This window comes from Aquarana catesbeiana, linkage group LG06 (genome assembly GCF_042186555.1).
Source record: "Aquarana catesbeiana isolate 2022-GZ linkage group LG06, ASM4218655v1, whole genome shotgun sequence".
Classification (NCBI taxonomy): Eukaryota; Metazoa; Chordata; class Amphibia; order Anura; family Ranidae; genus Aquarana; species Aquarana catesbeiana.
In genome coordinates this window covers 312,824,184-312,896,272 of record NC_133329.1, presented here as the reverse complement: position 1 = coordinate 312,896,272, position 72,089 = coordinate 312,824,184, and the positions used below count along the sequence as shown (strand labels likewise).

Here is a 72,089-nt window from a genome sequence, read left to right as displayed (position 1 = left end):
TTCTGTCAGATCAACAGGTATTTTTCCGTACTTGCAGGGATTTTGGATAAAACGTGGAAATGTACAACATACTGTACATGTACTGCAAAGATGTACTGCGTGTGTTTTTGGTTTTGCTTGCTTTGACATGGTTTTAACATAGCCTTCCCTAGTATGGATACAGTTGTGCTCATAAGTTTACATACTCTGGCAGAATTTATGATTTCTTGGCCATTTTTCAGAGAATATGAATGATAACACAAAAACTTTTCTTGCACTCATGGTTAGTGTTTGGCTGAAGCCATTTATTATCAATCAATACTCTTTTTAAATCATAATCACAACGGAAACTACCCTAATGACCCTGATCAAAAGTTTACATACCCCAGTTCTTAATACCTTGTATTGCCCCCTTTAACATTAATGACAGCTTTAAGTCTTTTGTGGTATTTGTGGATGAGGCTCTTTTATCTTCTCAGATGGTAAAGCTGCCCATTCCTCTTGGCAAAAAGCATTGAGTTCCTGTAAATTCTTGGGCTGTCTTGCATGAACTGCACGTTTGAGATCTCCCCAGAGTGGTTTAATGATATTGAGGTCAGGAGACTGAGATGGCCACTCCAGAACCTTCACTTTATTCTGCTGTAGCCAATGACAGGTCGACTTGGCCTTGTGTTTTGGATCATTGTCATGTTGGAATGTCCAAGTACGTCCCATGCGCAGCTTCCTGGCTGATGAATGCAAATGTTCCTCCAGTATTTTTTTTATAACATACTGCATTCATCTTTCCAACAATTTTGACCAAATTTCCTGTGCCTTTGTAGCTCACACATCCCCAAAACATCAGCGATCCACCTCCGTGTTTCATAGTAGGAATGGTGTACCTTTCATCCTAGGCCTTGTTGAGTCCTCTCCAAATGTAGTGTTTATGGTTGTGTCCAAAAAGCTCAATTTTGGTCTCATCACTCCAAATGACTTTATGCCAGAAGGTTTGAGGCTTGTCTCTGTGCTGTTTAACGTATTGTAAGCGGGATACTTTGCGGCACTTGTGTAGTAATGGCTTTCTTCTGGCGACTCGACCATGCAGCCCATCTTTCTTCAAGTGCCTCCTTATTGTGCATCTTGAAACAGCCACACCACATGTTTTCAGAGAGTCCTGTATTTCACCTGAAGTTATTTGTTGTTTTGTTTTTGCATCCCGAACAATTTTCCTGGCAGTTGTGGCTGAAGTTTTAGTTGTTCTACCTCACTGTGAACCCCTTATTTTTCACTTCTTGATTAGAGTTTGAACACTGCTGATTGGCATTCTCGATTCCTTGGATATCTTTTTTTATCCCTTTTCTGTTTCATACAGTTCAACTACGTTTTCCCGCAGATCCTTTGACAATTTTTTTGCTTTCCCCATGACTCAGAATCCAGAAACGTCAATGCAGCACTGGATGAAAGATGCAAGGGTCTGTCGGGAGTTTAGAAACTCACTGACCTTTTATACACACACACTAATTACAAGCAAACAGATCACAGGTGAGCATGGTTACCTTTAATAGCCATTCAAACCTCTTTGTGTCAACTTGTGTCCATGTTATCAGGCCAAAATCACCAGGGTATGTAAACTTTTGATCAGCATCATTTGGGTAGTTTCTGTTGTCATTATGATTTAAAAAGAGTAAACACGGTTGATTAATAATAAATGGCTTCAGCCAAACACTTACTATGAGTGAAAAAAATGTTTTTGTGTTATCATTTATATTCTCTGAAAAATGGCCAAGAAATCATAAATTTTGCCAGGGTATGTAAACCTATGAGCACAACTGTATCTTCTTTTCACACTTCCACTGCTCCATTTAGCCAACCAGGAGCAGTGCAAAGTCCTGTGTAAGCTACTAGAATGATGGACTCCTAGCTTGTGCAGGACTATGGACCCCTGCGTGACAGTACTGATTGGCCCCGGTGGAGGACTTATACCTCTTCATACTCAGAACTACCCCCACCTACTCAATGCATGTTAAAGGTACTCTTTAATTTATTAGAATATAAAGAAAGATTCTTGATAGCCATATGTCCTAATTAATATGAAGAAAAGTCAATAACAAACGCTGTATTACATTCCCATAGGTCTTTACTTTGTCTCTTTTTTTTAATTCAGAATGCAACTGCCCTTCCCCCCACCTAACACAAGAAACAGAAAGAGTCATGGGATAGCATTCAAAATGGTCTTGTGTGACTGACTGAATGAATGCACACAGAACCCCACAGTGATGAAGTTCCCATGCACATTCCATTGGTTTAATAAGCTCCCCTAAGTAAATGTTTATTTCATTGTTTGAAGACAAGTCTTTTCCCACTGCACCATTCACACCGGCTTAAAGGCAATATTGAAGATCTTATTATTATTATAACTGATTGTTGTTCCAGAGACTATAATGTGGTTAGCTGAATGAGTAGAATCTCTGCATTCCTCTTCCTTCCCCTCAAATTCTGCTAGAGCTACTTTTTTAGAACCGGTTTTACTTCTGTCAGATCAGTCTCGGTTACACCCTATGGCTGGAAGCCAGGTCACCTGCAGGTGCTTACAAGGAAACCTTTGTTTACCTGAGGGCCCTTTCTGGGGACTAGATGACATTGGACACTCTGGCACTTCACACTTCGCCTACGCTGTAACTTAAATCTGATCACAAAGACATTTTTACAATAATTAAACTTTTAAGATAGCCATGGATGGGTAGAATTTCAAATACAATTCTTAGGAAAAGAATGTTCTAAGAAAGTTTGTTCATTTTTGTAATTATTAGTGGGTAAACTGACATTCATTTTTGACTGCAGTAACAAGAACATTCGAAGGATCAGGATGGAAAATTTTCTTATATGTACAAATTTCAGTGTATGTGGTTTTCGTTCAGTAAAGTCCATTCATTCCAAAATCAATTGTTAAAAGCAAACAAAATCTTTCAAACAACATTCAAATATTCTGAGAATTTTCATACCAATTTTCCTAAGACATTTTCTAAGAATTTTCATTTGAAATTCTAGCGGTGAGTAAATTGTCGGTGCTATGTAAGTGCCTGTAATAAATAAATCCATCTTTGCTAGCTTGTCAATGAATACAGCCTCATATGAGACTGAATAGTTAGGAACAAGCCAACATTGGGGCCCCTGCCAATTTTGGATCTGGTCATGGGTTGGCCATTGGAGATAGATAGATAGATAGATAGATAGATAGATAGATAGATAGATAGATAGATAGATAGATAGATAGATAGATAGATAGATAGATAGATAGATAGATAGATAGATAGATAGATAGATAGATAGATAAAGCATGGTGTTAGGTCTTAAACAATTGTGCTTGGAAATGTTTCTGACTTTTTTTCCTTTGCTAAGTGTTTAATTAAAGAGGCGCTCTAGTCAAAGCTCCTTTTATGACTGGGTAGGATAAAGCTTGTAAGAGTTGGAATATCTGTCCGATTTTTATTGCTGTTTCTGTTACTGCTGGAAAGATAAAAACTGATGAAAAATATGATTGTTGTCATCATAACAGTAGGGGATTGCTAAATTCATATAAGGACACTGAATCAGTGACCACTGTCAAAATTTGAATTTTCCCTTTCTTTGGGGAAATTTTCTCTTATGCCGCGTACACACGAGTGGACTTTTCGACCGGACTGGTCTGCCGGTCTATCCGACGGACTTTCGGCGGACTTCTGACGGACTTTCCGAACAAACGGACTTGCCTACACACGATCACACCAAAGTCCGATGGATTCGTATGTGATGACGTACGACCGGACTAAAATAAGGAAGTTGATAGCCAGTAGCCTTAGACTTAAAACACAAATAGTATGGTACTGTATAGCAGCATGGAAATGTGCTCTGGTTCTTGAAGGGTGTTAGCACTTTAGTTGTAAGATATCCAGTGTTAAGTGTTCTTAACCACTTCAGCCCCAGAAGGATTTACCCCCTTCCTGACCAAGCCCTTTTTGCGATACGGCACTGCAACGCTTTAACTGTCAATTGCGCAGTCATGTGACGTTGTACCCTAACAAAATTGACGTCCTTTTTTCCCACAAATAGAGCTTTCTTTTGGTGGTATTTGATCACCTCTGCAGTTTTAATTTTTTGCTACAATAACTATCCCCCCCCCCCCAAAAAAAAAAAATATAAAAAAACTAATTTCTTCCTCAGTTTAGGGCTATATGTATTCTTCTACATATTTTTGGTGAAAAAAAAAATTGCAATAAGCGATTGATTGGTTTGCGCAAAAGTTATAGAGGATAGATTTATGGCATTTTTATTATAATTTTTTTTATTAGTAATGGCAGCGATCTGCGATTTTTGTTGTGACTGCGACATTGCAGCGGACAGATCAGACACTTTTGACACTATTTTGGGACCATTCGCATTTATACAGGGATCAGTGCTATAAAATGCACTGATTACTGTGTAAATGTCACTGGCAGGGAAGGGGTTAAACACTAGGGGCCGATCAAGGGGTTAAGTGTGTTCCCTGGGCGTGTTCTAACTGTAGGGGGGATGGGCTCACTAGAACATGACAGAGATCACTGCTCCTGATCACTGGGAAGCAGTAGATCCCTGTCATGTTGTTAGGCAGAACAGGGAAATACCTTGTTTACATAGGCATCTCCCCGTTCTGCCTCTCCGTGTCACGATCATCACGGGCATGCTCCCGCAGGGCGTGGTAGGCGCGCTTTGCGTCGCTGGCACCCCGCGCTGCCCGCTAGCCACCGATGACGCAGCAACGAACGGGTACGTGATTTTGTGCACCCGTGCCACTTTGCCGACGTATATTAGCGTGAGCCAGTCGGCAAGTGGTTAAAATTGGTTTTAACGTGTTCTTGTATCATGGGACCTAGGATTTGGAGAGGAATGAGGGAAGATTAGCAGTAAAAAAAAATATTGCCTATACTGTACTCTCTGCCCTAGGCTAAAAAAGGTGGACAACTTTTAAGAGAATGATACAGCCACTTGTGCCAGCTTACTTCGGCCTAGTATTTGCAGCTCCACTGCAATTCCTTATAGAAAATTACAACCAGTGCTACACTGACTGCCAGCACTACCACAGCTCTGCTTATGAATCCAGCTAACAGAGCAAGCTCATCAGTTGTCACAGATGTTAGCTCTGCTAACAGCTGTTGATATAAAAGTGTGATTCTGAGTTTACAAAATGCATTCCTCAACTTGACAGTTATATTCACCATTCAGTGTATAATGGGCAATCTCATAATTTCTTCCTATAAGGCACTATGGTAAGTAACAAAACACTGCAAATAAATACCAACATTTCCATCTCTTGCACCACCGATGACAGCGATCTTGAGTGTTCTTACATTATAAAATGTATGATGTTGTCAGCAATATTAGTGCAACAATATCTATTGTATGGTTCCAGATATACTTATCTTACATTTATATATTTAAATATATTTGGGGAAAGAAACCACAAACAAAATTGCCCCAATATTGCTAAAATTTGGAATTTACAGTGCCTTGAAAAAGTATTCATACCTCCACATTTTGTCATGTTACAACCAAAAGCGTAAATGTATTTTACTGAAATTTTATGTGATAGACCAGCACAAAGTGGCACATAATTGTGAAGTGGAAGGAAAATGATAAATGTTTTTCAAAATTTTTTACAAATAAATATTTGAAAAGTGTGGCGTGCATTTGTATTCAGCCTCCCTGAGTCAATACTTTGTAGAACCACCTTTCGTTGCAATTACAGCTGCAAGTCTTTGGGGAGGTCTCTACCAGCTTTGCACATCTAGAGAGTGACATTTTTGCCCATTCTTCTTTGCAAAATAGCTCAAGCTCTGTCAGATTGGACGGAGAGCGTCTGTGAACAGCAATTATCAAGTCTTGCCACAGATTCTCAATTGAATTTAGCTCTGGGCTTTGACTGGGCCATTCTAAACACATGAATATGCTTTGAGCTAAACCATTCCATTGTAGCTCTGGCTGTATGTTTAGGGTCGTTATCCGGCTGGAAAGTGAACCTCCCCCCCAGTCTCAAGTCTTTTGCAGACTCTAACAGGTTTTCATCTAATATTGCCCTGTATTTGGCTCCATCCATCTTCCCATCAACTCTGATCAGCTTCCCTGTCCCTGCTGAAGAAAAGCATCCCCACAACATGATGCTGCTTGGTGTATTCATGGTGATGTGCAGTGTTAGTTTTCTGCCACACAGAGCATTTGCTTTTAGGCCAGAAAGTTCAGTTTTGGTCTCATCTGACCAGAGCACATTCTTCCACATGTTTGCTGTGTCCCCCCACATAGCTTCTCGCAAACTGAAAACGGGACTTCTTATGGCCTTCTTTCAACATTGGCTTTCTTCTTGCCATTCTTCTATAAAGGCCAGATTTGTGGAGTTAATGACTAATAGTTGTCCTGTGGACAGATTATCCCACCTGAGCTGTGGATCTCTGCAGCTAGTTACTATGGGTCTCTTGGATTTTCCCTGATTAATGCTCTCCTTACCCAGCCTGTCAGTTTAGGTGGGCGGCCATGTCTTGGTAGGTTTGCAGTTGTGCCATACTCTCCATTTTCGGATGATGGATTGAACAGTGCTCCGTGAGATGTTCAAAGCTTGGAATATTTTTTTTATGACCTAACCCTGCTTTAAACTTATCCACGACTTTATCCCTGACCTGTCTGGTGTGTTCCTTGGCCTTCATGATGCTCTTTGTTCTTTAAGGTTCTTTAACAAACCTCTGAAGGCTTCACAGAACAGCTGTATTTATACTGAGATTAAATTACACACAGGTGGACTCTATTTACTAATTAGGTGACTTCTGAAGGCAATTGGTTCCACTAGATTTTAGTTAGGGGTATCAGAGTAAAGGGGGGCTGAATACAAATGAACGCCACACCTTTCAGATATTTATTTGTAAAACATTTTGAAAACCATTTATCATTTTCCTTCCACTTCACAATTATGTGCCACTTTGTGTTGGTCTAACACATTAAATCCCCAAAAAATACTTTTACGTTTTTGGTTGTAACATGACAAATTGTGGAAATTTCAAGGGGTGTGAATACTTTTTCAAGGCACTGTACATACATAAAGGCATATACCCAAAAGTTGGAAAATATTTGATACTACTACTAATTGCACTATTATTACTCTAGATTCAGAATATAAGGTCCTTAACAGATGGTATTTAGTGCCTGCTAGACTCGCTCATTCCTTTCTCATTTATTTATGGGACTTTGCATTCGAGGTTGCCAGGTGCCTGGAGATGTCCTTCATACTTGCTGGGAATGTCCAATGCTGGAACGTTTTTGGACAAAAATGTTTACGCTTTTACAAAGGTTGTCTGGGACCCACCTTCATAGACATCCCTGGTTCACTTTAAACTGTCGGGCCTTTCTAAACAACAATTTAGGTTAGCACATTATATTATCCTAGCATCCAAATTGACAATAGCCAGAGCCTGGAAGAAGCAATTAGTTTGTTTCTCTGAGGTCAAAACTAGGCTGGATGGATTTCTTATAAATAAAAGCTCACCAGAATACTTTTTAATACTCATACCAAATTTCTGACCTGGGATCCTGGGACCAATGGATAACGTCACCCTGCTCTCGTGGCATAATACATACCGTATTTATTGGCATATAACACGCACAGGCGTATAAGCCTGTATAAGGGAAGTTTCAGGAAAAAAACTTAAATTTTAAATAAAGTTAAGAACTTTGTAGCAAAATAAGGGTCCGTGCCCATCAATGCAGCCTCACCATTGCCCATCTGCAGCCTGATCAATGACATCTGCAGCCTGATCAATGCCATTTGCAGTCTCACAACTGCCCATCAATGCAGCTTGATCAATGCCCATCTACAGTCTCACAACTGCCCATCAATGCAGCCTGATCAATGCCCATATGCAGCCTCACCACTGCCATGAATGCAGCCTGATCAGTGGCTATCTGCAGCCTCACCTCAGATTACTGCAGCCCCAGAGGGGACAGGGAGGAGGCGGGACGAGCGCCATCTGATTACATACAGTGAGAATCTCCTGTTTACTCGGCGGCCTCTTTAATACAAAGTCCTGCCTCCTGGACTGGCGTCTATGATAAACAGAACACTGGTCCAAAGGTGGCCCAGGAGACGGGACTTTCTATTACAGAGGCCGCTGAGTAAACTGGAGATTCTCGCTGTATGTATTCTGACGGCACTCATCCCATACCGCTCCCCATTCCCTCCTAAGCAACCCAAATTGCAGTATTGGCATATAACACGCACACACTTTTTGCACCCGATTTTCAGGGTGAAAAAGTGCGTGTTATACGCCAATAAATACAGTACTTACCTGTAGGGAACCTGGGAGATGGCCAGGGGTCGCTTGCATCCCACAGTCTTTTCCCTGTCCCCTCTACTCACCTTTTTACATAGTCCTGACCCTCTTGATCCTTTCTCTCTTTCTTTCTCCTTGTTTTTTTTTTTCTTGCTCCTTTTCTTTGATATTGACCGTCAGCTGATTCTAAGCTGACACCACTTCATTGACAACTTTAAGTTCTCAATTTATTTCATTATGGAGATTGCGGCTGTACAATGTTGCCTTGCACACTCCTGTGTCCAGGTTTTATGATTTCTCTGCTGCATTTTGTTATATTTGCATAATAGCATTTTTGTGGCAGCTGGGGTCTGCGGCTCCTCACTGTCTTGCTACGCCATGCTATTTGTTATTTTGTCTGAGCTCAAAACCATACAAATATTGAAATGAAAAAGGCATACACGTACCCCTCTCCTCGCATCTCACACAACAGAGATTGGGCCTGGGGACAGATCTCTTAGGCACTGGATGGCACATTGCAGAAGGCAGCGTGAGTGTACAAACATGCACCATTGCTGTAAGTAATGTTTTTTTCAGGGCTCCAGAAGCAGATCAGAAGAGCAGGGGAGCATGGTGAAGGCAGGGACTAGCTACGTATGATGCATGTAGACATACTACAGGTTTAGCTTTAAAGTGGATCTTAACTCAAAAAGTGAAGATTTGCTATGTTATAGAGAACATCTAGAAATGTGAACTGTACCTAAGCAGTGCCCTGGAAAATCTAACCTGGCTAGAGTGTCATACCTCCTAAAACTGTCCATACACCCGTAGATTTATTTTGTTCATCCTGTGGGCTATATATGTTAAGATTTCTCTCATTCAGCCTCGTGGGATAAACAGCATGGATGGACAAATCTGCAGTGCCCGCTATTGTATTCTGACACGGTGGATGTCAGAATACCCAAACAGTGCCTGCATCTGATTGGAAGCAGGCACTGTTTGGCTGAGAGCTTTTCACCCAGATGCTTCAATAAAAGTCAACTGAAAAATCGACTTTCGTTGAGATGGGTGCTGTCTACAGGGTCACCAACAGAACAAATTTGATCAGTTTTTGACCAGCTTAAAGCCAGCCATACATGGATTGAATTTCGTACCAAGTATGGGCACCGTGGTCGATAGATCCACTTCTGAACAACCACCCTGACAGGTCTTTCCCAAATGATCAGTGTCATCGGCTATAGCCAGCAACACTGATCATTATGTTCTCACAGCAGGGAAGTCTCCTCACCGTGAGAACACAATAGCATGATGGGAGTGATTCCTCCATCCACCTCCAATGTGTGCATGGGGAATCGGATCACTTTTTTTCATTCAACTCGCTGGTTAAACAAGAAAAATTATCAATCTACGGGCTGCCTAAGGCTAAATACGCCAAGCTACTAGATGTATATACATGATCTCTCTGATGACAGTTGCAATATTATTTTCAGAATTCTATAATAGTTGTATCTGTTTGTTCCTAACCATCATTATGGAGACACTTTTTGACCCTTTCTGACTTGTACGCTAATAAAAATGGAAGTAATGTGACAGGATTTTTCACTACTCTTATATTAATATAGACTTCACTCAGTAATTTAATTATTTTCTTGCAAGTAGAGCTTTGTAACAACGAACCTTGACACAAGGCTACATATAGGTATTTCATAAATATTGCAGAGGGGGAGGGCAGCTGCGGTTCATCGCACAGATGATCTCAGACCTGAGTATTTCATTCCTTGTCTTCTGACTCACCAGTAACTGGATCCTGCTAACTGGGAGATAATGGGAAGTAATAAGCCAGCATTAACCCTTGAATGCAGTGACCTCATCGCAGGGCATTAGTCACAAGTTTACTCCTGTATCAAATTTCATCTTCTGTATGACAAATTATAACATTACAGCTGGGGAGACTACAAAAAAATGCTGATATTCAACATCTATCAATACACGGAAATGATATCCAGACCTAGAATGGGTCTTTCTTACAAAAGAGCTTTTGCTAAGCAATCATGATCTTCTCTGCTGAAGACGTCCATAACTTTATGCAGCACAGTGAGGAATAATATGGAAACAGTGCTTCCAGGTGCAGGAAATGCACATGCATATTAGGAAGGAAGAAATACATACAAACATGACTGTTGTATTGCAGAATTACCGGCTGCCATGGCCATATTTAACTAATACCTTACCAACCTTATATGAATACAACACGACTCTGTGAATGGGTTTAAATGGCCATAGCAGCCTTTTATTACCACGGCCCCCAGCCACAAATACACTGACTCGGGGACAAGTATTTAACACATTACCACCTGATACAGCCCCAATACTGTTCTCGCCTTACTAACGTCACTTATTCGGAAAGTTACCCATACCAAAGATGAACCCCTCCCATCATTCTCCACAAATTTTTTTTTGACTTTGCCCACCTTCAAACCCCTGAAACCCCCGCCCACTGCTATGACACCATATGACCCCCCCCCCCCTTACAAAATAACATTGCAAATAAAATACAACACCCATTAATTATGGAAGTTAACCAGAAAAACAAAGGAAAAATGCAAACATAACCTTAAGGGAGGGAGGGAGGGAAAAGGTCACTTGCTCTGCCTGGCTCCAACTGACCCTGGTAACCCTCAGTGCCTAGACCACCGTTGGCCCCACCCTGACCCATACCGCTCAACCCTACCACGCCTTGCTCTCATCCAATAGCTAAAGCCTGCTGCTATTTGAAACATTCATTTTAATCTGCCTAATTACAGCCTGCGCTGCAAACCCAGTCACGTAGGCCTTACAGTTAATACTGTGCATATCATTCCAGGCCTGTACTTGACTGTTGTATTGCAGACTCACCGGCTGCCGTGGCCACATTTAACTAATACCTTACCAACCTTATATGAATAAAACACGACTCTGTGAATGGGTTTAAATGGCCGTAGCAGCCTTTTATTAACAAAGAAACCATAAACAATGCATCTTATTAATCAACACTGACTGACTCTACTATAGCAGGTATTTGGAAGCGAGCATGGTCTACCAAATCTGCTGCATCAACCTCCAGTTCCATACGACGGCCCCCAGCCGCAAATACACTGACTCGGGGACAATTATTTAAAACATTACCACCTGATACAGCCTCAATACCGATCTCGCCTTACTCTCACACTTGGGTGTCCCGCCACAAACGAAAAGCCCTCTGAACGCCATCCTGCAGGCCCAGGAACCACATATCAATGCCAACGGCATTCAGGTGCACTCCGTCCCTCCACAAATAGAGCCAGTTGTCACCCTCCAACTCCGCATGGTGTACAGCATGGCCTCCGTTTCTAACAAAGAATCATGCCACCTCCTTGTTTAGTTTAATTCTGGCCCTATTAAGTTTTTCCACAGAGCGAGCCAGACGCCAAGAGGCTGTACCCACAATGTTGGACCACACTAAAATGGCGTCTGGGAAAATGGATCTTAGTCTCAAGAAATCAAATTTTATGTCCCAAATCAACTCCCGAGTAGCCCGGATCCCAAGATCATTGCCCCCAGCGTACACTAACAAGATGTCCGGGGGTCTATCCAACCTGGCATAGCGATGCACTTCAGGCAATACCCGGGACCACAGCATGCTTAGAATCACCTAATGCTGGCCTTGCTCCGTGGTGAACCCAATTGCCTCCCTTCCGGTCTAACTGAAGCCCTTTTTGCACCCCAAAAAACATAGGAGTGGCCGAGAATCCACACCAAACAGTCTCTGTCTGGAAAACATGAAAATACAAGAATAAAGAATAACAGTGCCATGAAAAGCAGAAACAGACAAAGAACTGCTCATGACCACTACATACAGCGACAGAGGGATACAATGACAAGAAACAAGCTACAGGAGATGAGGACGGACATATAAATGAAAACGTTGTGATTCCCCTCGACCGATCCGCTGCAGGATCTGGTCACCCAAACCCCATCTGGCCGCCTCCGTGGCAGCCCCTATTCTGAAAGAATGTAAAGCATATGCTGATGGATTAAAACCAGCAGACAGGAGGCATTTTCTAAAAACCGAAATAAACTGGAAACTGGACAATGCCGGCTCGTCAGCATGCGTCAAAAAAGGCCTGGGCCCAGCCGCCCTGACACTTAACCAAGTGAGCACGGCTGTAACTGGGCAGGAAGATGAATTGGGGACCCTCCCGAGCACTACGCTAGCCCCACAGCCCAGCTGATCAGTCTTCGATTTCCGAATGAACAAAGACACCCTGTCCCCCTGAACCGTGACATCCGAAATACCCAAACCACCCCAACATGGGTAGAAGGACTAAAGCCGCGTACACACGAGCGGAATGTCCGACATAAAAAGTCAGACGGAAGCTTTTCATCGTCTATTCCGATCATGTGTATGCCTCATCGGACTTTTTTTTTTTTGAAAATTCTGACGGACCTAGAAATGGAACATGTTCTAAATATTTCCGATGGAACCAATTCCTATCAGGAAAACCGCTCGTCTGTATGCTGTTCCGATGGACCAAAAACAATGCATGCTGTGAAGCAAGTACGAGACGGAGGCTATTGGCTACTGGCTATTGAACTTCCTTTTTCTAGTCCCGTCTTACGTGTTGTAGTCACCTCGTTCTGGACGGTCGGACTTTGGTGTGACCGTGTGTATGCAAGACCGCTTGAGCGAAATTCCATCAGAGTTCCGTCGGAGAAACCTTTGGAGTTTATTCTGAAGGACAAAACGAAAGCAGTTCTAAAGAGAACCGCTTCAAAAGAATTTAAACAAACATTAGGCAACTGTTGCAAAAGTAAACCAAGCATCTCAAAAGAAACGGGACGGCGGGAATCAGGCACCCTCCTACCCTTCCTGTAACCTCGCAAAGCTTTTTTCACCAAAAAAGACTTTGTGACGTCTGCCACCCCCAAGAGCCGGAAAAGAAATGCCACACCAGACAGCTTTCGATTCAGTGAGGAGATCGATACTCCTTCCTCAAAGTTCCTACCAATGTCATACAGTAGTACATGCAATCGATCTTCTTCCTGAAAACAACCACCCACCGAACTCACCAATCTGTGCCATTCGCCCCAGACTCTTTCATAAGCTGTCCAAGTAGCAGAACATACCGACTGCCGAATCAAGCTACAGTGGAAAGGCAACGTCTCACAAGTGATCGGGGCATGGAATTCCGAGCTGCTCCGCCTCCGGTGCCAAGTGGCTGAATTTTTTCCACTGCAGACGAGAAAGGGCATCAGCCACTGTGCTATTCATCCCAGGCAAATGGACAGCATATACAAAAGCATTTAAACTCAGACAACGCAAAACCAAACACCTTAGAAAACACACAACTGGCGGGGAAGAAGCATTAACAGCGTTAATGGCCTGTACAACCCCCAAATTATCACAGTGGAACCGCATATGTTTGTTCCAGAATTCCTGGCCCCAAATTTTAACCGCCAACACTTTTCAGGAATAATTCCAACAGTACAAGGTTGCGGATGAAATCTGAATTATTCCAGGACTCCGGCCACCGCCCCGTGCTCCACCGACCCCCAAAATAGGCTGTGTACCCAGCCGAGCCCGCCGCATCCGTTTAGAGGTCCAAGTCAAAGTTGGACACCGCTTCCTCCATCCACAAGGACCGCCCATTGTACTGGTCAAGGAACGTTTCCCAGACAAGATTTGAAGATCTTCCCGATGGGCCTTAAGTAGTTGCACATAATGATGTGGGGCTTTTGCCCCCACGGTGGCAGCCGCCAGTTGCCGGCAAAAAACCCTCCTCATAGGCATGCTGTAGCAGGCAAAGTTGAGTTTGCCCAGCAGCGACTGCAGGGAATGCAATTGCAACTCCGAGCATGGGTAACCGTCCCCCGAAGATCCTCCAGCTTATCGACAGGTAGCCTGCATTCCATCCTAATCGTATTAATGATGATACCCAGAAACTTCAGTTCCTCAACTTGACCTTCCCTTTTTTCAGGCGCCAACGGCACCCCAAAAACCTCAAACACATGCTGTAACATGGCCAACAAGATCTGGCAAGTCCGAATCCCCGGAGGATCGACCACCAAAAAGTCATCCAAATGATGGATAACCGACTGCAAACCTGACAAATCTCGCACCACCCATTCCAGAAAGGAACTGAAAGTTTTGAAGAAGGAACAGGAAATAGCGCAACCCATGGGCAAACATTGGTCCACAAAATACTGCCCTTCCCAAATGCAGCTCAACAGCTGAACTCTGTGGGTGGACAGGCAGTAATCGGAAAGCTGACTCAATGTCAGTTTTAGCCAACAGCGCACCTTGCCCGAACTTACGCACCCATGTAATGGCATCGTCGAAAGAGGCATAAGACACCACGCACAACTGGGGGTCAATAGCGTCATTGACTGACCCGCCCCGGGGGTGTGACAGATGATGAATAAGGTGAAATTTGTTGGTTTCCTTCTTGGGGACCACCCCAAGCAGAGAAACCACCAAATCAGCCAGCGGAGAGAAAGAAAACGGCCCGCCATCCTACCCATGGACACCTCCTTGGCCAGGTTTGACAAAACCACCTCCGGGTGCAAGTGTGCTGAGCGTAAGTTGTCCCTCACTGGAGGAACAGTGGACAATGTAAAAGGAATAGTAAAACCCTCTGTGAACCCCTGAAACAAAAACTGCCCAGCGGCCCTATCCGGATACCTACTGAGAAAGGGCACCATTTTTTCCACCCTCACCGGAGTTCTCCCTCTTTCTAGCGTCAGTCGACTTCCCTTTACCCTGCTTAAAGCACTTGGAAAACGGATGTGAAACTCCGCATCTGGAGCATTCATGACGATACCGGCAGGATTCCTCGAATCTGCAAGTTCCATCATTGAACTGCCGGCAGTACCCCTTCCGGTTTGCGGCCCATGGTGTTGAGGCATTAGCACCCCCGACCCCCCCTGAAAGGGTTGTGGAACGGTCCTCGCCTGGGTCATCAGCTTCATCCATAAGCTAATATTTTTTGGTGTCAGTGGGAGGACTTGTGCCCCATCGTTGGTGTCAGTGGAAGGAATATTACCTCCTTGTTGGTGTTAGTTGGAGGACTAGTGTTCCATCGTTGGTATCAATTGAAGAAATTCTGCCCCATTGTTGGTGACAATGGGAGGAATTGTGCCTTTTTTTTGTGTCAGTGGGAGGATTAGTGCCCCATTGTTGGTGTCAGTGGATAGAGTAGTGCCCCATTGTTGGTGTCAGTGGAAGGCATAGTGCCCCATTGTTGGTGTCAGTGGATGGAAGTGTGCCCCACCACTTGTGTCAGTGGGAGGAATTGTGCCCTTTTGATGGTGTCAGTGGGAGGAATAATGCCCCATTGTTGGTGTCAGTAGATGGAATAGTACCCCAAGGGCCAAATAAAAGTAAGCAAAAGGGTCACAGTTTGGAGACCACTGGTCTAAACTAAAAGAGTCACCAATGTAAAATTCTTCGTATGATTCTGTATTCAGTTCAACATTGCCCATTTCTTCGAGCAACTATCTTCTGTCTGCGGTTAGCTAAATGATGATCTTCAGATGATAAAAAAGAGGCTCATAGATATTACAGCACTTTCAGATGAACCACTGGTCAATGAAAATCAAATATATGACAATAAGTAAAAAATAGTGGCGCTGAATAAATGCTCAAGTGGGTGTTTGATCACCCCAAAGTGTAAAGTGACTTCAGGATACTAAGTATAAATATACTGTAACTAAAATAAAAAGTAAAATGTTGAACAAAAATAATAAATTCAAATTACACCCTGTGACAAGTGCAATGAGATGATAAAACAATGAAACTGATCAATCACAAAGACAAATTAATTAATAATAAAAATAGTCCATAAAGTGTTTAAAGGAAATCCAAAATCGATGTGAAGTTCTAATTTTCCATCCACCACACCAGTGTGTCTGTGATTTCACTACCCTAAAGAAACGCAATCACCGAATTCCAATGCCTACATTCTCATGTTAGGCTAAAACGCATTTAAACCACATGGATAGGGTTTTAAAGCAAGCATCCAAATTCCAGCGTGTGTCTCACATATTCTCCACATGTAAATAATAAAAGTGCACCAATAGTGTAATACCATAGAAAAATGTTTTAATAAAATACACTTCAATCTTTGCACTCACATTGTGAAAATTCAAAATGAACAAAAGTGATTACAGCAAGACTTCAAATCCTTCCAAAGCAGCGGATCTTACGGTCATGGCGGACCCAAGGTTTGCAGCCATGTAAATAGGTCTCACCCCTTCCTTGGTCCTGGATCTTAACTCGCTCGTCCACTTCCTATGTGTCAGTGATGTTGATTGCCGTACAGCCACGCCCCTGAAACCCTAAAAGAAGAAAACGTTGACTTAACAGGTCAGCTTTTCCAAGTGTGCATGTTTATATCAATACAGAGAAGAAAGATTTAGGCCCTATTTACATATGTGCATTTTATATGCGCTTTAGGTGCTATGCATTAAAAAAAAAAAAAAACTTTCTGTCTGTGAACCCGGTCTTAGGCATGCTTGACTGCTGAGGTGCAATGGGTTTAGGTCCCACTTAACGTAACACCAAGGGATCAAATCCCCCACCACCCTTGCCCTTTACTCCATTAAATAAGACACTTACAATCATTAGGTTGGAAAGGGCAAGGCCACAGCTTTATTAAATTCCAACACATAACATGTGAACATATTTAACCAGTGCCAGTCACAATCGTACTGTGAGCACTTAACCAAAGAGGGAAGTGGGGCCTGTCCTTACCATAAGTGCTGGACAGACAGCCTACTTCCAATTTTCCATCAAGGGCATAGCCCATAACAGCAACTTTAACTGCTGGCAAGGTCAAGAAAACCGCCACCCGCCCGTCAGTTAATAACTGACGAGCGCTCCACCGCAGTCAGCGCCTGTTCCACACCTCGCTGCAGGCCAAGGTTGAATATGTCCAACCCAATGTCATTAAGGTTTAAAGCCATCCAGTCTCAACAGGTCATCATTATTACCCTCCAGATCCTTGTGACGGATGACGAACCCCCCTATTAGCCGAACAAACTTGGCGACCTGAGCGTTCACTTACTGACAGAAGTGTTCTAGCCGGGGGCCAGGTAATTCCTTGGCCCACAGCAGGCGAGGCACAATTTCCGACCAGATGAGCACCAAATTGGTGTAAACTGCATAACATTGAGCAATGTCCTGCTTGATGGCAGAGATCAAGTCCACAGAATATCTGTAACCCACATCATTACCCCCAGCGTGAAGAATCAAGATGATGGTGCTAGACATGTGGGACCGAAGATGTAAACACTCTGGAAGGACCTGAGTCCAGCGTAAACCGCGAAGCCCAAGCCAGCGGATCCTGGCGAGATCACAGGTAAAACCCCCAATTCTTCCCGCAGCTCCGAACTTCCACCCAATGAGCGGCCCAGTAAATGAAGGAATCTCCCACGATCCATATCAGGCCAGATAACGATCTGAAATTTAAAACAACAGGTGTGGGCAAACGTACAAGGAAAATTGGGATGATTCCCACCTACCCAAACGCTGAAATCAATATCAGAAAAACCCATACCCAAAGCCGCAGTGGCAGCGCCGATTTGAAAGAAGTGGGTTACAAAGTCACATGAAGGGAGACCCAGTTTTTCGAGGCAGCAACGAAAAAACCCGCAGAAATTGGAAGCTGCCAAGAGAGGAGGAATCGTTGTGGACAAAGAAAATAGGGGTCGGGGGCGTATAGACAGGAAGGGTAGGCAGGGCAGAATGGGCCCCTGCAAGGGTGCAAAACAACCCTTCTGCCCTTGCGAAAACTGTCGGTTTTTGATGTGCGCAACAAAACCGACACGCAGCGCTCAGAGAAGGTAACGACCTCTGCCAGGACACCGCCCGTGGAGGGGGTGGATTTCAAAAACCAGTTCGCCGGTGTGAAAGGCCCCGAAAAACGCCCATGAGAAAGCCACTTGGAAGAGAAGGGTCTCGAACGGGAGAAGCAAACGGACGGCAACAGGGAAAGGATACCAGAGAGAATAGTGGGCGAAAACGGGAATCGGGGGAATGGGTCGCACATCTCCAACCCCACAGGACTCGACGGACAGGGAATGCTTTTGTGATGTCCTCCACCCAAGGAGCTGAAACCAAAAAGACAAAGCAGACATAGCCGACGAAACCGTGGATCTGGAAGAACCTTTTTGAAGCAAATGAACAAGGTAAGAAAATAAAGCCACGCATCTTTCCTGTGAAGACGAGATGAGAACTCACCCCCCCGACACCTGGACCCATTCGTCCCACACGCAACGCCCCGAGGAGGTCTAGCAAACATCAGAAACGAGGTTCCACAAGTAGGCCGGACAGGGGAGGCCCTCCAGGGAAGCCGACAGGGCAAGGGCTCGGAAACTATCGAGCAAGCGCATCAGCAATATCATTGGCGGTTCCAGGGACATACCTAGCTCTAAAACATACATTAAACCTGAAGACACTTTAAAACCAAAAAACGCCGCAACGACACGATAGGAGGGGATCTGGCAGACTGCTTATTAACAACCTGCACCACACTCATGTTATCGGACCAGAAAAAACCATCTGGCCATTTCGGAACCGCTCGCCCCACAGCTCAATGGCGACAATAATCAGAAAGAGCTTCAGCAGTGTAAGGTTGCGCAAAAGATCCATGCGGGCCCATGAGGCCGGCCAACACTCAGCAGACCACTCCCCTTAGAAAAAAGGCACCGAAACCACAGGGGCCTGCCGCATCAGTGTATAGCTTGAGCTGTGAATTCGGTACCTCCTCCATCAACCAACATGACTGGCCATTGTAGGACTAGAGAAAGGATATCCACATCCCCAAGTCATCCCGCGTGGGCTTGGTAATACGGAAGTAATGGTGGGGGGCAGCCACCCCTTTTGTGCCCACCAGGCGTCTACAGAAAGGTCAGGCTTGGCCCCCGGCCCAGGAAAGAGGTTATATTCCCTTTAGGAAGCACCGGCTGGCTGGGTGAGCACCCCCACAAAGTGAGCACTCATGCCTAAATGGCACATGGTGTACCACTTGCAGTGGCTCTCGTTACAGCCAGCATAGAAACATAGACTTTTTTTTTTTTTGGGGGGGGGCAGCGCCGGCTGGGGACTGAAAGGACGAAGGCCTGTGGGGGCACATGAACAATAACCACAGGCTACCCGTCCTGACAATCGAATCAAACTTCCTCCTGGACGCCTTTTTTTTTTTTTTTTTTTGCGAAACTGGGTGTCGTTTAGTGGAACCAACACTGACCAACAAACTTTACCATTGGTCCTTACTCCAAGACAGGTAGTGTCCTGGTTGGGTTCCGAACCAGTGAACCTCATCACTGGAAGGCAGAGTGCTATCCACTACACCACTGTGACTATACCCCTTACACTTTCCACGCACCTCAAATGAGATCAAGATAGCAAAAGAGTGATGCAGCTAACTCCGGAAAACGCTCGTAAAGCACTCCGGCGTAAGCACAGAACCCCTGCAGAGAGGTTCCTAAACGTCCGAGGAAGCCGCTGAAAATTTTTTTTTGTTTTTTTGCCCTGCGCCGCAACGTCAACCCGATGGGATTTGTCGATTGTCTCTCGATCAGGAGGGACTTAAGCGAAGAAATCCATAACTTCGCGACGCCGAACTGCATGCCGGACCTGACACACCCATGCGATCCAGACCGTAACAATGCGTTCGTCCGGCGGACCCGATACGGCAGCGTCACTGTTCCTACCCCAAATCAAATCACAATCATACTCACTGAGGTGCAGATGTGCCGCCGAAGAAGAGCGACCAACGGCAGGTCCAGGAGGAACGCCCGGTGCAGGATCATCCGTGGGAGGAGCTGGCAGGCGACGTCCATCCTCTTGAGGAATGTTGATGGCTGGTGAGGCCGAAGGATGGTGGAATGAGAGGTCCAGGGGTGGCGGTCCAGCCATCGAACCCGAGGAGCCTGGGGACCGAGGACGGCAACCAAGCAGCATCTGGAGCAACCGGATGTAGGACTCGTGGCAGGTGCAGCCCACATCCCGGGCGTGCGCATCCCCCCCTCTGCCGGGCACAGGGAGATGGTGCCAAGCTGCAGGCAGGGGCAAGGCCGCCGTGGCAGGCATCAAATGGGCATCTCCCGCACTGCCGGGTGCAGGGAGGCGACCCAGGAAAGGCTGTGTCAGCGGACGTCTGGACGGAAGTGCAGGGAGCTGACAGTGGGCAGAGGTCAGTGATGAGGGGAGCAGGCAACCGCCGGCCATCCCCCACCCAATGGGCGCAGGGGGATGTGATAAGGCAGAGGTCCGAGGCAGGGGGTGAGAGGCCTGAGCAGCGCAGCCATCCCCCACCCAGCCGGGTGCAGGGGGATGCAGGAAGGCAGGGGTCAGTGGCCGGGGTGAGCAACCCGTGCGGCCCTGCCATCCCCCACCCAGCTGGGTGCAGGGGGATGCAGGCAAGCAGGGGTCAGTGGCAGGGGGTGAGCAGTCTGTGCAGCCCTGCCATCCCCCACCCAGCCGGGTGCAGGGGGATGTGGCTGCACAGGAGACATTGCAGAGGCTGTGTGGACTGGAGCCATGTTTGAATCTCCCACCCTACTGGGCGCAGGGAGAGACACTGGCTGAGACATTATCCGTGCAGCGTGGAGGAGGGAGGAGGATGGACGGCCAGTTCAGCAGCTCCGGGATGGCATGCCCAGCGTCTGGCACCACGGGAGGATCTCTGTCTGGTCCCCCCCATCCCCCAGTCCGCCGAGAGCCGGCGGAGGGAGGGCGGGAGGGGGCAGGGACATTGGCTGGCTGTGACAGGGGGATGTGAGGAGAGGCAGGATGAGCTGCGGCTCCCGCCCGCGCTGACGAGCGGGCGCGGCAGGGGGGCAGCCGACAGGGACCCAAGCGGATCGCCTGAGGACTCTGAGGCTCCTGGAGCGGGCCGGACGAGAGGCGTGCCAGCCAGCGGAGCGGGCGGATGGGGGGGTTACCTGCCGGGGGGACCCCGGAGGGGGGAGGGGGGTAGAGCCAGGAACCGTGGCAACCAGGGCTACAGGGGAAGGTGGAGGGGTGGATAGAAGTAAGAATGTCTGAAGGGACTGGGGCTAAGACGGGAGGGCATACAGGTACGTCCCCTGACCCTAGGAGCCTGAGACCTCGGGGGTAGGAGTGTGACAAGAGGGGGGGGGGCATCCCAGAAGTAAGGAGAGAAAATATCCTTTCGGCCTGACCTTGGAGAGCCAGCTTGTGGACCCTAGCCAGCAGAAGATCAGTGTCCATGGCAGAGAATGCAGGGTCCACAGCAGCTCTTCCAACGACTCTTCCGAAAGACCCAGAATTCCCTGGGGCACACGATTTCCTGAGCTCAGGCCCATCCCATCCCACATGTCCCAACCAATCGTTCCCCTTGTCACGCACCTAGCCATGCCCCCATCAGTCAAGGCTCTCTTTCCCTAGGGAGGGGCTCAAGAGGCCTTCATTCTCAAGCAAGCACCATAAACGTTTACATTTTTTCCTCATTAAAGTGGATCTGCAGTCTGCAAACATAATTTGTAATAAAAACATCTTTGCCATTCTGAAGCTTCCCTCCAACCACTTTGCATAATATTTTATATATACTGTGATTCTGTACTTGCCACTCTGGACAGATCCCCCGCTGAGCAAGTGGACTCCTGATAGAGCGTGTGAAAGGGGCCTAAAACCTATTTGGAGAAATTAACAATGGAGTGGTGCAAGCACAAGCTTGCACCACTCTTCTAAACATAACAGTAGAATAGATGCTGCTCCTCTCCTCGTCAAATTTGTTTATTGAAATTTTATAAGTCAGGGAACAGGTTTGATGCTGCTCCTCTCAAACCCCTTTGTTAATTAGGAGCATGTCTTTACAGGCAGCACAGAGATCATAAGAGCAGGAGCTGCATGCTCAGCTCAGCATGGGATGGAGGAGGCGGGTTGTTAATTCTGTAGGCTCCGTTTGTGCAGTGTAATCACTGCACGGGCAGAAAGAAGGATGTGAGCGTAGGGAATGTAAGTGTCTACTGACTGCACACATCCCCTACAACTATATAGAAAACAGTCACATTCTCTCTGTTAATTAGGGGCAGGCCTGCGCTAGTTTCTTTTTTGCTCTGAAATAGAAACTGATACAGGTGGCACCACTTCTGATTATTATGATGAATGGTGAAAGAAGCTTAGTTCATTCTCCAGATTGTATCAATTTTTATTGACCATCAACATATTCGCACACCCTATCAATGCACATTTCTAGGTCTGAAAGTATGATTTTTGATACCTTGCCCCTCATATCTTGTGCATGTCTAACTTTCTTGGTAGATAAATGTGTGATGTTTTGGATAATGTCATTGTATGAGCCAGGACTGACCATAGGATTTAAGCCACCTACCCCTACTGCCTCTGTTCTGGCCTGGACATTACGTTTATGTTTCGGTTTATGTTTTGGTTTACGTTAACATATCACAGCCCAGAGCTAATATGTAAATGGCCCCTAAGGCTTAATGTACATGGGACGTTTTACAACCTCCCCTGAACGATTTAACTTGACAGATAGTTAATCACGTTTAAAAATGTCCGTTTTGCCACGTTTTGCCGCATTTGCGTTTAGGAGCGTTTTTAAGCTGTTACAAGCATTTTGCGTTTCTAATGCCTCTGAACATCCGTTCTGAATGCATTTTTTTGCTTTCCAAAAAAATGCTTCTGCCTAGAAACGACTTGAAACTACTACAAAAGATCCTGTGTACTGATACGATAACAGAGGTTCAGTAGTAGCTGAAATAAATGTCCAACTGCTCCTAAACGTCCGTTTACCAGCAGCACAGTGTACATGAGGCCTTATGCCCTGTACACACGATCGGAAATGCCGCCAGCAAAAGACCGATGTCAGCTTTTGGTCAGAAAATGCGACCGCGTGTATGCTCCATCGGACTTTTGCTGGCGGAATTCCAGCCAGCAAAAGATTGAGAGCATGTTCTCTATTTTTCGGTTGGTAAAAGTTCCTATCCGAAAAAGCGACGCATGCTCGGAAGCATTGAACTTCATTTTCTTGGCTCGTGGTAATGTTGTACATCACTGCATTCTTGACGGTCGAAAGTTCAGAGAACTTTTGTGTGACCGTGTGTATGCAAGACAAGCTTGAGCGTAATCCCGCCATCATATCTTTTTCCGACCAAAATCCCGATCGCGTGTACGTGGCATTAGAGTTTTTTAAACACACAATACCCAGATATGGTCTACTGTTGTCATGAGAAATGCTATGCAGCCATCCCTGTATGGTATGTATGTAGACATGGAATTACTACAAAGAGGCTGCAGGAGATCGGCAGCAATAGGATGCAACAAATAATTTTAAAAAGGTAAAAATGTATTTAATACAAAAAATGGAATTTGTCTATGATATACAGTGCTATCCAAAACTATGTGTCTTTCAGTTAGGAGTTATATATTTTATTTATTAGAGGCATATATATAGCACCATTAATTTGCACCACGGCCAATTAGCCTACCTGCATGTTTTGGAGTGTGAGAGGGAAACACACACAAGCACAGGGAGAATATGCAAACTCTATGGAGATATTGTTCTTGATGGGATTTGAACCAATGACCCTGCCGCCACAAGGCAGAAGTGCTAACCATACTTTAAGTCTGTAGTCAAAATATATAATGATTGTTTTGTAGAACAATTGTGGTATAAACATGCATGATCATAATTGCTGAGTATGTATTTTTATGCCCAATACAGTCACTGGTGACCTTATCTCTTGGAATAGCAATCATCTGGGAAAATCCATCATGGACAATCATATCTTCCAGTTGATAAATTAACAGGTTGTCTACATATTGTAGATTTAGACAGTGCACAGATATGTTATTGTTCCTCAATCCAACCATTACAATAACCATGTGTCTGTTGGTTCCTTTTAACATTCAGGATAAAATTAAAGCTTATTATTAATACATTGTAATGTATAACATGAATCTGGTTCTACCGTTGAATGTAAATCAATGCCATCATTTTTGAGCACGAAAAGAGCTGTTGTTTCTTTGAAATAAATCTGAAATGTTAGAATTCTTCAAAATGATGAAAATGTAAGTGCTCTGACAAACAGCCCTTGATTTTAAGAGATTTGAAATTTGGACTCTCCTACATCTCGTTATTTGCTTAATTGGGCATCCTCCATATCCAATAGGGAGACAAATACAGTTAAAGAGACGCTGTATGAAGGTGTTCCCCAGCTGGGTGATTTTGTTCATGTCCAGTTGGGATCCAGCTGTGAGTCATCAGGAAGTGAGATCTGACTCACAAATCCAAGATGGAGATGCAGGAACCCAACGAGGACTACTAGGAAGACAGCCCTGAACCTCATGAACACTAGGCACTGGAGGCATTCCCTGCCCATAGCTGCACATATACCATAATTGCCAACATTGTAAAAAAAAAAAATGTGGGACACTTTTGTGGCTGTAGGCGGAGTTGTACCATAATTAGGGGGCGGGGCATTCGTTTGTAGGCGTGGCTTAAGAAAAATACACAACTGTGGCGCGCGAAGCGAAAAATGGGCGTGATTTGCGTGACAGTGGGCGTGGCTTAAATGGGCGTAGCTCAAGAGGGTGTGGTTAGAGTCTGAGATGAATGAGGGATGGAGAGGGGGAGAGGGGGAGAGGGGGAAAGGGGGAAAGGGGGAGAGAGGGGGAGAGGGAGAGAGGGGGAGAGGGGTAAAGGGGGAGAGGGGAAAGGGGAAAGGGGGAGAGGGAAATGACGGGACAGCAGCCCCAGATCCTACACAATAAAAATGTATGTATTCTAGAAAGTTTAACAATCAGCAGATAAAGATACTCCAAACACCTGGTGTCAGCACTTCAATAATCCCGGCACCATGGTTGTTATGGTGTCAGGATGATTGAAGTGCATTATTTCTATTATTAATATAAAATGAAATCATTCAACTCACCATAATGCAGAATCAGTGGGATCTCTGAGCGTGTCACTAGCCACGTCGCCTGCCACCAGAAGTCCGTCCTTGCATCAGATGTCCCAGCAGAGTCCGTCCTTGCATCAGGTGCCCCCAGCGGAGCCCCCCTTACATCAGATGTCCCCAGAGGAGCCCCCCTCACACCAGGAGTCCCCAGCAGAGCCCCCCTCACACCAGGAGTCCCCGGCGGAGCCCCCCCTCACATCAGGTGTCCCCGGCAGAGCCCCCCCTCACATCAGGTGTCCCCAGCGGAGCTCCCCCTCACATCAGGTGTCCCCAGCGGAGCTCCCCCTCACATCAGGTGTCCCCGGCAGAGCCCCCCTCACATCAGGTGTCCCCGGCGGAGCCCCCCCTCACATCAGGTGTCCCCGGCGGAGCCCCCCCTCACATCAGGTGTCCCCGGTGGAGCCCCCCCTCACATCAGGTGTCCCGGTGGAGCCCCCTCTTACATCAGGTGTCCCCGGTGGAGCCCCCCCTCACATCAGGTGTCCCCGGTGGAGCCCCCACTCACATCAGGTGTCCCCGGTGGAGCTCCCACTCACATCAGGTGTCCCCGGTGGAGCCCCCCCTCACATCAGGTGTCCCCGGCGGACCCCCCCCTCACATCAGGTGTGCCTGGAGTCACCCATGCATCAGGTGTCCCCAGTGGAGCCCCCCCTCACATCAGGAGTCCCACAGCGGTGCGCCCCCCCCCACCTCAGAGGTGTCCTCCGCATGGCTAGAATCCCCGCACCTTTCCATATCAGACTGCCAGCGGGGCGGGGGGTGGGGGGTAGGCGGGGTGAGGCGGAGTGGGGCAGAGGGTGGGCGGCGACGCAGGAGCTCCGTCTAGCCCCCCCCAGCCGTCTTCCTAAACTTCATTAAAATGGCGGCCGGCAGAGACGGACCTCTAGCGGCGGCGAAATCGTGCAGAACCGGATTTCTCGGGACATTTACCGGGACGCCACAAATTCGGGAATAGCGTCTAAGTCCCGGGAATGTCCCGGGAAATCCGGGACAGTTGGCAAGTATGATATACATGCCCCTTGTATACGTCCAGGGCAGGGCATGCCTTCACTACCTATTATTGGCTGTCCACTTTGACAGCTCCTGACGGATAGCTCATGTGGGTTCAGACTTGTGTCCAAACACGCCTGAGCTTATCCCTACTGCTAAGTATGTCTTTCTTAAAAACTATCAGTACTTGTAGCTGCTGACTTTTATATTTGCTAAAAAAATGTATAGTTCCTGTATAATATTGCAATGTTAACCTGAAATACATTTTTTGGTAAATTCTACATTTTTACTTGCTTGCCTTTAGTATTTTCTCTAGTTCATCTCTAAGGCAGGCCATAGATGATACGATTTTTTTCCTGCAACCACAGGTCAACACAGTCAGTGTTGATGGGGGAGTCCCTACCGTGGAGAGATTGTGTTCTCCTGGCAGGGGGGTTTTGACCCGGACAGTACGGGTTTAGGAGGCTATGCCTGGGTTACCCTCTGCCTCACACCTGGACACCATTTCCAGCTGACAGAGGGGTAACATGGGGCCTCCTTTTACTAGCCCCAGCACACAGGGGGACCCGGACAGCAGGGGGATCGAAGCGGCGGGCAGGGCCAGCAATTACAGAGCAATCCAAATATAAGGGAGAGAGAGAGGTGACAGGCAGATGCTGGTGCGGAAGTTTTTAATAAAATAAATGCTTAAAAACAATCCACTCACTCTCCATGTCAGAGCTGTATATGTCAGTCTGTAAAGTCCCATTCTCCCCTCCGATCCACGCTGCTGTTACCAATGAATCGCTGGAGGAAGCCAAGGATACAGAGCCGCGGGGAAACTGCAATGAGCTGTCAGCCTGGGATACTGTGACCAATCAGAGCGTTCTGGAGGCTTAACTATGCCACCATCATCAGAGGCTGACAGTTCACATGAGTTTCCCGCGGCTCTCTGCCTCCTCCAGCGATTCAGTGATAACAGCAGCGTGGATCGGAGGGGAGATAGGGACAGCCAACTTCACAGACTGATATATACAGCTCTGACATGGAGAGTGAGTGGATTGTTTTAAGCATTTATTTTATGAAAAACTTCCGCACCAGCAGCTGCCTGTCGCCTCTCTCTCCCTTATGTTTTGACCACTCTGTGTTTGCCCCCCCTCCTCTGTATTTGCCCCCCGCTCTGTATTCGCCACCCCCTTCTCTGTATTTGCACCCCCTCTTCTGTAATTGTCCCTCCCTTCTCTGTAATTGCCCCCTCCTCTTTATTGGCCCCCCTCCTCTGTATTTGCGCCCCCCTCCTCTGTAATTGCCCCCAGTCTCTGTAATTGTCCCCCCTCCTCTGTAATTGCCCCCCACGCCCGCCGCTCCGAACCCCCTGCTGTCCGAGCTCCCCTGTGTGCTGGGGCCCCGTGATACCCCCTGTCGGCTGCCATGGGGTTATTGGAGGGAGGAGGATTTGTGCTGGTAGGGGAAGAAGATTTGTAATAGGAGGTAATGGGGATAATGGCACCCCAATTGCAAAGCAAAACTTCTTTTGGGTGACAGGCATCCCACAATTCTGTTTTATGTGATTTTGCAGCGATTTGTCGGGTGACAATCGTGTCAAAATCGCACGGCGGTTGGAGTGCCATGCCATGCGCTGCTAAAGTGTTCGGGTTTTTCTTGAAGAAAAGGCTGCGACCCTGGGGGGGGAGCAATCCCTGCTGGGAGAACACAGTGCTTATTGCTAGCGGCTATAGCTGCTGGCAATAATCACATCCTAACAATCGGACATGCTGGTTGTATCCAAGTTGATTAATGGATCAACTTGGGTACAATCAGCCTATCCATACATGGTTTTCGGCTGGTCCCTGCTGAACTGGCTGGGATTCGAACCCTCTATGGCTGGTTTTAGTACAGACTTGTACTCTTTCTTTAGTAGTTAACTGTATAACAGAAAAGAGCAGTTAGCATCCATACCAAAGACTGCAGTGAAAAAGGAAAAATGTGAGAGGTTAAACCATTTCCATTACCTGAACAGACTGATAGGCTGGCCAGGTGTAGATATCTCCCTGAGAAGAATACTAGAGAGATGTCTGCCAGTCTTTGCACAGTTCATTCTGGTGCCAGGACATACTATGATACTTACCTGATGCAGAAAGTGATGTGCACTTTGATCTGTCAGATTTTTCTATGGAGGAGTGAGCAACTGGGACCCATCAACACATTTCAAAATGTCATTGTGTGATAACGAACTCAAACTGCTCGCTTATCACATGGAGAGAGGGGAACCACGTAAAAAACAATGTTTCAAAGACCCATTATTACAATTATTTACATCGCTGAACACATTCATTTACATATCTAAATGAAATTAGGATAATAGATGCTATTTACATGAATGTGTGTTGATCCAGGAAAGGCCCAAAATAAACGGTTTAGTATTCAGAAATGAATAGACGTAGTAGAAGCAGTGCTGTAATGTTAAGTTCAGGGGTAGATAACAAATGTTTGTTCTGGGAATTCCTCATGGATTACATATTACTTCCCCCTCCCCCACTCCACACATGGATTTACCACCAATTTCTGTAAATGTTGGGAGACTGTTAATGTTTTCCTACAGAAGTAGCTATTAACTGTGAAAATGGAAAGGATTTGCCCAGAGTAGACTAAGTACATTTTGAAATGAGTAGTTCACGGGGACTCACTACTTGAAAATAAAGTGTAATTAGTAACTCATCTTATATTTCACAGCTGCTTTGAAATGCCAAAACTTTGAGCAGTAATTTTTGTTTATATAGTACCTAAATCATTGTCAGCACTGAGTTATTACTATTTGGTGGAAAATGTTTAGCAACTCTAAACTTCACATCCGTCATTGGTGAGCAGATTATCTGGGCATAGATGGCTCCAATTTTGTCCGAATGCAGTTACTGCGGCTGCCTGAATACAACTGAGATTCCATGTTCCACGTGGGTAGCAGAGAGTCATTTTCTCTCTGTCTGCTGCAGGCTGAAAGGCAGAAAGTCAAGTCATTTATTCCCAGCCTTAAGATTTCTTACATAATAAGCCATTTAGTCCAGCTTCACACTGATGCGGTGTGAATCTGATGCGATTTCACAGTGCGATTTCTGTTGTGACAGGTGTGAATTGAAAGCAATTTTTGAGGGGACTGGGCATAGCTAGTGATTAAATTTGCACCACACCTGCACTAAACTCACACAGGACCCTTTTTTTTAACCGGATCAAAATTGCACCGCATCGATGTGAACGGCCTTCATAGAAAACAATGTAATTTCAGATGATATGGGAATCTTTGAATTTCGGATCGCATCAGTGTAAATCGGGCTTTAATCATTCATGCGGGTGTAGGGTTGCCACCTCATCGCTTTATAACCAAACACATATTAATTACACAGGTTTTGTGGCTGATTAAGGTGGTAATTAAATTCACTTGGTTCCTTGTCTGCAATAAAGGAGAAGTATGGGAGTCCTGTTTTTTGCAGATTAATACTTACCTAGGTGGATGCTGCATCTGTCCCCCGGCGACTCTTCAATGAGAACCGGTAGTCATCCAACACCGCCGATGGCTCAGTTCTCACTGCTCGCCAAGCAGAGAGCTGCTGACTGTCAATCAGCAGCTCTCCTGCTCTGCTCCTCCACGCTCACTGGAGCGCTGAGCTGTGGAGGGGCGGGGAGCGACTGTCTCAGCGGCTCGCTGAGAGGCTGAGACGGCTATCAGTCCAGGAACCTGGCAGATCCAGACTTCCAGAGTCGGGATGACACGGTGCCTGGACTGATCTTGGTGACGTCAGCAGAGAGCGGACTTTAGACATCTCTGCTGAAAAAGGGTCACAGGAGTGCAAAACGAATTGCACTCCTGTGACCCATAGGAGAAGCCCAGCCAAATGAGCTCAGGCTGGACTTCTCCTTTAAATTAGTCTCAGATCCTGTGTAATTCATTTGTGTTCGGATGAGGTGGCAACCCTGCGCAGGTGTTTTTTTTTATTGCACATATGTTGGATGTACGTTATCGTATGTTACACTAAGAAGTACATTTATTTTCAATGGGCCACAAGCACCAAAGATGCTGCATGCTATGTCTTACTTAAAGCGGAACTTTACCCATAACAACTTGATAAAAAATAATGTTCTTTAGCAGGGAACATCCATTCCACATTAATAATTATGCTACCAAAACTAGTGTGCTGAAAATTGCCTCCAGCATTGCTCCTGTTTCTTCTTGCTGGAGGCTGCCATTTTGCTGAAGCCCAGGGCCCTGAGCAGCAGTAAATCATAAAGTGGAACTAAACCCAATTTAGCGGTTTCAAAAAACAGTTACATTCCTGGAATGTGAGGATTGCTAACTGTCACATTTGCTTGTGTCCTCAACCAAACCGTCAAACCATCAAATGGCTGGTGTCATAATAACTGATCACATGTGCAGCACCATGGCAGTTGTAGATCAAACAGAAGCAGCTTCCTTGGCTGTAAAGGATAGAAGGATTTAAAGTAAAGCTGTCAGCAGATCGGCCTCTACAAACTCGGCAGTGCCTAAAAATGGAGAGAAATTGAGCATGTGCAGAGCGGGGTGAGACAGTGTATTACTGGATTTTTTTTAGTTTAGGCACTTATTTTTTATGTTTTACATAGCTATACCTGAAAAGGGGGCCAGCCTGAAGTCATCTAGCAGAACTTAATTTTCTGATTAAAGTTCTACTACTAATGCAATGCTCAGGTCATTCATGTGGTTCCTTTACTAGATAAAAAACCTTCTGTGTGCAGCAGCCCCCCCTAACACTTACCTGAGCCCATCTCTATCCACCGATGTTGCACGGGAGAAATGGCTGCCTGGCACTCTCCTTCTCATTGGCTGAGACAGCAGCGGAGCACCATTGACTCCTGCTGCTGTCAATCAAAGTCAGTGAGCCAATTAGGAGAGAGAGAGAGGGGGGCGGGCCTAGCCAGAGCTCCGTGTCTGAATGGACACACAGAGCCATGACTTGGGTGCCCCCATAGCAAGCTGCTTGCTGTGAAGACGCTCATCAGGAGGGAGGGGCCAGGAGAGCCGAAGAGGGACCTGAGAAGAGGAGGCTCTGGGCTGCTTTATGCAAAACTACTGCACAGGGCATGTTTGTTATTTTTAGACTTTACAATTACTTTAAAGCTACTCTCCATCCTGCTGCCCACCCCACACACCCTCTGTAACTTAAGCTGGCCATACACCTATAGATTATCTGCAGATTTTCTATGGTTAAATGGAAAAAGTGGGAGTTTCCTCCATCCACACAGTTTAGCGAACATGGAGAAATCTGTTGCACTTTTTCCATCTAACCATAGAAAATCTGCAGATAATCTATAGGTGTATGGCTAGCTTAAGACTGGCCATACATTATACAATTTTCTTATACAGCCTTCATTTAAATTTACCAAAACAATACAATATGAGGTCAAACCTAAATACTTTCAATTTGTAGGCAACCAGGCAGGCCCTTGCACTACATCATGGGTGCTCAACCTGTGGCCCTCCAGCTGTTGCGGAACTACAAGTCCCATGAGGCATTGCAAGGCTGATAGTTAAAAATATGATTCCCAAAGGCTGAGGCATGATGGGACTTGTAGTACTGCAACAGCTGGAGGGCCACAAGTTGAGCACCCACGCACTACATAGTTGAAAGCAAATCTAAGGGAAGTTAAATAAGAAAATTGTATAATGTATGGCCAGCCTAATCTTAGACATGGAGAAAAAGCCTACCTAAATGCACCTTTTACTCACTTAAATCCATGGTCATGTTATGTCCTGTCCTACAGACAATAAATCAACAGAGCCTGTGTAGACCAACCATAGCTCCATGGGTGCAATCTATTGCTAACAGGTGAAACAGCAATGTAAAGACTGGACAGGGTAGTGATAATGAAAGCATTGTCAAAGACTAGTCAGTAAACTTCCAGGGGTCACAATCAGCATGGCACAGATGCTGCTAATAGGTGCATGCTCATATATAGTCAGGAAAAAACAGAGCCAAGCATCAAAACACATTGGGAAGTTCATGTGAGGTCAAGAAAAGGGAGGTCAACAAAAGTCAATCAGAAACTCTAAAAAATAAACTCTACAATGGGCAACTAGGGAGTGGAACAATTTATAATTAAAAAAGGAACATTGACTAGTTAGGTGCTCTGTGACCTCCTTTTTTTTTTATTCTGAATACATTATGAGGATTATGATGGCCAGCATTCTGTGTAGAACAAAGAAAACTGATTACGTTAGTGTATGTGCAAACAAGCACTAATACCTGTGGCTGTGCTCCAGCATCCTTTCCATGATGTAAATGGATCTATGTACTCTGCATCGTTTGCGTAAGAATACAGGGTACACATGCTATTTGTATACATTTTAAATAGCTAGATGCAGCTGCCAATAAAAATTCTGCAATCTGGCTCTACGGGTTATATAACAGTGCAAGTTTTTAGTATTCAAGGGGTATTAGTTAATAACAATGAAATGTGTTTTTTTCACCTGTGAGATTATGATATCTTTACTATAAGATTGATACTGCTGTATGAAGCTGGCCATGCACTATACAATCGATTTATAGAATCTGCTTTGGATCTAGGATCAACAATGTAGTGCACAGGGCTGCCAGAAGATATTCAATTAAATAGATTGTTTAGGTGTGTTTTGATATTATTATTATTATAATACAGGATTTATATTGTGCGGACAGTTTACACAGCGCTTTACAACTTGAGGGCAGACAGTACAACTACAATACATTTTAAAACAGTAGGAATCAGAAAGCCCTGCTCGTTAGGCTGGGTTCAGACCGAATACTGATGCGGCTCACAGCAGGGATCCAATGCGTCCCTGTTCTTTGTTTCAGGGACCAATCAGGCCGAATTTTTGCCTGAATTCAGACCTGAAACGGAGCCAAAGACACACAGGCCCTCCGTGCAATTCGCTCCGCAGCTGCTATGGAGATTTGTGAACCGGCTCCATTGACAGCCGGTCACTATCTCCTGACATGGGAATTGGATGCAGAGAAACACGCATCCAATTCGCACTAGTGTGAACCCAGCCTAAAGCCTCATACACATGATCAGATTTTCCGCAGACAAAGCATCAGACTTTTGTCCAAAGGGCATGTGCCAGGTACTTGTCTTGCATACAAACAGTACACAATTGGCCAACAAACATGAATGTAGTGACGTACTACGTGGAATTTCAGCTCTTGAGTGCCACCCTTTGGGCACCTTCTGCTAATGTCCTGTTTGGTGAGCATTGATTCCGAGCATGCGTGGTGGCACTTTGGACTTTTGTGTGATGGACTTGTGTACACACGATAGGAAAATATGACAACAGACCGTTGTCATCCAACATTTGTTGACGGAAATTGTCTGATGGAGCGTACTAACGGTTGGATTTTAGGCAAACAGTCTGTCATCACACAATTCCCGGACGAAAATCCGATCGTGTGTACGAGGCTTTAGAGCTTGCAATGTAAGATGCATTGTTTTGGTAAATCTAAAGAAGATTGTACAAACTGATTGCATAGTGCAGGGGCCTCCAAACCTTGCACTACAAGGTGCGTAGTTACATAGTCTGGTTGAAAAAAGACAAAAGTCCATCCTCTTCAACCAATAGAAGGGAAAAAAAATTAAATCCTACATATACAATCCTAGACCCACAGTTGATCCAGAGGAAGTAAAAAAAACAAACAATAAAGCATGATCCAATCTGCTCCAGCTAGGTAAAAAATTCCTTCCTGACCCCCCCAAGAGGCAATCGGATGTTCCCTGGATCAGCGTATATTTGGGGGTCAAAAAAGCCCCCCCCCCCCACTAGGGTTGCCACCTCATCCCTTTAAACCCGAACACCTTTGAATTACACAGGTTCTGAGGCTAATTTAATGCAGATAAGACACCAAGTGAGTTTAATTACCTCCTTAATCAGCCACAGAACCTGTGTAATTCATATGTGTTCGGGTTTAAAGGGATGAGGTGGCAACCCTACCCCCTACATCCAGGAGTGCCCATCAGAGTCCCATCTTTAATCCATGATTGCCCATCAGACTCCTCTCTTACATTCATGTGTGTCCAGCATAAAATCTGTTAGCAAGCTGGATGTGGCCCTCGGGCCATAGTTTGGAGATCCCTGATATAGTGTATGACCAATCTTAGCATTTTCGATGTGTAAGCTTTAGTTTTAAAGCACAGAAAAGCTGTGACCTATGGCTTCCTGGGCTCAATGCCACCTTGTACCAATGTAACCCTTTACATTCTAGAGGAAATATTCTAATTACAAATAGGGTTTGCACAATACATGTACAGAGCCTCTTCCACCTGTATCCATCCAAGTCTAGTAATATGCACCGCCTCATTGTAGTGCTTGGCATCTGTACATTAGACGTGAAAATACATTAACCACTGCTGGTGCAAAATGGTTTATCAAGCACTGACACTGTCAGCACCTCGCCACCTCCTAGCACAATATAAATATGTTTTGATTCTACAATTGTGTTACCATCTTCCAATTATAAAAATAAAACATAATAAAAAAAATTATCCCCTTCCAGCTCCTGTGTTCAGGGGAAATAAAGGTGAATTTCCAAGCATCACCTACTACACAAACAGCTACAGGTGCATACTTGCACATTATGGCAAGACCACCCCCTACAGCTGGTAGTTCAGATCATTTCAATCCTTTTTATTACCTGACAGGTCCACTTTAATTCCAAGACATGCTTATAACAGGTACTTTTGTATCTCTCTGATTTTCAGTTTGATCTCCATTGAACGTTTTGTAGCTGTTCTCTTAATGTGTTTGTCATTCTACACACCCTCGCCCTTGTCTTGCATTGTTCTGTGGTTGTTGCACCATTTTTCCTAATGCCCACGACACCTATACCAATCACAGAAAACAGATAATCAATGATAAATTACAAAATTATATATGTGATGTAAATCATGCGGAAGGTTCATCAACTTAAAAGAAAAATGCGATCAGCCATAACCACTTACCTGTTATGCCGCGTACACACGAGCGGACTTTACGGCAGACTTTGCCCGGCGGATGGGATTTCGTCGGACAATTCGATCGTGTGTGGGCTCCAGCAGACTTTGTTTTCTCAAAAGTTGGACGGACTTAGATTTGAAACATGTTTCAAATCAATCCGACGGACTCGAGTCCGGTCAAAAAGTCCGCTCGTCTGTATGCTAGTTCGACAGACAAAAAGTCACGCTAGGGCAGCTATTGGCTACTGACTATGAACTTCCTTATTTTAGTCCGGTCGTACGTCATCACGTACGAATTCGATGGACTTTGGTTGATCGTGTGTAGGCAAGTCCGTTCATTCAGAAGGTCCGTCGTAAAGTCCGTCGAAAAGTCCGCCGGGCAAAGTCTGCCGTAAAGTCCGCTCGTGTGTACGCGGCATTGGTTGTCTTGTATAACACATTTTAGTTTACTGTTGGTGATTAATGTATAATATTGTGACATTATTAAAGGGCATTCTTTTGGATATTGGGGGCATATGGTTTTGTGGGTTAGAATTGCTTCTTCTATGCTATTTTAGCATACGGTAATATTGCAGTTCAGTTTGGTACATTACAGGTTATATTGTGAAAACTCCCTGCCTTACTTTTGGTTCCTAATGCGGAACTATAGTCTGCACTACTTTCTATGCTCCAGAAATGCATAATCTGTGAGTGCTCTCTCTGTCATTGGCATCTTCACCTTTTTCTGGATTCAGCCATCTTTACTAGCAGGCTTGGGTTGTCATAACGTCTGAACATATGCTCAGGAGTTTATTTATCCCAGTGCTAAAGCATGCCAAGATTGCACACTGAACTGTACATATACAGTTTGTTGTACAAACCTAAGAGACTTACTAGCAGGAAAGTAAGAAGCCTTTATTGAAGATGAGACTAATGCCAGTACAGATGATCAGGGCCGGTGCTACCACTAGGCGAACTAGGCAGCCGCCTAGGGCGCAGAGGTGGCCGCTGGTACATGAGCCAGAGGACCTCCTCTCTGTACTATTACTGGCAAAACAGAAAGCTGAGCTAGCCGCCCCACCGCATCCTACAAAATGATGACATCTAAGGACTTGCCGGCAAGAGTACAGAGAGGAGCAGAGAGCCGGGAAGGTGTGGGCTGAGCTCTGCCTCTTTTCTACACAAGACTTTACAGTGCTCTCTGCTCATGTAGCACAGGATCTAACAGAGGATCAAAATCTGCGATCACAGCTTCTGGAAGTCTTGCAGCACCAAATTCCTTTTCAACTCTGATGTGATGTCACTTTATACCAAGTCTAGGAGTAAGCTGACTCTGGAAGATGTGAAAAGATGTGGTACAATAAGCCATGTTCCATAGGAACAAAGTGTCCACCAATAACTGCAGCACCATGGCGCACTTTTCATATTAGACTTTCTTTAGCCTATCATGAGCCTATTTATACAAATCTGTTCAAACCATGCAACCATGAAAGATGAAAGAATCACTTGATTATATTATTCAATGCTTTCCAGTATTGTTTCCAGAACTCCAGAAAATTAAATGCCAACCATAAAGGGTAGCCACGCACTGGTAGAATTTTGTTTGAACATTCGTATGGAAATTCCAAAAAATAATTTGGCAAAGCATGCAATAAATTCAAATAAAAATCGAAATTTGATATCCATGTAATTTTAACATTTGATTCCATTATTCACAGAAGAGATGTAATGTTTATGCCTGTGGCCCTATCACATGCCATACATAAAATATATTTAAAACAAATGAATGGTTATGACAGACAACAAAAGTTCTACGTCCGGATCAAACATTACCTTACAAATGTGCATTACAAAAAGTTTTTTCCCCAGAGGCACAAGAAAATTTTTCTATCTTTTGCCTTCGGTTTTTCTTATCACTACTGTTGAAAATGACAGTTTTCAAATTAAATTCTAACAGCCAGCCTAAAAAGTCACAATGCTGCCCAATAGTAAATTTTAAGAAAAGCTTGTAAGATCCGGCATGCTCCGGAAATATGTGACAAGTTAAGCATAAAAAGATAACCTTGAGGTATATGTAAGCTGAAAGTACAATTCCCTTAATTGCTAGGTTATGTATATCAGGTACAGCATATCTCCTGTGTATTGCACTCAATCTTCTACTGCACAATCCACAGAGTGATGTCACTGCAAAACAGTATGTTAACCAGGTGTTCAGCTTGAGTAACCATTGCTTATGTTTTAACTAATAATACTAAACCCTGTTGGTGATATATTTAACTCACATGTTCCAACATGCTGACTCAAGGCAAAAAAATCACTACAGAAAAAGAAAATAAACAGAGTCGTTTTTAATTATCCTGTTTATTAAATCGATAAAGACATAAAAAGTATAACTCCCTATAAAACTACAATTTTATTGTTTGAATGTTAGGTAGTTAGCCAAAGTAGCCGACACATACGTGACAGAATTCCCAGATCTGCTCTGGTCCAGTGGTAAAGTCAGACATCTTTTGAAAGTTGAGAATTAGGGCGGAGACACTTCCCCAAGCTAGTCTCCAATAGAGAAATGGACTATCTCGGTGTCAGGGCTGAGCTCAGCCCTTCCTTCTCTGAGCTGGCCGTTCAGCTGTCGGCTAATTGCCAGCTCCTATCTTTCCACAGTGACTCACCTGTTGATGATATCCTGCTCGTCAGTCCTGCCTACTTAAGCCGTCCAACCCAGATGATCTCTGCCTTCTCCTTGGTCACATCTCTAGAGACGCTCTCCTGTGTTCCTGTTAAAGACTTGCTTAACTGACATTCCTTCTGGCTCCAGATCCTACTTGCTGTTCTACTACGCTCATCTTTGGCTCCCTGACGTTTTGGCTTGTCTGACTATCTGCTCCGGTTCCTGAACTCTTGCTATGTTTTGACTACGTTTACTCTGTTTACCTTTTTTTATTATTATTAAACAAGTGAGATTTAACTGTACTTCTGTCTGATTCATGGTTTCTGACAGTAGGCGAGGGCCATGAATTCAGGAGATGCAGTCAATCCACTTGTTGATAATATTTTTTCCAGATTGGATGAGCAGGATCACTGCATGGATCAGTTTGCCATGGCGTTGCACGGCTCACCTGGATACTCCCACTGTGGATGCTCCGGTACCACCTGTGTTACAGGCCTTCCCTGCTGCTGCTCCAGTCTCTGTGCAGACACCTGCCTCGAGTATTACCTCTATAAGAGGAGTGCACCAGCTTTAGAAAATCTACCCAATTGCCTTTTATTCTTCTCTTCCGCTACTAAGATACTGATGTTATTCTGCACCATTCCCCACTGGCCAGCAGGGGAGAGCTAAAGGCAAGCAAGCCCATATACTTCCTTGCAGGGAAGTCTTCATTGCTGAGAATCCTGGGAGTTGTAGTTTGAGATGGCAGACATATAATGGGATGAAGGGACTCCTTACATTACAGATCCCAAATCCAAGATTACTGTTCAGTAGGAGAGATGTTTTTTATTAAACTGCCTGGGAAAGTTCTTCCTCTTGGCACCAAGAGAATTAAAGAGAGAGCACCTCTATCTGGATATTCGCCTTCCAGCAGGAGACCATACAAGCGCAGATGCAACAAAAACAAACGGACAAGAAGGCGCACGCACCTAGTGCATTACCGAAAAAAACATTTATTCAATGTAAAAGCAGATGAAAGTGAATACTCACAAAATAGCAACTAGAAATGGCTATCAGACCACACAATGCCATGCAGTGCGGACAAAAAACGTCATGAACATCGGCATCAAAGGGGTGAAGGGCTGACGTGTTTGGGGGGTGCACCCCCTTCCTCAGAGCTTGGCTACCAATTGTATTTTATTTCACTCCCTCATACTCAGGCAAGATGCAAGCCTAAAACTGGAAGTGAGGACACCCTGGCGCAGCACAGCAACACCCACATCGCAGCACCTGCACCGCTGCTGCAAGGAGACTGGAGTGTCCACTGACCCTCTGCTTCCCATCGCTGGTCACCAGAAGATTTCAGGCCGAGGGGGCACCCCCCCTTCTAAAGTGAGAGGTCACTGCAGCATCCCAGTGATTGGTGAGAGGGCTATTCGCCCATTGCTGATACTGCTAGCAGTGACTGAGCCACTGAGAGCAGGATACTAAGTGTACCCAATCCATACTGCACCCATGTTGTACTTCATACTGCACATATTCCAAACCTAGACTGCACCTATACCAAATTATACTGAACCTGTACCCCATTTGAACCCCACTTGAACCACATCTAGCTTGCACCTGTCTTGAGACTTTACCACACCTATACTGCATGCAGGTAACTGGAACATGGTCATTAAGTGCACCAACACTCTTAAAGGGCCTCAATGATGGCCAGCAGAACATCTCAAAGGACTGTCCCTCTCATATTAAGTATTCTTCAATCCCTTGTTCCCCTGCTCTCCCCTTCCTCTACCATCCTCCTTTCTTGGACAGTGAATACCCAGCTGGTCTAGGACTAGCATCGCTGCCATAAACGCACTCTGTCAGTATAGTTCCAGCACTTGGTAGATTACATTTTACTGCTGCTCACTGCTGCACTTGAGGTGGCCTTGCTACTGTTTATGCTGATCTGGACGCCAAATGTAATCTTATGCCTAGTCCTTACTGTTTATCACTTTGTGTGCTAAACTGCAATATTACCATTGTTAATGCATTTTATGCTTGCCTAGTTGCCAACCATATTGGGTGACAATATGTTTGCCTTTTCTACCTGGTTTGGTGCCTGTTTCTTTGATATAGTGCTACTACTGGGTACTAAGTAATACTTTCAGTGATTTTTTGTGATATTTTATGTTTGCACACTTGGTGTGTTAGAGGGGCCGAGGTTTTTAGAAGATCCATCCTAATCGGCGGCTCCTATGGGGGTAGCGCAACATATGTGTTTTTTAAAGCCCAATACAAGTTTTGTGAAAGATGGAAAAAGCAAATAATCCAGGCCAAAAATGCGGAATAGCAGTAGAACAGCCAACTTCAGGGTATACTCAAGTAATTACAGATATGGACAGCCCCAGGGGACCCAGTGTCGCTGGCATATACAGGGCCTTGAAAAAGTATTCATACCCCTTGATATTTTCCACATTTGGTCACGTTAGACCCAAAAACGTAAATGTATTTTATAGGGATTTTATGTGATAGACCAACACAAAGTGGCACATACAGTGCCCTGAAAAAGTAGATGGATGGAGCCAAATACAGGGCAATCTTAGAAGAAAACCGGTAAGCATCTGCAAAAGACTTGAGACTGGGACTAGGGGTTCACCTTCCAGCAGGACAACAATCCTAAACATACAGCCAGAACTACAATGGAATGGTTTAAATCAAAGCATATTCATGTGCTAGAATGGCCCAGTTAAAGCCCAGACCTAAATCCAATTGAGAATCTGTGGCGAGGCTTGAAAATTGCTGTTCAAAGACCATCCATTCTGACAGAGCTTGAGCTATTTTGCAAAGAAGAATGGGTAGAAATGTCACTCTCTAGATGTGCAAAGCTGGTAGAAACATCCCCAAAAAGACTTGCAGCTGTAATTGCAGTGAAAGGTGGTTCTACAAAGTATTGACTTAGGGGGACTTAATACAAATGAAAGCCTTACTTTTCAGATATTTATTTGTAAAAAATGTTGAAAACCATTTATCATTTTCCTTCCACCTCACAGTTATGTGCCACTTTGTGTTGGTCTATCACATAAAATCCCAATAAAATACATTTTACGTTTTTGGTTGTAACATGACAAAATGTGGAAAATTTCAAGGGGTATGAATGCTTTTTCAAGGCACTGTATTTTCCTGGCAATCTGCATTGCTTTAGGATAGGTTCTTCTTGTGAAAAACTATCACACATTTTCACTCCCATGACCATCTAAGCTCTAATTGTCCCTTGGCCAAAAGTAGCCAGCATTTCGCTATGAACTTCTTTTATATCTTTAAGAGCAGCAGTTTTGCTTTCCTTTATTTCTCAGTGATTGAGACTTCTGAAGAGATGAAAACAAGTAATATCCCACCTGGATGTCTGTGGGTTGAGGACAGAGTAAAGGGAATAAAGACGGCATCTGTCATCATATGTGGTGTCAGAAGGTCATGTTAAGAATGGTCTTATGTTTACATTCCTGGAAATCCACATACTCTTGTGTGCTGCACAATCCACAGCCAACAATTCACATTACAGTTGAAGTGCCTGTATGCTATGACGCCCAATGTTTTTTTTTTAAATACCTTTCCATTGTGAAATATGCACTTGTACATGCTTGGGAGAAATATTTAGGTGGATGCTTTTATTGATCTGAATTTGCTAGTTAAACATGTAAGCAATTATATAATGACAGTTTCCCAAACATTTATCTACTTTATACCACCATCACAAACTTAGGTTTGGTTCACACTACTGCATGTGATTGTGGAGCGATTTTCAGTGCGATTATGTAGTGCGAGTTTGATGTGACTTTAGTGGCGTTTTGAGTGTGGTTTGCATATTTGATGGGGCCAAATTGCACTGTAAATCATCCCACAGTAGCACAGGAACCTTTTCCAAAATTGCACTGCATGGAGTCACATTGATGTTAACTTCACCATTGAAAATAATGCGATTCCCTTTGCATGTGATTCTGTGCACCTCAAGTCGCATTTGAAATTGCACTACTGTGAACCAGGCCTTAGATTTAGCCAAGTATCATGCTCTTCAACACTGATTAAGGCTCTGTTTCCACTACTGCGACTTGTTTTGCGACTTGACACAAGTCAAGTCGCATGACAAGTCAAAACCCATGTATTTCAATGGTCCCCGTTCTAATTAGTGCGACTCAAGTCGCAGCGTCTCCAAAAAAGGTTCTTGCACTACTTTGTTCCGTCTTCGGTGCGACTTGTTCTCCATAGAAAGGAATTAAGTCACAATGCAGTCGCATGTACATGTCTGACACCGGGACTTTGTTGCGAATTCCACGGAAGTCTATGGAAGCACATGATCTTTGCTCCTCCCAAATACATCACTTCCTATATTGATGTACGTGAGTATGGAAGACAGGAAGGGGAAGTAACTAAGCAGGATAAGGAATTACATCACTCTGGCTAAATCGCAGAACATCAAAGTCATTTTTAAAGTCGCATCAAATCGCAACATAAATCGCATTGTAAAGTTGCAGTGTAAAACGCACAACTTTGGGGACGCACTAGTGGAAACATAGCCTTAGTCCTGTTGGCTATCACTGCAGATAAAGTCTCCAGAACCCTGTCCATGATAGCCTACTCCTCCCCTCAGTCTGGGCTACTAGTGTGCATTCACTTAATTCCCTTTGTAAAGTGGCTTTGAGAAAGACCTCATTCAATCAAGACAATGATCACTAGAACCATTTAAAGTAGATATTTCTCATGTTGTAAAGCACTGCACAAACTGTTGACGCTATATAAATCTTGTATAATATAATAATATTTCCTGACAGAAAGGTTAAACCCAATCAATAAAACCTTAAGTAAGCTTTAACTTGTTAATGTTATTTCAAAAGTTATTTTCAATGTTTTTAAATGTGCAACTTTCATTTAAAGAACATCTGGTGGACTCAATGGGGATTGATCAAAGTGTGATATATGGATATCACTTTGTTTTGTAATAACTATTTTTGCTTTATTTCTGAAGAACTGCAGTTCTTTTTTGCTGGGGATTTGTAACTTAACCACTTGCCTACCAGACACTTACACCCCCTTCTTGCCCAAGCCATTTTTCAGCTTTCATCACTGTCGCACTTTGAATAACAATTGCGCGGTCATGCTACACTGTACCCAAACAAATGTTTTATCATTTTCTTCACACAAATAGAGCTTTCTTTTGGTGGTACTTAATCACTGCTGTTTTTTTTTATTTTTTACTAAAAAAAAAAAGACCAAAAATTTTGGAAAAAAAAAAAGTTTTTTACTTTTTTCTGTCAGTAAATTTTGTAACTAAGTGATTTTTCACCTTCACTGATGTGCACTGATGAGGCGGCACTGATGGGCACCGATAGGCTGAACTGGTGGGCATTGATGAGGTGGCACTTATGGGCACTGATGAGGCGGCACTTATGGGCACTGATGAGGTGGCACTGATGATGAGGCACTAATATGCCGCACTAATGGGCACTGATAGGTGGCACTGATATGTGGCACTGATGAGCACTGATAGGCGGCACTGATGGGCACTGTTGGGTGGCACTGATGGGTACTAATAGGCGGCACTGGTGGGCACTGATAGGTGGCACTGGTGGGCACAGATAGGTGGCACGGATAGGCATTACAGATGGGCACTGATGGGCATTGATAGGTGGCACTGATGGGCGACACTGATGGCCATTGGGCCATTGATCGACAGCAGTGATGGGCAATGATGGCCAGCACTGATAGGTGGCACTGATTGCCAGCACTGACTGGCATCCCTAATGGGCACTGATTGGTGGCACTTGTGGGCAGTGGTGGGCACTGATTGCTGCCACTGGTGGGCACTATATGCTGGCATTGGTGGGCAATAGTGGGCACTGTTTTCTGACACTGTATTTATTTATTGTAATCAGGGCACTGATGATCAGTGCCCTGATTACATCCCTAGATGTCCCCCTATGAGGAGATACCGCTGATCGGCTCTCCTCTCCTCACACTCTGTCAGTGTGAGGCGAGGAGAGCCGTTTACCGGCATCTCCTTGTTTATATGTGACCGGCTGTGATTGGACACAGCCGATCACATGGTTAAAGAGCCGTGGATGCGGCTCTTTAAAGAGATCGGGGTTGTGCCCTGTCCTAGCAACATGACGCGGGTGTGCGATAGCAGCCGTTCTGTGACAACATCATATGACGGCATCCCAAGCATCCCAGAACGAGAGCTGCACCGCCCCGTCGTCATTTGACGGTGGGTGGGCAGCAAGCAGTTAAAGTGGTTGTAAGCCACATTCATGAAATTTGACCAAAGCGCGTATATCTGTAGTGTTTACTTATCTCTCTTTAAAGCTCTAAGTGCCATTTCTCTCTGGTGCTTCATTCCTCTATTATCAGCAGAGTCACTTCTGACCAGTTCTCAGACACATGAGACTGAAAATTTGTGTTGGGGAGGGAGCTTAGAGGGAGATAAACACTGAGCTTGTCTATTCAAAATACAGCTCTGCATGTTCCTTCGTTCCTCTGCCTATGTGGAGAGGGGGTGTGTCTCTTTCCTCCAATCAGCTCTCACACAGTGTAAGTCCAGTCTCCCCACCCACCCCTATGTACTGCTGAAAGATGAAGAAAGATTTTTAACACAATCTGCACTTTTCAAAGGGTGTAGTAAGGGGAAGACAGCAGATATGCATGTAAAACTTATATAAGGAGATTTGTTTCATCTCTGTGTATCATCTGAGGCTGTTCACTTCACTGGGTATATGTGAGGGTTTTATAATCACTTTAACGTGACAAGTTTTCAATAAAAAGCATTTCACAACAACAACTATTCTTGCTTTAATGGCGCATTGTGTGTTAACCCTTTCATGACTAAGCCTATTTTTGAAATTTGGTGTTTACAAGTTAAAATCCATATTTTTTGCTAGAAAATTACTTAGAACCCCCAAACATTATATATATTTTTTTAGCAGAGAATCTAGAGAATAAAATGACGATTGTTGCAATATTTTTTATCACACGGTATTTGTGCAGCGGTGTTTTAAACGCAAATTTTTGGAAAAGTGACACTTTCATGAATTTTAAAAAATCCAAACAGTAAAGTTACCCCAATTTTTTTGTATAATGTGAAAGATAATGTTACGCCGAGTAAATAGATACCAAACATGTCACCCTTTATAATTGCACGCACTCGTGGAATGGCGACGAACTACGGTACCTTTGAATTTCCATAGGCGACGCTTTAAAAATTTTTTACGGTTACCAGGTTTGAGCTACAGAGGAGGTCTAGGGCTAGAATTATTGCTCTCTCTCTGACGATCGCGGCGATACCTCACATGTGTGGTTTGAACACCGTTTACATATGCGGGCGCGACTTCCGTATGCGTTTTCTTCGCTGCGCAAGCTCGCGGGGACAGGGGCACTTTAAAAAAATTTTTTTTTTTTTTTATTTATTTTTTATTTATTTTTGTACTTTATAAATTGTGTTTAAAATTTTTTTTTTTTTTTTTTTTACTTTTATTGCTGTCACAAGCAATGTAAACATCCCTTGTGACAGTAATATGTGGTGACAGGTACTCTTTATGGAGGGATGGGGGGGTCTAAAAGACCCCCCATCCCTCCTTTACACTTCAAAGTATTCAGATCGCCGAAAACGGCGATTCTGAATACTGTGTACTTTTTTAAATTCGGCGCCATTGGCAGCCGAGTAAACGGGAAGTGACGTCATGACGTCGCTTCCGCGTTTACAGCAAGAAGGCTGGAACGAAGCCGCTCGCAGCTTCGTTCCAGTCCGCCCCCAGCCGCCGAAGGCAGCGGAACGGACACCGGGCCTCCCGATCGCACGGGAGGCCCGGTAACAGCGGCGGGAGGGGGGGGATGTCCCCTCCCGCTACTCTGGTATAACAACCGAGCGGCTTTTAGCCGCATCGGTTGTTATACTCGGGTAGCCGATCGCCCGCTGAAAACAACGGTACCGGGATGATGCCTGCAGCTGCGGGCATCATCCCGGTATAAACCCGGAAAGCCGAGTACGCATATATGCGTTCAGTCGGCGGGAAGGGGTTCATACCTCTGGAAGCACTCTCAGATATATTGTACTTACCTCTTTTGGGGTTCCTTGTAACCCTTTGCTACTGTTACAGCATACTGTTATATCATCTTTTCTTTTTGTAAAACTAATAGACAATGACTGAAATAAAATATCTGGTGATCCTGCCACTACAGTCATGTTCAGGCCCTTCCTGCTATGCTACTGTCCTAAATTGTGTTTCTGCATTGTCACCCTGTCATACGGAACCCTGATGGAGACTAAAAGAGGGAACCAATTCCGTACAGCAACTGCTGGAGCTCATACATGTAGACAGAAAGTAGCTGAAAAAGACTGGCGGTGATACTGTAGCAGCAATAAGATGCATAACGCATTACTTTATGGAAAAAATATGCATAAAAAGCACATTCATCGTTCATAAAGACATATGCTAACACACACCAGTGCACACTTGTAAATGGGGGTTTAATTAAATACACTACTGTGAGCTAGTGGACGATTAATATAATCCAATATTAGGGGTAATTTTACTCTAAAGTGTAAGTAAGCATAAAACTTTTGTTATTGTTTTGGAAGTGTTAGAACCCCTTTCAGTTATTTTATTGTTATCTGTGTCTTTGCTGGAGAGATTCACCCTCTCTACTGCCCTCATGACTACTGTCACTGAGACATACAGTGCATCCGGAAAGTAATCACAGCGCTTCACTTTTTCCACATTTTGTTATGTTACAGCCTTATTCCAAAAATGATTAAATTAATTATTTTCCTCAAAATTCTACAAACAATACCCCATAATGACAACGTGAAAGAAGTTTGTTTGAATTTTTTTCTAATTTATTGTAAACATGTAAATGTAATTTTTTGGTTTTTTATTTGGATTAAATTTGCAAAGATTTTAAACAAACTTATTTCACACTGTCATTATGGGGTATGGTTTGTAGAATTTTGAGAAAAATAATGAATTTAATTAATTTTGGAATAAGGCTGTAACAACAAAATGTGGCAAAAGTGAAGCGCTGTGAATACTTTCCAGATGCACAGTATGTCCCAGTGACAATAGTCATGGGGGCAGTTAGAGAGGGTGAATCTCTAGCAAAAACACAGATAACAATAAAAATACATATAACAAAATGTGGAAAAAGTGAAGCGCTGTGAATACTTTTCGGGTGCACTGTAAAGTGAAGGTAAATCCCAATTTTTGAATTATCACTCAAACAGGAAGAGAAGGGAAAGCTTTCCAATAAGGAAAACTGTTCCAGTGCCTAACTATCTAAGAGGGATTTATTTAACATATTTAGAGACATTTCCTCTCACTTCTTGTTATGAGTTAGGGGCAGCAAGTGAAGGAAAATCTCCTTCATGGGGCAGAGACAGCAGAAAAAAATCTAGACCGGAGTCTTAACCATTCCCTACACTATCCAAAACAAAACAATAAGTAATGTTGCAGGGTGAGTTGCTATAACAATCCACGTTCCATGTGAGAAACATATTTTAAAACAGACATACCTTCTGACATAAATTAAATAATACAAGCCATATGACAAAACACACAGGGGGTTATTTACGAAAGGAAAATCCACTTTGCACTACAAGTGCACTGTAAGTGCACTTGGAAGTGGAGTCTCTGTAGATCTGAGGGGGACATGCAAGGAAAATAAAAAACAGCATTTTTGCTTGCACATGATTGGATGATAAAATCAGCAGAGCTTCCCCTCATTTCAGATCTTCCCCTCAGATCTAAAGCGACTGCACTTCCAAGTGCACTTGTAGTGCAAAGTGGATTTGCCTTTAGTAAATAACCCCCAAAGTTTGTAACAGCGGGATATGCATTGCGACCCATAGTAGCCAAATAGAACATCTCAAAGTGATTCACAGATACTTCACAACAGCACAAATTGTTGGTTAAAGTGATATTAACCACTTCCCGCCCGGCCTATAGCAGATTGACGGCTGGGCAGTGGTTCCGTTATCCTGCCTGGGCGTCATATGACGTCCAGCAGGATAACATGCCGCCGCACGCCCGCGGGGGCGCGCATTGCGGCAATCGAAACCGCTCCACAGATCTTGGTAAAGAGCCTCCGGCGGAGGCTCTTTACCACGTGATCAGCCGTGTCCAATCATGGCTGATCACGATGTCAATAGGAAGAGCCGTTGATCGGCTTTTCCTCACTCGCGTCTGACAGACGTGAGTAGAGGAGAGCCGATCGGCGGCTCTCCTGACAGGCGGGGCCTGCGCTGATAAACAGATGACCACACTGGACCACCAGGGACGCCACTAGGACCACCAGGGAAAGGGGCAACATGTGGATGGCCAGGTATGTACCCCATGGCCATCCCCATCTGCCCAATGTGCCCAGTCTGTGCCAATCAGTGCCCACAAATGGGCACTGATTGGCACCATTATATTTCAGTGATGCCCAGCAATGCTAACCATTAGTGTCATCAGTGCCACCAATTAGTGTCATCAGTGCCACCCATCAGTGTCCATCGGTGCCACCTGTCAGTGCCCATCTGTGCCCATCAGTGCCCACCTATCAGTGCCCATCCGTGCCACCTATCAGTGCCACCCATAAGTACCCATCAGTGCCACCCATAAATACGCATCAATGCCACCTACGAGTGCCCATCAGTGTCCCCTATGAGTGCCCACGGTGCCACCTATGAGTGCCCATCAGTGCCACCTATCAGTGCCCATCATCAGTGCCCGTCAGTGCCACCTCATCAGTGCCACCTCATTGGTGCCCATCAGTGCCGCCGTATCAGTGCCCGTTAGTGCAGCCATATCAGTGCCTGTCATTGAAGAAGAAAACGTAAATATTTACAAAAATTTTTAACAGAAACAAAGAAAAACGTGTTTTATTTGTTGCGCAAAAAATAAAAACCGCAGAGGTGATCAAATACCACCAAAAGAAGGCTCTGTTTGTGGGAACAAAATGATAAAAAATTTGTTTGAGTACAATGTAGCATGACCGCGCAATTGTCATTAAAATTGCGACAGTGCTGAAAGCTGAAAATTGGTCTGGGCGGGAAGGTGTCTAAGTGCCTGGTATTGAAGTGGTTAAACTCTTTTTGTAAAAATATATATATTTATTTCCATACCTTAAGAACTTGAGTTTTTGCTGCCCCCCTTTTCTTTCTAACCTTCTCTTTGCCTGTTGTTCACTTTTCTATGCTTTATCTGTATGAACATGCCTAGTGCATAAGTAAAAATGTCTATTTCGGATGATTATATAAAACACATTTTTAAATAAAACATTTTACTGTCTGAAATCTTCCTGTGCCTAAATCGCTTAAATAAAATGAAAAAACAAAAGGCCAGCGATCATAGCACAGCTATAGTCCATCAATAGTAAGTTCTCATCTGTTGTGGTTTGCAGTTAAATGAGAAGGCTAAGGTGGGTATAGGATATACTGTATATAGCCGTTTAAATTCTGATTATCATTTGGGGCTGGTATAAATATGAGATGACATTTACCCAGACAGCCAATGACAACACTGATTGGAGCTAGTAATTGAATGGGTTAGAAAACCTGTTCCATTAGTTGGGTAAGCTGATGTCGGCACCCTCTCCTGCTGTGAGAAATTTGTAAAGCATCCTGCGGTGCTCATTACAAAATGTGACCTGGGGGCAATAGGATCACTTATGTTTATAAGCTGTAATGTTCGTTGCCATTTTTAGACTGAACCCCAGTTGGTGTATGTTCCATAGAATTCTGTAGGAAATATTTTACAAATAGAGGAAAGCACAGATACTTGGGTCTCCAAAGCTGGGCCCAGAACTTTGGTGCAGTCTAATGCCCGTACACACGAGCAGATTTTCCATTGGAAAAAACTTGGATGGTTTTTCCGACGGAATTCCGCTCAAGCTTGGCTTCCATACACACGGTCACACAAAAGTTCTCTGAACTTTCGACCGTCAAGAACGCGCTGATGTACAACACTACGACGAGCCGAGAAAATGAAGTTCAATGCATCCGAGCATGCGTCGAATTGTTTCCGAGCATGCGTAGGAATTTTGCGTGTCGGAATTGGAACAGGTCTTTTTCTGAACGAAAAATAGAGAACCTGCTCTCAATCTTTTGCTGTCGGGAATTCCGCCAGCAAAAGTCCGATGGCGCATACACACGGTCGGAATATCCGACCAAAAGCTCACATTGGACTTTTGGTGGGGGAATTTCCGATCGTGTGTATGTGGCATAAGATAGTAGAACACATAATGGTGTCATGCAGCATGGTTTCATCATTCATGTGTGAAATGACTTCTACTGCTTTCTCAGGCTTGGATCAACCATTAGGTACAGTAGTCCTGTGCCTGTAGGCAGAAAAGACAAAGAAGCGGTTTTCCCTGTACAGTTATTGGCCACACCGTTTTCTGCTTAATGAGTAAAAATAGTAATCTCATGTAAGCTAAGTAAAAGATTAGCACAATTAAAATTACAAAAGAAGTTATTTTAAAGTGAGTGATTCTAGCTGGGTAATGTTGCTTTGCGGACCATTGGTTATTTGCTTACTGATGGATCCCAACTACATAGAAAAACCACAACACAATGCAAAAAGTTCCAGGCACACTTCCCATCTAGTCAGCACAAAAAGCCTAGTTAAATGGTTTCAACGTCACATGTTAAAAGCAGAGGCTTCAGTCATATAAATTGCAAATACTTTTGAAAGCCACAAACAAGAGCTGGGACTCTCTCAATGACAGCTGAAGAGTAAGGACCCGTACACATGATCAGAAAATTGTACGAAAAATACCTCTTTCAAAGCAATCGTATGATAATTTGATCGTTAGTACACAGCTTTCGAGAGCCGATCATGACAATTCATGCAAAATTATCCGATGGGACAAGCGCGAAAATTTTTCTTGTACGATCTGGTAATTTTCATTTAGGCTAGGTTCACAATAGCTGCAGCCACGGGTCACAGCAGGGGGTCCGGTGCGTCCCTGTTCACCAATTTAGGTGCAAATGAGGTCCGAATTTTTGCCTGAATTCGCACCTGAAATGGGGCCAAAGACGCACAGGACCCTTTCCCAATGCGGACCATTGAGAGCAGGTCACAGTCTCCTGTCATGCGAATTGGATGCGGGGAAAGCCACATCCAATTCGTATCAGTGTGAACCCAGCCTGAATCAGTACAGTTGATGTTCGAAAACATAATATTATTACACTAAAACGCATTACATTACTTGCGAATTTTTATTCTCTTGTACGATAATTTTCATAAATTCAGTAAAGTCTTCATTTTCAATATCAGACTAGCATGCAAAAATAGACAGACGCTCATTTGTCCGATAACCCCATCGTGTGTACCAGGCATTAGGGATCATACTTTATAGAGGTGTCCTGACATGCCAGTGTGCTTATAGGTGTATTTGCCAATGTCTGAAACAAAAAAACTAAAAATATACAAAATGTACAACATTTTAGGTTAAAAAAATATGTTTTTGTGGGGTTTTTTTGTTAAATAGGCTTTTTGTTCTGATTAGCTGGAGAATGTGCTGGCAATTTTTTGTATTGTTCTGTGGATTGCCATCCCCGTGTGCACATTTCCTTTTGTTAGATTTTAAATTGATCTGAACCTTTGTCATTGATTGTTTGCATGAAAAACCAGACTAGTTTATAAGAGTTTTGCTATAAAAAGTATAATATTCCCAGCTGAATAAATATAACAAATAAATGCATTTGGAAATCATGGGTAAATCATGTGAGCACATCTTTTAATAGGTTTGTGTGCCTTTAACTTCCTTTTCAGAAAAGAGCAGAAATATAGAGAAAAAGCGGAAACCACAATGAGTGGATTCTTTCTTTTTACGTACATGATCATAAAACATTACTGAGAGGTCAGCAATGAAATGATCTGGCTCAGAAGGTACAGAATTTGGAAACATCTCCTCCTTCTCCTTTGTATGATTCATAGACTCCCTTTGCATCCCGTCTGACTCAGTTCCTGCTCTTTTTTATGCAATGAAATATTAGGAGGGGAGATTAGTTCTTGTGTATTTAATGGCTAGAGATCAAAAAAGAAAAAAGAGGAAAGAAGTGTAGAAGTATTTGAAGATAAATAAAAGGGGTGTAGATATCAACAGGAAAGAAAGTAAACAGTATGTTTGGCAATTTTTATATATAAATCCTCCAATACTATTTAAAGAAGTGGTGATCAGCTTGGTAAATTTCAAGACCTTAAGTGCAGCTGTGAATGGGCTGCATAAATAGTTTAATTTGGCTGTGGTGGCCAAGCGTTCATAGCGACGTCGCTTTTTGATCCTTCAAGGCCAGCTCTACCTATCATTGTGAAGCAGAATTCAATTCACCAAGCGTTGGATTGTCCACCCACTAATAGGGAATATGAGCTGGGATTAGACCGTCGTGAGGCAGGTTAGTTTTACCCTACTGATGATGTGTTGTTGCAATAGTAATACTGCTCAGTACGAGAGGAACCGCAGATTCAGACATTTGGTGTATGTGCTTGGCTGAGGAGCCAATGGGGCGAAGCTACCATCTGTGGGATTATGACTGAATGCCTCTAAGTCAGAGTCCTCCCTAAAGGTGACGATACCGCAGTGCCCAGGTTGGCCTGGGATAGCCGCCGCCCCCCCCCACCATCCCTTCTTCTGGAGCGCATCGCATGTTCATTGGGAACCCAGTGCTAAATCATTCGTAGACGACCTGATTCTGGGTCAGGGTTTCGTGCATAGCTTTTGTAAAAAAATAAAAAGAGAAAAAGAAAAGAAAATAGTTGAATTTTTGTAAAAATACTACTAGAAATTAGGGATGTTAATAAAAAGATATTAAAATAAACGTGTTCTCCCCGTATTTTAGACAGACCAGTACTCTTTTAGAATGCTGCTTTTTTTTCAGAGCCCTCACCCCTTAGAATCCTTCCTAAGAAAGAAAGTGACAAAGTAGACTTTGATTATTTGTGAGAGCTTTTAATTTACATGCACAAAGAAAAAAACAATCTATTTGCATACATTATAACATTAAGATAACATCAAGTTGGGCTTGCACAGGCAGAAATTTGTATTACAGTGCCATTTTCACAGTTTTGCATATGTTCAAGTTCTTCTAAGCCTCATGCACACTGGACATTTAGTTTTTGCTACCACACGCCTTTCCTCCTAGCAGCAGTGTTTTGGCAAAAAAAAAAACACTTGACGCTTGTAAACTCTCGTAACGCATTTAGGCGCATTTAGGCTTGTCAAGCGCTTGGGCATTAAATAATTTAATTGGCCAGGATAAGAATTTATTCTGCCCACTGAAATTAAATAATGCTCAAACGCTAAACATCAGCTCCTGAATGTGCTGGCAGTGGGTTTTTTTTTCTGTCTCTAAACAACCTGCCTGTAAACTAATTGAAATACTTATGAAGAAGAGAAAAGGTAGGTGGGACTCTATATGAAGCATATTTAAACATATGCCCCCATCCCTATATCAAGAAATTTAAATAATTATGTATGCATGGACACATGGGCTAACACACACGCTAAAAAAAACGCTAGATGCCCCTAACAGCAGAAATGAAAGCGTCCAGTGTGCATGAGGCCTAAATGCTTACATTAACATTTGATATTCAAGCAGTAAATGCAAACGTCAGCCAGCACAATACACTGATCGTGTATAAATTACACTGGCAGGGAAGGGATTAACACTAGGGCATGATCAAGGGGTTAACTGTGTTCCCTGGGTGTATTCTAACTGTGTGGGGGATGGACTTACTGGGACAACACAGAGATCGCTGTTTCTGATCACTAGGATCTCAGTCTGTCCCCTGTCAGAATGGGGATCTCCCTTGTTTACATAGGCAGATGCCTGTTCTGCCTCTCGGTACCACGATCGCCGGAGGGATCCTGTGGCACGTGGCAGGCATGCGCCACACTGTTTCTCATGCACAGACTGACGTACAGGTACGTCGGTTTGCGCAGCCGAGCCATCTTTTTTTTTTTTTTTTTTTAAATTGTATTTTTATTTGGATTTTAAAGAATAAGTACAAAATTGTAACAAAATATACATTACACTATCAATATAAGTGCATTATAAACAGTCATAGTAAAAAGGGAAAGCAAAATGGAAAGTAACAAATATAAGTAATAAAAGTGTTCACAGAAACAAGGCACATATGTGTATTAGATCAATTCCTTATGATGTACGCAATAAGCGTAGTATTGGAATGAGCCTAGAACCTTGAGGTCAGTTCAGGCCATAAACACAGGCAGAGTAGGATTAAATTAAGATTAGGGCGTGTTTGGTAGCATGGGGGTCCAGAATTCCAAAAGATCCCATGGTTCCCATATTTTATTAAATTGGGGAATACAGTCATGTACCGAGGCTGTCAAAAACTCCATTGTCCGAATCTCAGTCACCAAGTGTAGAAATCTGGACTGTGGAGGAGGTGGACGGCCCACTAAATGAGACCACCTGAGCATGTAATGGTGCAATGTCTCTGTGATTGGAGACGACTCATGGAGGATAAAGTAAATACAGGAAATTAAATGCAATTGATGAGGGCCTTGAGCACACAAGTATTCAAAAGTAGTTGGCTTATCTAGGGTCAGGGATGGCGATTTAGAGTGAAAGAAGTGTCTAACCTGTAAGTAAAAGTGGAAGAGTTGTGGTGGTAAATCAAATTTCTCACTTAAAGTGTTAAAGGTATGTAGCTTCCTTTTTATGGGATGAACCAGGTTCTGGAGCTGAAAGAGATGAACATTTATCCAGGGAAAAATCCTGCCTAGGGACATACTATCTGGAATGAGAGAGTTAAATAATAAATTTACAAGAGGAGAGCAGGGGGACATAAGGGGATAGCGTTTGAGGCAATTACGCCAAATGGTTAAAGTTAGTGCCATTGGGCCAGTACACTGACGTTTATATATAGGATCTAAAACAAAAGGGGGCAGCAGAGCCATCTTGCCGTATATATGCGGAAGGTGGCCGGCAAGTGGTTAAAAAAGTCCTGTCCGTGTTAACAAAATCTTCATGGAACATTCCATTCACCGTGATGAAAACTCCACATATAGTGCACACTCACCAACCATCAATACAAAGCACGCCTTTAAACATATCCAGCTCCATGTTCACCAACTGAGAATCCTGTAGTGGTAACAGGGGTTCACTAACCCAAACTCTCCAGATATCTGAACGGACCCAAAAGGAATAATATAGAGGAACATATTGTAGTAAATTAATAAAATCCTTTCTCCAATATTAAAAAGACAAATGCACACTTACATTTATTGGTGCTAGCCTTAGCACCAACATATATAGCCACACTGGGTGCGCGTCCAGTATGCTCAGAGAGTGGCGTATGTTCCAGCATCCGGAAGTGATGCCCGACGTGAACCGATACTGACGTCAACGATGGCAGACGCACAGCCTCAATGCATTTTGCGATATCCGTGTCATCAGGAGCTTCCCGATGATGCGGATATTTTTCATCACGGTGAATGGAATTTCCTATGAAGATCTTGTTAACACAGATGGGACTTTTTTGAGATTGTGTTTTTTGATTTATGGACTAATGATGGTTTAGTAGCGCCTAACATTAATTTGAATGGATGGAAATAGCATTGAAACGCAACAGGAGCACATTTACAAGCAGACATTTTACTTTCTAAACCTGGAGATGCTCAAGAGAAATGGATTGTTTGCAGATGATTGGACTCTTGGTTTCTTAACAAGAATCAAAATAAATCTTATTATAACTTTGCGGGTTTACTTATTTATGTCAGAGGTCACCAGTGGACAGTTGCTGTCTCCTCTACCTAACACACTGTCTCCCAGCTCTTTCTGTATCCAATATCTGATAAGCTGTAAAGTATAGAGCCAGTATTCATCAGTAGTGCTTACAGCTGATAATGACTCATAAATGAGAATTTTGAAAAATAGAAAAATGAGCAGCTTTTGCAGGTCAGCATTATACATCAAAATAAAATCCAATGTGTGCACATCTAAGGGGCGTAAGCAATGCTCTTATGCAACCTTTTAAACACAGATCAGCAGAGAGAATTCTAACTCAGAATCAGATGACTTGAATTCATCCTCAGGGCATAGTGTCCAGTCCAGTTTTGTTTGGCTCCTCTGCTAGAAGAAGAACATGTCTACAGGCCTGCCTGAACATCTTCTATGGTCCCTTATAGGTTGCCTGGCATGACTTAGTTATACTGTTTTTTTTTTTTTTATAATGGGGCAAGTTGTCACAACCCCTAACAAAATTATAGTCCCGGCAAATCAAGTGATCAGTGATGTCTTGCATAATACGTGGGTGTTTATTCAAATAAGAAGCACATCATGCATTGGCATCACATGACAACTAAGACTAGAATAATGAAAGTTCCTCAAAATTTTTAAAAAACATACCTAATCATCTTTCATCTTTTCTTCTTTAAGGGGGTTCCAGCCGTTTTTTTTTTTGTTTTTTTTTTAAGTCAGCAGCTACAAACACTGTAGCTGCTGACTTTTAATAAGGACACTTACCTGTCCAGCGAGCCCGCGATGTCGCCCCCCCCCCCCCCCCCCAAGGCCGATCCGTCCATCGGATCGGCCGGAGGCGCCTCCATCCTAACTAAGGGAAACAGGCAGTGGAGCCTTGCGGCTTCACTGCCAGTTACCTACTGCGCATGCGCGAACAGCGTGGCGCTCTGTGAATGGCCCCGTTGTTTCCTGGGACACACACATGTCCCAGAAGGCAACGAGGCCGCTCACCTTAGGAGGAGGAAGCGCCGCGGAATAGGAAGAGGCAGATTAGGAAGACTGCCTAGCAACAGGGGTTTCAGGTAAGTTAAAAAAAAAATTTTTCAATTGTTTTTTTTTTATTTATTATGAATTTTAATGCCATGTCCTTTTTTAGGGTGGACCTCCACTTTAGGAATATAAAACAAGAAATCTGGACACTATGGGGTTGATTTACTAAATACAATTTGCCTGTGCACATTGCAAAGGAAGTTTCCCCAGAGCTTATTGAACTAGGTGAAGCACTGCTAATTCCACCATCTAATCAGCACAAATGCTGATTTCCTTTTTTTTCTTGCGCGTGATTTCAAGTGATATTCTTTGCAAAAAGTGAAATTGCACTGCAAGTACTAAGCTTTGAGGACATTTCCATTGGAAAGTGCAACATCACTTGCAAAGTAAAAAGCCTATTTGCCTTTAATAAATCAACCCCTATAAATAAGTTCTCTGCTTTTGTGGTCAACTTTGTTTTCTTTAGTGTTTATAACATTTTGGGCACATGAAACCTTGTGAAGTACTTGTCATCATATCCATGGATTTTCCAACATACGGGGAAATCTCTGTAATCAATAACTGGATTTGTCCGGTTTCTCCACAAAATGTCTCAGTTCCTTCACTTGAGCACAGCATCCGTATATCACAAAATCAAGTCAAATTGAAATGAAATGTATAACCTGGGGAGAGAGGGGGCTTCATGACCCCACTGTCTTCTGTAGTTCTGAATGCTACTGGCAAATACATAAGAGCAATTACAAAAATACACAAGAGCAATTACAAAAATCTTTCACATTATACAAAAAAATTGGGCCAATTTTTTCCTCCAAACAAATTGCATTTGAAAGAACGCTGCACAAATACAGTGAGACATAAAATATTGCAACAATCGCAACAATCAAATTTTTATTCTCTAGGGTCTCTGCTAAAAAAATATATATATATAATTTTGGGGGATCTAAGTAATTTTCTAGCAAAAAATACAGATTTTAACTTGTAAGCAACAAGTGTCAGAAAAAGGAGACTATTTGCTATTCATGCCCCTGGTATTAATAAGGCCCAGACTTCTAAACCCTTTTTATGATTTGGGATATTAAGATCAACGATTATGCTGACTAGTTTATTTACCTCTTGTGTTCGTCATGTTTTATAGGCATGGTATGTATATCCGTCCTTCTACTAGGGCCCGGTTCTTCCTTTTCCTTCCCTCCTCTTTTTCTTTGTCCCTTCCCATCCTTCTTTCCCCCCCTCCCTCCTTTTTCCTACCTCCTCCTTCTATTTCCTTTATTACTCTGTTTATATCTATACCAGAGGTACTTATATGTATTGATTCTACTATCCTGACCGCTCCCAGGAGGCCTATTTAGTGCTTTCTGTTTAGCCGTCAGTCATCTTTCTTAAATTGTTGAATACCATCAAGATGCATGTTATTTTTGTTTATTTATTTATTGATTTCCCTGTTATGGTGGTTTACTCATTGTTACTGACATGGGTTGTGTACTTGTTTCCGGGTTTCCCTCCACTCTTTCATCCCAGTGACAGAGAGGCGACTCCTCCAGTGCTATCCCAGCGTCACGCCTCCGTTCCCCGGGTTGGCGTGACGCATCAAGGATCAGCTGGAGTCTCCCCTCCTCCTGGCCTTTGATTAGTCCAGCGCTGGCATCCTCTGCCCCTTCTTCGAGCGCCGTCATTCCATCTCATTGCGCAGGTGCGGCTTGGGTGAGGGGCCGCCTTGGATGACGTCATGTCGGCGTCTCGGCCACTTGATTACAATGCGGGACGTGCATATATAAGCACTACATTTATTGCTTTCTTTAGCTACTCTGTCATTTCGGTTTAGGCTCCACGGTGGTTGCATGTTACATAGGTTCCTGTGTACAGTAGGCAAACTTTTACTTTATACTACAGAGATATGGCTATCTGCTTTTTATATTATTGGAACACTGGCACTTCACTAAAGTTGTTTATGTACTTTATTTTAGATCTTACTGGTCCATGCCAGTATCACGATTTAATACATATCTCCCAAGCATACCACTGGTTCCTTCTTGTGACCGATACTATTGGGCTGAGTTTACCATTTGATTTGGCAATTCCAGTATTAATTAGTGACCCCTGCCATCAGTATCCAGATGTACTATCTGGTGAGAATTATAATTAGTATCATCTCTGTCAGTACTAAACTGTTCTTCTAGGACTCGCTATATTCATGCGTGTTTCCTCTAAGCATTCTATTACCGATACCTGTGTATATTTGGCTCTTACCAATTATTTATATACTTTCCTTATGTATAATTTTGCCTACCGTCAGGACCCATCTGATTCGCCAATTTTCCATTGTCTGGCTCCCCGCACCCCCCTGGTTGCCTTACCGTGTTGTGTTTTTATATGATATTTTGCGTTCAACTATTCCACATTATGAAGTAAGTTTTCATTTGAATCACTCGTTTGTGCCATTATAAACAAAGGAAACGTGAAAATAACTGCGCATCAAAAAGTATAAGTAAATTATAGAAGAACATATGCTGCGAAATCCTATATGTGACACAAACACACAACATGAACAATGATAAACTGGTGACTCGCGCTATGACAAACTACAGTGTATAAAGCTGAAAAGGTGATCAGACCTCACTTTAAACCAAATACAAAAAGACATATAATGATATATCCAAAAAAAGAGCATGTGCAAAAAACTAGATTAACATCAAAAGCTGCAATGCGTGGTACAACAACAATTAAGAAGATTGTGAATAATAGTCCATATAAAAAACACCCAAGTGTGGTGTAAAAATCCAAAGAGGGTCCAGTTATATGAAATCATAAGTGTATGGGTCCACCACCATAAATAGAGTGCCTGGCCGCTTACCAGAAACCCATGACCCCCTGTTACAGAGGGTCTGAGTGGGCTGTTATATCCTGCTACTCCGGACCACCATGAAGTCAAGATGGGAGCTGGAATGGGACAGGGACTGTGATGCAGAATGGCAAATGGCTTTATTAAAATAAAATAAAGTATACACTCACATGTATAACAGGAAAAAACGCCCTCTGAAGAAGAACAGTCTGTGGCACCGGCCGGATGCTCACAGACAGCCCGTCCTGCTGGTGTTGCAACGACAGTGGGAGGTGACGCGATGACACCGCTCAGCCCTTTGTTTTAATAAAGCCATTTGATTTTACACTATTGGAGCCCTCCCCTTCTCTTTTTATGGTGATACTACTTCGCTGAGGGCTGAGTCTCTTTTCTGTGGATCCATCTATCTGCATCACAGTCCCTGATGTCCCATTCCAGCTCCCATCTTGACTTCATGGTGGTCCGGAGTAGCAGGATATAACACCCCACTCAGACCCTCTGTAACGGGGGGTCATGGGTTTCTGGTAAGCGGCCAGGCACTCTATTTATGGTGGTGGACTCATACACTTATGATTCCATATAACTGGACCCTCTTTGCATTTTTACACCACACTTGGGTGTTTTTTATATGGACTATTATTCACAATCTTCTTAATTGTTGTTGTACCACGCATTGCAGCTTTTGATGTTAATCTAGTTTTTTGAACATGCTCTTTTTTTGGAAATATCATTATATGTCTTTTTGTATTTGGTTTAAAGTGAGGTCTGATCACCTTTTCAGCTTTATACGCTGTAGTTTGTCATAGCGCGAGTCACCAGTTTGTCATTATAAACAAAGGCCTGTGTGATTAGGCTCCATTCAGGACCCCACTTAATAGGCTCAGTATTATATTATACCAGTTTTTTGATTATATTGTGGTCTATGTTTGTACAACCTGTTCATTACACTCAATATGTTATTATGCACGCCCCCATAGCATTTTGGTTTGTTGTTTTCCTGTTCACTCTTGGGTCGTTTGTGTATTGTACTCTCTGGGTGCAAGTATTACAGCTCATGTTTTATCTCATGTTACGTGATTTATAATCCATTGTAACTATACTGTCAATTTTACACATGTTCTTCTTTCTTCCATTTATTTGATAGTTACTATATATGCTCCTGAGGAAGCGCTATACAGCGTGCAACATGTAGAGCAAAAATGTAACCATGTCTGTGGACAATATACTATAGGATCAAGGAATGACCTCCATTTCCTCCTTCTGCCCTTATATCTCTTTGGTTTTTCGCAGCAGTGGTATTTTGGAATATCTTGCATAATACTGTCAATGTGGAATTTTTTAGAATATGTTGTGATGTTTTTAATATGAATTATTGTTATTAAAGTATATTTATTTACTTAAAAAAGCTACTCTGTCATTTCGGTTTACGCTCCACGGTGGTTGCGTGTTACATGGGTTCCTGTGTACGATCTTACCGCTCCATGCCAGTTTCATGATTTAATACATATCTCCCAAGCATACCACTGGTTCCTTCTTGTGACCGATACTATTGGGCTGAGTTTACCATTTGATTTGGCAATTCCAGCATTAATTAGCGACCCCTGCCATCAGTATCCAGATGTACTAGCTGTGACCTATCTGGAACCATCCGATTCGCCAATTTTCCATCGTCTGGCTCCCCACACCCCCCTGGTTGCCTTACCGTGTTGTGTTTTTATACGATATTTTGCGTTCAACTATTCCACATTATGAATTACTATATATGCTCCTGAGGAAGCGCTATACAGCGTGCAACATGAAGAGCAAAATGTAATATTTTGTTCATCATTATACCGCCGACCTGCTCTGGAACCATGTCTGTGGACAATATACTATAGGATCAAGGAATGACCTCCATTTCCTCCTTCTGCCCTTGTATCTCCTTGGTTTTTCGCAGTAGTGGTATTTTGAAATATCTTGCATAATACTGTCAATGTGGAATTTTTTAGAATATGTTGTGATGTTTTTAATATGAATTATTGTTATTAAAGTATATTTATTTACTTAAAAAAGCTACTCTGTCATTTCGGTTTAGGCTCCATGGTGGTTGCGTGTTACATGGGTTCCTGTGTACGATCTTACTGGTCCATGCCAGTATCATGATTTAATACATATCTCCCAAGCATACCACTGGTTCCTTCTTGTGACCGATACTATTGGGCTGAGTTTACCATTTAATTTGGCAATTCCAGCATTAATTAGCGACCCCTGCCATCAGTATCCAGATGTACTAGCTGTGACCTATCTGGAACCATCTGATTTGCCAATTTTCCATCGCCTGGCTCCCCGCACCCCCCTGGTTGCCTTACCGTGTTGTGTTTTTATACAATATTTTGCGTTCAACTATTCCACATTATGAATTACTATATATGCTCCCGAGGAAGCGCTATACAGCGTGCAACATGTAGAGCAAAACTGTAATATTTTGTTCATCATTATACCGCCGACCTGCTCTGGAACCATGTTCTTGGACAATATACTATAGGATCAAGGAATGACCTCCATTTCCTCCTTCTGCCCCTGTATCTCTTTGGTTCTTCGCAGTAGTTGTATTTTGGAATATCTTGCATAATACTGTCAATGTGGAATTTTTTAGAATATGTTGCGATGTTTTTAATACGAATTATTGTTATTAAAGTATATTTTTTTACTTACTATTGTCTACTGTACCTAAAAAGTCCAAAGTCCCGATCTCCTTTTGTAAAATTGTCAGAAAAAGTTTAGGCATGAAGGGGTTATAAAAGAAAAATTTCATATGTGAAAAGTTATGTAGGTCTGTTAATCAGACTTTGTCTCTTTAACACAACTTGCAAGGCTAATGGTTGTGTACCGTGTATTCCAGCAAGCAGTTAATTATGGCATCTGTTCATCTGTGTACGCCAACAGAGCAGACGGCTGTCAAATTGTCACCAAACAGAGAAGCAATAATGGGTAAGCCAGCCTGGAACTTAGACAACACAGAAGAGTGTGACAAAACACCACAGCAGTGCATGAGTCCCTTGCAAAGGAGCCCAATGTGTATTTGCCGTGTACCGAAAGCACAGTATGAAGAACACAAACACACCAATGGAGCCATAAGGTCCATAAGCTACCAAATGGTGGACTGTTATATTTAGAGCCTAATTTGATTCTTTGGTTGTGATACAAACAAACCTACATATCATTTAAACAACTTATATTTTGGTAAAATACATATTCGATTTAAAAAAAATATAAATTCTTAATGAGCCCAAACACCATCCCCTTGCTAACAGATTAATGCCCCGTACACACGGTCAGACTTTGTTCGGACATTCCGACAACAAAATCCTCGGATTTTTTCCGACGGATGTTGGCTCAAACTTGTCTTGCATACACACGGTCACACAAAGTTGTCGGAAAATCCGATCGTTCTAAACGCGGTGACGTAAAACACGTACGTCGGGACTATAAACGGGGCAGTGGCTCAAACTTGTTTTGCCTACACACGGTCGCACAAAGTTGTCGGAATTTCCGATCAACAACCACGCGGTCACGTACACCACGTACGACGAGACTAGAAAAGGCCGGTTCAGAACCAAGCGCGGCACCCTTTGGGCTCCTTTTGCTAATCTCGTGTTAGTAAAAGTTTGGTGAGAGACGATTCGCGCTTTTTCAGACTCGTGGCTTTCAGATCGTTTTCTGCCGTTCAGTTTGTGCTTGTGGGTTTGTATCTGCTCTTCAGTGCGTGCAAGCAAGTTCCGCGTGACTTTAGTCACTGTATTCTTGTTCGTTCGTTACTGGTTTTCAGGTCGCTCTTCACAGGCCTTGCTGTTCTTCAGTGCGTTCTGTTACTTCGTTCTGAGCAGCCGACCGTTTTCTAGCCATGTTTCGTATGCGTACTCCTCGTAGAGTTCGTGCTGTGCGGGGGCTTGGTGTTGGGGTCCTGACCTTGACACAAGTCCAGTCCATGAACAGGGTGGGGAGGAGTTCATGGACCAAGAATTGGTTGCTTCAGCGTGACCAGTTCTGTCATATGCCTTTGCTCCGTGAGATCCGTGAGAATAATCCTGTTGATTTCAGGAACTTTCTCAGGATGACGGACCCCGTGTTTCACCGTCTGTTGGCTTCGCTGACCCCCTATATTAGCAGGCAGGATACCTGCATGAGGCAAGCCATCACTGCGGAGCAGAGGTTGGTCGCTACCTTGCGGTATTTGGCCACAGGGAGAAGCCTGCAGGACCTCAAGTTCTCGACAGGCATCTCCCCCCAGGCTCTGGGTATCATTATCCCAGAGACCTGTTCTGCCATCATCCAGGTCCTACAGAAGGAGTATATGAAGGTAAGATTTTTATCCTTTTATATCACATTTTATGGTATTGAATGTTTGCTAATATATTGTATTTCTTTCCTCATTCCCTAATTACCATGATTGTAATATGCTGTGAATGTCCCCTTTGTTCTCATGCATGCTGGATTTTTATATAATTATTATTTTAGGTCCTTCATACATATTTGCCCTTCAATAACCTCCTCAGCATGGTCTCCTGGCCCTATATTCACCTCATGTAGTCACTTAACAATGTATTTTATCAGCTCCATAGTAGTGCTTTACCCCAAACACCCCCTAAAATGTTTGGAAATGTTATTTTTGATTTAAATTCAGGCAGAGGGCCAGAGGCTTTTTTTTGTGGTGTCCCCAAATTTTTTGTAACCCTCCCTCCCCCAACTGCTAAGTCAGCTGATCCCAATTCTCTATCTATCCTCAATCATCTATCTGCTGACTTTGCCAAACCCATACACACTATACCCATCTCTTTAGTGCTCAGATTTATGGGTGAATTGCCCAAAGCATGTAGTGCAAGGGCCTGCCTGTATACTTTCCAATGGTACTGTTTAAAGTTCTTGTATCCTATTATGATCTTGATAGGTAATAGCAGAATGTCCAAATGTGCTCAAATGTGTACAGTGTGTATTTATATCTTTGTATTATGACACTTCTTACCTGTCCAGTGGGCTGCCAATAGTGTAACTAAGGAGGGGCTGTTCCAAGTAATACCCATTATTTAGGCATTCATCTCTAAATGAAGTGAAGAGGGTTACCTGTCCAAGAGTTCCCCCCCTATAATGTTAGAAATGGCCCATGGGGGGGGGGAGGGGGAATATGATAGGTGTACCTTATACTTTGTTGTTGTTAAATTCCCCTTAATAAATGCTATCTGGAGGTTGCCCCATAATGTTTGTGTCTAATCTGCTTGCCATGTTTCTGTGAAAAAATAGTAATGTTTATTGTTTTTTCCTCAACAGTTTTCTTCCACGCCACAGGAATGGCAGACTGTGGCCTCCCACTTTGCCCAGCGGTGGGACTTTCCTAACTGCTGAGGGGCAATTGATGGGAAACACGTCCACATCGTCCCACCACCCAACTCGGGGTCGTACTATTATAATTACAAGGGGTTTAATAGTATAGTGATGTTGGCGGTGGTGTCGGCTAATTACGAGTTCTTGTATGTGGACGTGGGGAAGAATGGCCGGATGTCCGATGGTGGAGTGATCGCCCAGACGGAGTTCTACAGGCGTCTCCAGAATGGCAGCTTGGACTTGCCACCTCCAGAGGACAATGTTGAAGGTCTCCCATTTGTGTTCGTTGCTGATGAAGCGTTTGTGCTGGGGGACCACCTGATGCGGCCATTCCCGATGAGGACTCTCACCCCGGAACAGAGGGTTTTTAATTACCGGCTGGCCAGAGCCCGAAGAGTGGTGGAGAACACATTTGGAATCCTGGCCAGCCGGTTCCGATTATTTCTGACACCCATCCATATGGCGGAGTATAAACTGAACCATATAATACTTGCCTGCTGTGTTCTCCATAATTTTCTACGAAAACATTCAGCCAACTATGCTGGCTCAGTTGGGCCTGAGGCCGGAATCCCAAATCCATCAACACTGACGGCGCTTGAAAGCGGCCGTCCTGGCTTGCCCTCCCTGAATGCCCGTGATGTCCGGTTACGATACCTGGAGTTCTTTGCGGGTAGGGGGGCTATCAATATGCCAGACAATCTGTGACACCTTTTTCAAATAAAAAACAACCAAAAGAAATTCTTTGTGGCCATTTACTGCTTGTGTTTGTTTTAGCTGACCCTGACAGAAATGTGTTGAGTGCAGAAAATGTCGTGATTGGGTAACCTTATAAAAAACACTGTTGGCTGGTACTTCCTAAATGCAAAAACACATTTCACTACAAGTGCACTTGCAACTGCACTGAACCTGCACTTGTAGTGCAAAGTGTATTTTCCCTTAGGAAATAACCCCCATTTTTGCATAAAACAGCAATTACATCACCCCAAAAGTGTTGTAGTGTTGAGATAATAATCCACACATTCTTGAGTAAGGCACTTTTTTATACCTGCACAATCACATGTGCATTTACGAAAGGTTTTTAAAACAAACCAACATGTTTGTTGTATAACAATTTTTGCAGTAGCATTATCAAAACTCGAAATGTCCATTTCAGATAAAACAGGCCTATGTAAAACCAACAAGAAAGCCAAAAAACTTGAACTTACAAAGTTCACATTAGGTAAAACCTGAAGGCTATATCAGACATCAGTATTTAGGAACTGGGTTTGATATAGCGTTCAGATGGGGGGAAATCACCCCTGGAAAAGCCAAATTTGGAAGATGCACACCAATTTACGAATGTCAACATGTGCTATCTGCCATCATGGGGGATCAAGGGACGTGTTTTGGGGGAGAAAGCCCTTCCTCACCGCTACTTTATAATTGAGGAAGGGGTTGCACCCCCAAAACGCGTCCATTGATCTCCCGTGATGGCAGATAGCACATGTTGGCACACTGTGTGCATCCTCCAAATTTGGCTTTTCTAAACATTTTAAACATTTTTGGAAGATTGGACCACAATAAAACAGGTGATTTTGTGGGGTTTAAATTCGCCCCAAAACATCAATGATGTTATTATTTTTTTTAATAACATCACTGATTTGTTTCTGGATGTTTTGCAATTGGAGATTACACCCCATGATCTCCCCGATCAGTATCTGGGCACTTTCTGAAGTAAAGCGTTCAGGATCCCTCACATCACGATCACCTAAAAAGAGATAAAGAACAAAAAAAGTCTCAAAAATCTGCCACCATCCATCTCGTTTACCTGAGTCTGTGGTCGCAGACACTCACCTGTTGTGGTGCCAATCTCCACCACGTCTTCTTCTTCCTCCTGCTCTTCTTCTTCGTTTGGGGGTATTTCACCTTCTTCCATAGGTGGGGGGTCTGTGGTCTCCTCGGATGAGGGGTGTCCTCCGAGTCTTTTCTCCCCTATGTAAAACAAAAATGGTATAATTAACACACAGATATTTGATGGCAGAACTAGAAATAGGAAACATTGCTTGGAAGTGGGGTACAATTGTCTATTTTAGCCGAGTTCCAAGATGAATATTTTTTTTATTGCCCTTTGTCAAGCTGCAATACTTTACCTGTTTGGTACAAGCTTCACAGATGGAGACCCCCCTATAGTATACACTGGAGCACCTGTGTGCCCCCCCTAATAAAAATGGTGTTCTGGGGTCCCACACTAGTGCTCCAGTGTCCAGATGTGAAAACAGCTGCTCTGTGTCCTCTCCTTACACAGAATCTAGTTGTCATTTCATTCTAGTAACAAACCCATCTACACAAACAAATATTTGGCATCCAAGTAGGCCCCAAAAAATGTGTGAAAATGCATATGGCCTAAACAATGGTGTTCTAGAGGCCGAAATAAAAATGTTTGATACGAACGAATAATGGGCCCATGAACATTAAAGTTGCCCTTTTAAACGTTACAATTAATAAAAGCATATGGAGCAGAACGAACGTAATAAAGACAGAAAGAATAGGAACACAGCACAACTACTTACTTTTTTGCAGCACTCTCCGGATCTTTCGGTACTGCTCTGGCTCTCTCAACTTCAGGTCCGACCACCGCTTCCTGAGCTGATCTTTAGATCTTCGTACCCCGAAATTCCTCTCCAGACTCCGGACCACTTTACCAATGATTTTGACCTTTCAGATGTTGGGGTGGGGGTAAGGCCCATATTTTCCGTCATAGTCGGACTTCCTCATGATGTCTACCATCTCCAACATCTCCCCAAACGACATATTTGTGGCCTTAAAACGTCTCCTTCTGGATCGGGACGTGCCTGGATCCGGGCTTTCCTCCTCCTCCTCCTCGTTGCTAGAATTAGCATGCACCTGCTGTAACTCTGCCATCATGCTCTTCACCCACTGCGCCGAACGAAAAGAGGCGGGGAATAGACTAGAAAGAACGTCAGGGGCGGGCGGAGTTACACGCATGCGCAGTGTGTATAAAGCGTAACACGCGTGCGTATTACGTACGATCTGTGAGCGGAGGAAGGAGCATTGGACGCGCCGATCGTAAGAACGAAGGTAAGAGACAAACTTGTGCCTATACTGCTTCTAGATTGAGGCCTATATTGTAACAAGATTAGGAGAGTTTTGTCTGACATTAGGCTTTGTCTTGTGTTGTGTCTTGCAGTGAACATGGATATCTTAATGAGAGATACTGACTTCATGTCACTATTCATTGATATGCTAAGTGAGCTGCCCTGTCTGTGGGAGATTACCCACCCCCATTTCAAGAACCAAGCAAAGAGGAAGGCAGCACTGGAGCAATTGTGTGAAATTGTGAAGCAGGTGATCCCCACAGCAGACATCACTTATTTAAAGATATTAATTGGTTGCCTGAGGAGCACATATCTGAGGGAGCGCAAGAAAGTCCTGGATTCACAGAGATCCGGAGCAGCAGATGACATCTATGTCCCCAGGATGTGGTACTATGACAGGCTGCACTTTCTGGCAGGCCAGACTGAACCCAGGCCATCCCTCTCCAGTCTTCCTTCCACGCTTCCTTCCCCTCTGGCTGAGGCTTCTGACGCCCAACCTGGGCCTTCCAGGCCACATGTGGAGGAGCCCAGATTGAGCCAGGTATAGCATTCCTCTAAATATTTCTGCTTGTCCAATCAATGATGTTAACTAGATGTTAGTTGGGAGTACTAATTTAGGATTGTGATTGATAATGCAAAACATTACAACCATGTCCCTTTTTCATACACAGGGAAGTCTCAGCCAGGAGGTGGCCGGGCCAAGCCGGCTGGCTGATATCAAGGTCCCTCCACCCCCCCTGAAAACAGAAAGTGGCAGTAGGACGAGTGCCCTAGAGGAGGCGGCTATCAGATTCTTTTGGAGGGCTACAGAGGTCCTGGGAGCACCACACACCATGCAGGAGAACATTGCTGCATTCATAGCATATAAAATGCAGAGGATGGAGGAGGGCCAAAAAGCCATGTGTCAGGCCCTCATATCAGAGGCTCTGGAGAAAGGTATGAGGGGCCAAATTACACCTCACACACAGCTTTGGGATGGTCCTCCTCCTCCTCCTCCCTCTCCTCCAGGTCCTCCCAGTCCTCCTCCAGGTCCTCCCAGTCCTCCTCCAGGTCTCCCCAGTCCTCCTCCAGGTCTCCCCAGTCCTCCTCCAGGTCTCCCCAGTCCTCCTCCTCCTCCAGGTCCTACTCCTCCTCCTGCCACATCTCCAACTGCACAGCCACAGCCCGGAAGGAAGCGTGGAAGGAAGACTAGACAGTGATTGCCCTGGGTCCAGTCTGGTCGGCCAAAAAATGCAGACTCTTGTGGTACCACAGCCTGGGGACACAGATGTCATCTGCTGCTATCCGAGTCTCTGTGAATCCCGGACCAAACTGCCCTCCCTTAGATATGGACTACTCAGGCCACCAATTTTGATGTTGAAGAATTGATGTCTGCCGTGGGGGTCCCAGGCTTCGCTAATTTCTGCTGTTGATCCAGTGTTGCCTTCCTCTTTGTTTGGTTCTGATCCCTTAATAAAGGATTTTTGTTTTGAATTATACTCTCCTATGTGTTTTCCTTCAAAAATGACAGTTTGTTTGTGAGGATTCAGGTACATTTCAAATATACAATGTGAAATGAACAAGGGACACCAACAACAAAAAATCTCCTGGAGATTAAATAATAAAAGATAATAATGGTGTTGGGGTAACTTGACACACAAAACACACACAAAAATATTCTGGAGTAAAAATAAAAATAACATTGAACAAAGATCAGCCTTGGAAAAAATCCAAACATTAAAGAAAAAAAAGGCTTAAAATCCAAAAAAAAAAAAAACATAAAAAATATAAAACTGTCAGATGTGACAACTAATAACAATATATTGAGGGAATCCCACTAAAAAAACACAAAGAAAAGTTTGTGAGAAGTGTGTGTGAATATGAGCATCAAAACTACTTAATTCTTGTCACATTATAAAGAAGAAGAGAGTGCGCTGTATTAAACCATTTTGAACATTGCAGCGTGACGAAAGTGCTGTATCCATTGCGAACGCTGAGTTTACCAGAACGAGCTGTCCCGTGTCGGAATTTCTTCTGAGCATGCGTGGCACTTTGTGCGTCGGAACAGGCCACACACGGTCGGAATTGACGCGATCGGATTTTGTTGTCGGAAAATTTTATCTTCTGCTGTCCAACTTTGTGTGTCGGAAAATCCGATGGAAAATGTCCGATGGCGCCCACACACGGTCGGAATTTCCGTCAACACGCTCCGATCGGACATTGTCCATCGGAAAATCCGACCGTGCGTACGGGGCATAAGGCTTATGTGCCAGTGAACTGACTCTCATGACCAATCAATATCTGTATCAATATCAAATCATCAATGTGGCTTAGATGATATCAGCATCTGTCATGGTAAACAGATGAGCGGAATTATTTAGGCAAATTTGATTTCAATGTAAATGAAGTAAATTGTGCTGTGTTATTTCTTTATTTAGAGGGCTTATTCTTCTATTTGGGGTAATTTAGTTTGTTTCATTTGGTGTTCTTTGTGTTTTGTTCCTTTTTGTGTGATCATTATTTATGTATTGTCACTTAAAGTTTATTATTTAACTTTTTCCCGCAACCTTTTTTTTTCCCTTTCTGTGAAATATTAAAGCTATTTAAGGGACCACTTTGGCACAAGTCCATATAATAATTTTAAGGAGCTTCCGTAACCTTTATGAGCATTTAAAGTCTGGTGTATTCTTAAAAAACAGACTATTTCACACTTACTATTGGTTCCAATTAGGGTTGCACCAATACCGTTTTTTTATCAGCGAGTTCGAGTACCGATACTTTTGGTCGAGTATAAAATAGCTCAAGATGGTATAGCGCTCCCCTCTACCTAGCTGATATAGTGCTATAAAATAAATAGCCCAAAACATAAACAGTGACACAATAAACAGTATAAAACAACACAATAACAGTAAAAAGTGTATATACATACAGCGGTAGATAGCAAATAAAACAAATATAAATGTGAGTGTCACTGTAAACCAAAACTGTGGTAGTGCATACCAGTGTGCCACCACTATATCACAAATGTCCAAAAAATATATAAAATGCTTGTGCATATAGGCCAGTGTTAAATACACTGGTATAGCATAAAAAATACAATAAAGTCCAAATGGTGAATCCGTGAATATTGTGCAAACAAACAACACCTTCTGTGTCCCTCCACATTCACATCTATGCACTCACCTCCATAAATGACCAACAACTGGTCACCATGCGCCTTCCCCTTTAAGGGGTATACAGATCCTTTGGTGGATGATTGCAACTTCCCCGGGTTCAAATGGATCCTAGGCAGTCCCCAGCAGCAGCACTCATAGAAGGACAGAGCAAACTGACATAGTGCTAAATCGTTTAAAAAAAAACTTTTAATAAAAAATCCCCCAAAAAACTCACATGTTTCTGTGCACTAGCACTGGTGCACTCATATCGTTCGCATCGCACATTAAGGGTGTGCAGCCCCCTTAAGGATAGCTTGGGTATTCGTGGCAGCAGCTAACAAAGAGGGTACGAAAACTTCCTGGTTGGCCCTGCTGGCGTCACTATGCCCCACCACGACGTGTTTCGTCACTCCCCACGTGACTTTTGGGTCCTTTATGGAGGTGAGCGCATAGATGTGAAGGTGGAGGGACGCAGAAGGTGTTATTTGTTTGCACAACATCCACGGATTCACCATTTGGACTTTATTGTCTTTTTTATGCTATACCAGTGTATTTAACACTGGGACTATATGCACAAGCATTTTATATATTTTTTGGACATTTGTGATATAGTGGTGTGTGTCACTGCATATGTTTTGGGCTATTTATTTTATAGCACTATATCAGCTAGGTAGAGGGGAGCGCTATATCATCTTGAACTATTTTTTACTATCTTGGAACGCACGCTGGGTATATAGCAGCAGAATCTCAAACATGTTTTTTTCAGCACAACTTTACACATAGTAAAGCAGGGGACTATACATTTATTTACTTTTGGTCAAGTACTCGCCGATACCGAATACAGATACTTGGCGGTGCGATGTGCGTCAATACAAAAAATATTGGTGCAAATCCCACTGCAAGCAATTGTATGCGATTTGAACAGGGATGCATTCAATTTCACCCACTGCTCCTGTGTGTGTGTATTCAATGGGATTAAAGCACCATCTGGTCAGGTTAAACAATGTTAGAACTCACAGTACATATCTGGTAGCAAACTGGGGTCGCTGGAGGTGCTCACAACGGGGCTG

The 72,089-nt window shown here is 43.7% G+C and overlaps 1 long non-coding RNA gene across 1 annotated transcript; it reads right to left on the bottom strand.

Annotated features, from left to right (window-relative positions):
- Window positions 1-16,361: 16,361 nt before the first annotated feature.
- LOC141147775 (uncharacterized) lies at window positions 16,362-71,365 on the bottom strand. Its single transcript, XR_012245132.1, has 3 exons — window positions 71,255-71,365; window positions 34,892-35,079; window positions 16,362-16,619 (listed from the first exon to the last, which is right to left on the bottom strand). It is a non-coding gene; the product is annotated as an uncharacterized lncRNA (long non-coding RNA).
- Between the last annotated feature and the right edge of the window lie 724 nt (window positions 71,366-72,089).